At 38.0% G+C, this 72089-nt stretch overlaps 3 protein-coding genes, 1 non-coding gene and 1 pseudogene across 4 annotated transcripts; 3 read left to right on the forward strand and 2 right to left on the reverse strand.

The window, feature by feature from the left end:
- Positions 1-15972: 15972 nt before the first annotated feature.
- LOC145590963 (pentatricopeptide repeat-containing protein At1g20300, mitochondrial-like) lies at positions 15973-18268 on the forward strand. The gene has a single exon (XM_081647343.1). It carries the CDS (start codon positions 16097-16099, stop codon positions 17702-17704), a length of 1608 nt encoding a protein of 535 aa, XP_081503469.1. The 5' UTR covers positions 15973-16096; the 3' UTR covers positions 17705-18268.
- Positions 18269-19623: 1355 nt separating this feature from the next.
- On the reverse strand, positions 19624-24877 carry LOC145592244 (endoribonuclease Dicer homolog 3 pseudogene; annotated as a pseudogene).
- Positions 24878-35540: 10663 nt separating this feature from the next.
- On the forward strand, positions 35541-51322 carry LOC145592245 (subtilisin-like protease SBT5.4). Its single transcript, XM_081648697.1, has 12 exons — positions 35541-35609; positions 35732-35841; positions 35945-36042; positions 36219-36377; positions 36733-36847; positions 36963-37173; positions 49213-49533; positions 49652-49746; positions 49830-50075; positions 50172-50286; positions 50391-50604; positions 50775-51322. The coding sequence occupies exons 1-12, from the start codon at positions 35541-35543 to the stop codon at positions 51320-51322; spliced, it is 2301 nt and encodes a 766-aa protein (XP_081504823.1).
- A 200-nt stretch (positions 51323-51522) lies between these two features.
- TRNAL-UAG (transfer RNA leucine (anticodon UAG)) lies at positions 51523-51602 on the reverse strand. Its single transcript has one exon. It is a non-coding gene; the product is annotated as a tRNA-Leu (tRNA).
- Positions 51603-54781: 3179 nt separating this feature from the next.
- On the forward strand, positions 54782-56093 carry LOC145590964 (uncharacterized protein At1g76070-like). The gene has a single exon (XM_081647344.1). It carries the CDS (start codon positions 54948-54950, stop codon positions 55815-55817), a length of 870 nt encoding a protein of 289 aa, XP_081503470.1. The 5' UTR covers positions 54782-54947; the 3' UTR covers positions 55818-56093.
- The last annotated feature ends 15996 nt before the right edge of the window (positions 56094-72089 follow it).

Genomic DNA, 72089 nt, shown 5'->3' on the forward strand with positions numbered 1-72089 from the left:
AATCATGGTATACCTTGTGCTTAATTCGGCCTTGATTTTTTTTTTTTTATCTTCTTTAAATTTCTTTTTTTTTTTTTTTTTTTTTTTTTTTTGAATAATGCAATGCAATGATCATATGCAAGAAATTAAGATGCTCATTTTATTAAAGGGGAACAAAATAAAAAACCTATATAATAAATCTAAGATAGACAAAGGGTGCCTATGCTAGACTTATGGGGGAAAGGTTTGAAAAAAAGAAGAAAGCATGAAATCTTGGTGAGAAGCTTGCCTTGTATTTTGTCTCATCATTACTTTTTCCTTGTCAAATATATGACTCAAACTCGATTCAACATGCATAGATGGGAAGAGATCATGAAAGGATGAAGGGTATGATATGTGTGGAGAAAGCATGTGGAGTGTAGGAAGAAGATGTAGATGAAGAAATATGGAAGAAAGTATGTGGAGAGTGGGAAGATGATGTAGATGGAGAGATATTGAAGAAATAGGAATAGAATGGACCCCCAACTCAAATGACGGAAAAAACGACTCATGCATGAACCTAAGACATAGTCATGGTGACATGTACAAAGTGTGTGCTAAGACTAATGAGTGTAGGTGACATGTTAAGACTTGTGTCATGACCATGTAGCTAGACTATGTGACTAGACTCAAGCAAGGACTAAGTCAAGACTTCACGTATGTGCATTAAACTGGACAGGCTGTGGTATTTTAGTCATAACTTTTAATCTGTGACTCTTATTGGGACGAAACCAACGCCAAATTAAAGATAAAACTCGGGGTTACAGATCCATAGGTTGTACGACTCGTGGTTCTTCCTAAAACTCCGGCTATGACCAAAACAAGTTGATGCATGTGCAGTATACGGGAATAAAAATCCGGGTTGACTTAAAGGAACTATGACTCGACTTTAGGCTTATTCATTAGTTCAAATTAATTAATTAATTAATTAAACAAAGTCCTTTAGTCATTGGTTAGTTTATTTAGTCTTAACCACAAGTCAAACAAACGGTTAACACAGATATAGTATGCACAAACAAGGATGCACAAGTAGTTCACATAGTCAAAATATGATGCAATGAGTTTGCAACCTAACCATGGCTCTAGTTCTCTAAAGTTCAAGGATATGGGTTAAGTCAAAAAGGTCCATGGTTATGAATCCGTATGCATTGCACACAAGCCTACCGTGAGGGTTGGAGCGAATGGACAGGATCCCGCGAGTCCGCGATGAAATCGAACTCGACTCCATGGTTTGGTGGGTTCACAAACTTCGCACGTACCCAAATTTGAACTTTGCACATGATAGTGGATTATTCCATTGGGCAGGTGAAGCAGGAACCCCCAGAGGGTTATATCCATATGTAGAACACATATGGGTTCAGAAAAGTGAAAAAAGGACTCAACCAATAAGTAAAATCAAGCCAACAATGCTAGAAATGGTCAAAGCAAGAAGGCAAACCCCTGGCTCGGTATTGGAAGAACTTGGCGCCAGACCACAAGAACTGTCGCCGCAAAAAAGCCTCTGTCGCCAAGCGACAGAAACTTTTTACGGGCGACAAGCCCTGTTTTCTAGACGCTAGTTCCTACATGCCTTGGCAAGTTTCTGTGTTCTTAGAATTTTCCAGATTTCGTATCATCTTTTCGATTCTAGTCATGAAAGATATTTCTCAAATTTCCTACATGTAAAATTCCTAGGTATTGACTCATGGGGCTCTCCCATGAGAACCTTTTAATGCATATGACAATAATGTTAATCAAATCACGCACATGAAATACTTAGAATTTTTCGAGTCTCATCCGCTCATTCTAAATAATTGCCAAAATAAATTTCAGGAATATAAATAGAAATCCTCCCCAGTGGAGTCGCCAAAAACTGTAGGGAATATTTCAAGCATTATGATAACCCCAAACTTGAACCCCACTGTGATCATACACTAAAGTATGGTGCCGTTCCAAAGGGAAGGAAAAGAGAGCAAAAGAGTCGCCAACAAGTTTTAGGAACTTGTAAACCCAAAAGATAATCCAAAAGGACCATCAACTACTCCATAAGGTCTTGAACCAAATAGGGTCCGGGGATGAGGGTACGAATCCAATCTACAAAAGAAGGGACCCGCCCTATAAAATAGGCCTCTACTTTGTTCTGCTCGTATTCATGTGCGCTTTTCGAATAACATACAAACATTATATTGAACCTAACCTGTTTATCTATGTTGGTTGAACATTAATGCACAAATAAGACTATTATTGGCGATCACTTAAGTTAAAATCACATTAGCCTAAACAAGATTATTAATTATCTTATTAAGCGTGATTTCAAGTACAAATTCCCTTTAACCATCATAAAAGGTGTGATCAAGCAACAACAATAAAATATATCAAGCAACAATAATAACAAACAAAATTAAATAATAACGATGATAATAGCATGATAAGGCATAATAAAGCTTAATAATAATAGCAAGATCCTAGGCATGATACTAACAAGATTAATAACAACTCCTAGCATGTCACTAAGCAATAAAGATCAAAGCTTTAAACCTAACATGGTACTAACATGATAACATGACATTAGAAATAAGTAAAGGCACCCTAAACATGATTCTAGAAAGCATTAAATAACATCCTAACATGATACTAGGAATTATAAAACAATAATAAGCATGCAATCTACATTGTTAATAAAATAGGGAGTAAGCTAATCTACTTACTTTGAAGCCTCGTACCTCTTTCTAATAACAAAATACACAAGTTAGTAAACTTCAATGAAAATCAATAAAGAATAATTAAAGAATTAAATTGAAATCAAACTAAATAAAGTTTTGACTAGTTTTGGACCAAACCCTCAGAAATTATCAACCTTTCACGTCTAGGGCAAAGGCAACTTCGAACTTGGCTAGGTGTTTCAAGATCTTGTGAATGCGGAATATTGTTTATAAATAGGTTGGTTTAGAAATAGAGAGAAAGAATAAGCTATATTGCCTAGAGAGAGCATAGAGAGAATTAATGATGAGAGTTGATGATAGTTGATGATCTGAAAACAGAAGTTCGGGACCCTATTTATAATGAAAATAGTCCGGAAAAATACAGAATTTGATAAGGAATAAAACTACACGCTGTCGCCAGGAATCGACTCTGTCGCGAGGCGACAGGGTTTGTCGCAGCGCGTTTTCTTCACGCGGAATCCGATCTTTAATCAACTTGATCTACGAAATCCGTACAGAAGATAAAATACGTATTTTTAAGATAATAAAATAATGTTTTACTCCAAATAAAAGTCTATTTAAAAATAAATAATTATTAAATCTAATAATATTAGAACTAAAAAGAACTTTCTAGAAACTTCCAGAAAATTATAATTAATCATAATGATTTTAGGAATAATAATTAACATTGGGCCCTCCTCTAGATCATTGCGCCGTATGTAAATAATTATCCGGGCCCAGTTTAGTATTTTGGCCATAACTTCCTCAATATTCATCGGAATTGGGCTTATAATATATCGTTGGAAAGGTATTTTCAAGCCCCATCCAACTACACTATTATTGGACCTTAATCATGTACCAAACTAAACTGGTTTGGCTATTTTCAAACAAATAGAGTTATTTTCAAAAACAGAGAGAAGAGAATTTTAATAAAACTAAACCGCAACACTTGACTTTCAACCACTTTTGCCTCATTCGATTATGGTTCGACGTGAAAGGCATTCATCACTGGGTTTGGTTTTGGGGAGACACAAATGGGTGTCTACGGGGAAGGAAATTGAATTTGATGTTGTGTATTTGGCTGAGTTGTTTGATTTGCCGAGTGCTGGGTATGATTTGTATTTTAAAACCAATGTCATTAGAAATCTCCTTCTTGAAGCTAACATTGATGAAATTGTTGAGCATTTAGGAGGTGACCCTGAGGAACCCTACATAAACCATAATGACCTAACCCCTCTTGACAAAATTCTGCTAAAATTTGTGTTCAATGACATAATCCCTCGCTCTCAAAAGAGAGACAGTGCCAACAAGCTTGACTCTGTCCTAATCTACTGCCTAGCCCGAAAAATACCTATCAATTTTCCCTCAATCATGATCCAACACCTTACCCACTGTGTTCCAAAGGGATGGAAGGTTGGATATGGAAACTTACTCACCTTTGTCTTCGAAAGCTTTGGCATTTCCTTTACCAAGAAAGAGCCCCTACCTCTCAAAAACATCGAATTCATACAGCCCATATTTCTCGAAAACCATAAACTGAAAATTGTGAATGGATGTTTTGAAGTAGTGCTAGAAGAAAAAGATAAGAGGCCAAAGGAAGTGAGTGATGTAGCTGAGGAGGAAGAAAAGAAAGCAATAGGGGTCATTGAGAAGGTTGTTGAAGATATTCAGAATGAGGGAGAATAAGAGGAAGAGGAAAAAGAAATTGTAGGGAAGATGGTGGAGACAGGGGGAAGGAAAAAGAGAAAAAGTTTGAGGTTGTTGAAAAAGAAGGGGAATCTATCTCCAGTGTGCATTGATCTTTCTGGTGCCCAGGAGGAATTGCAGAAGCTCCCTAGTACTCCTACTTCTATTAGGCATGCATCTGCAGGTTTTGCAGCTGAAGAGAGCTTTAAAGAGGTGAAGGAACTGCTCCAGAAAATGCTCAAGGAACAGGAGAAGTTCCAAGCAGAGATAAAGGATTTGAAGAAAAGTGTGATCACTCTTAATGCTGATGTGAAGAAGCTGGTCACAAGCACTGATAAAGGGAGACAGTCCATTATCAAGGACATTGTGTCTCAAATTAGCAAGAAGCTGAAGGATCTTGCTGTTGATGATGACCAGAGTGCTGCATCTTACCTTACCTTGCAGCCTTTTTATGTTGATGAAACTCTTATTTTATTTGCTTTTAGGAACAATTTTATTTTGGTCTGTAATATTTTGGGCACTTTTAATTTTCTTTTGGTGAACTTGCAAATTTGGTACATTTGGCCGATGTTTTAAATTGGTTTTGGATGATTAATACCTATGTTTATTCTGCCTATATTCTTTGTGAATGTTTTCTCTTTATGCATGCTTCTTGTCTTAACACCAAACCACTTAGATGGTGCTGTGTTATGGTATACTATTGCTTGTGTGTTGGTTTTTGATAATGCCAAAAGGGGGAAGAGATGCAAACTATTAAGGAAACTTAATCATTCTATGGTCTCTGTTCGAAATCTTCACAAGCTGCCTACTCTCTAAACAGGTATAATGTATATACAAGTTTTTTCCTTAGTTTTTCATTTCAGCATTGCTTAGTATTAGTTCCCTTTCTGCATTGTACTTTGTTTTAAAATAGGTTGGATTATTTTTGTTTCCTTGTAAGTAAGTTTGGTTTGATTGTCATCATCAAAAAGGGGGAATATTGTTGGACTTAATGATTTTGATGATGACACAACCTCACTTACTTACAGACTAATAAGAGCTTGATTGTTTAAGTTTGTGATCAGATACAATGACTAGGAGAATTAAGTGTCGTGCAAAGATTCCATGAGAAACAAGAAGGCCAGAAGCAAAGCTATCCAAAAAGAAGAGTTCCTTTGCAGGAACTGGTGCTTCAGAAATGAAGACCCCCTCAAGGAACAGAAGCTTCACCAGAGAAGAGAAGTTCCCCTTGAGGAACAGAAGCCTCGGAGTAGAAGCTTCATCAGAGGACATGAAGAATAAATATATTTTTATATTTTAGGATTTATGTAAGTATAAGAAATAAGTTATACTCGAAAAAACTGTGTGGAATTTGTCTAAGTTGATAAAATTGTGCATGCTAGTTTTTAGGAAAATTGTTATTTTCTAACGTTTATCTTTTTCTTAACTAAAAAGATTTTATTTATTCTGATTTTCGAAAATATCTTTTGGAAATAAAATCTTCCACGTTTTCTAAAAACTTGAGGCCTACTCCTCCATGATCTTCTTCGGGTCATGGTCTTGCACATTGAGGAGTTCATGTTTCCTCAATTTTAGGAACATGATCTTCTTAGTGGGTTAGAGTAGTGGCGTAATGGATTTGCTGCACAAAGGAGTTTTTCCTAAAAAAATTTAATCTATAAATAGTCTTTGAAATCAGTTGGAAAAACTCACCTTTACTCACATAAGTTTTCAAGCTTTAATTCGAGTTAAGTGTCAATTCCACATAAGTGATATAGAGTGTTCTTATGTTCTTATACTAGTTATTTATTTTTCGAGTTGTAATTTGGGGAATGGGGAAGTTTGAGTGAATTTCTGTATGTGAGAAAGAGAAGTGAGAAAGAGAAGAGAAAGAGTAACAAGTTGGGTGACTTGTTCCTCGGGGTTTCAAGTTCGTTGAGGAACTTGAAGTTTGAGTCTTTAATTTGTAATAGGACCATTTGCCCTATTCTAGTAAAGATTCTTTTCCCAAAATCCCAAGTGGTCGTGGTTTTTCTCCTTGTTAGGGCCAAGGAGTTTTCCACGTAAAAATCTCTCTTGCATCTTTTAGTTCCTTCAATTTATCTTTCTGTTCCTTTAGCTTACTTAGTTTTAATTCCGCAAAAAGTTTGGCTAAACTCTCATACTACAATTCAACCCCCCCTTTCTTGTAGTATTCATTGAAACAACAATTCCTAGCATCTTTGACCAAGTTTGAACGATTTTCTGCAGCTTTTGGACAGTTATTTTCTCACTGGAGATACGCGGAAAATTCTAACTGATATTTAAGTGGTACCTAAATTACCATTTTGCCCTTAACAAGTATAAAAATCACATTCTCGATATTTTAAGCACCTAATATGGTCAGATAGTTGACTTGAAGGTGTATATCATCCACAGCCCACGTTTGGGGACAAACGAACCAACTACGGCCCACGTTCGGGGACAATTGAACCACCATCATTTCACAGCGCAAGGTTCTCTATACACAGAGACTTGTAATCTCATTATTAGACAAGTTTTTCCTCTAGCATGGAAAATTGTCGGTCGTCGCCACCTCTCAAGGCGGAGAAGTCAACGATTATATCATCTATCGACTTTCCTCAAGCATGGAAAGTATCTCAATCGGTGGATTTCTTCAAGCATAGAAAAACGCCCAAATCATCTATCGACTTTCCTCAAGCATAGAAATTATTTTCCGGTGGATTTCTTCAAGCATAGAAAACCGCCAAATTCAAATGTCGACTTTCCTCAAGCATGAAAAGTATCATCCGGTAGATTGCTTCAAGCATAGAAAGCTACCAAACTCATTAGTCGACTTTCCTCAGGCATGGAAAGTATCTCAAACGAAACGTCATTCGGTGGATTCCTTCAAACATAGGAAGCTACCAAACTCATTTATCACCGATACACTGGTGTCAGATACGCATTCTATCCCTTTACTCTTTTATCTGTGGAAGTAACATTTTTCTGCAGGTATCGGCGTATACAGAGTGATTTAGGATCGCAGAACGTCTTAAATCATTCTCCATCCTTATCGACTACATTAACTATCGTTTTTGAAATTGACGTTTCTACATACTCAGTCAAAGTGGGGGCTTTTGTAGACACCTAAAAATGTCTCCCCGAAACCAAACCTGATGATGAACAACTTTTCACCGCCATTATTGGTCGGGTTGAGTGTTTAATCGGGAGTGCTTAAAATTCATATTCAATCAAACTCAGTTCATAAAATCAGTCCTAATGTTAGTCAAAGCACAGTCCAATTTTTATTTTGGCCCAAACTCTTTTTATTCATTTCATATTATTTATTATTTTAGCCCAATTAATAAATAATAAACCTAAATAGCCCGAAATTATGAAACGGCACTTAAAAATGTTGAGTGTAATTAGGGTTAAAATGTATCTGGACGTAAAAATGGAAGTAGGATTCGCCGCGTCATGGCAAACTGTGCCGCGTCACGAGAAATGTTGCCATGCCACGGCATATTTTCCAGTGCCACGGTGCATATACCATGACACGGGATTGTTCCGTGTTTTCTCCGCGTAATCCCTAAACGCGTTTTATCTTCTGTAGTCTGTTTTCTATCCCGCGTCACACCAAATTATCCTACGTCACACTATTTTCCCCCGTGTCACGGGATTCTACATCATGTCGCGGGTAAAGCTGACGTGTCACGGCATTGTTTTTTAGGGTTTTTATCTTTTAGGGTTCCGTGTGTTCCCTCTGCTCATTTTCCCTATAAATACCCCCTCATTTCTGTTGTTCGGGGCATCAATTAACATTCTCTTCTCTCTTCTATGCACTAGCCTAAACACTAGCCTGCCCTGTTCTTCCAAAATACATTCCTTAAGCACTCCAAGGAGTCCGTACTTTACCAGAGGTTCTGTCCTTAAATAAAGGCGTGAAAGGTAGAACTGTTTGAGGGTTTGGCCCCAAATCAATTCTATTTAATTTAATTTTAATTATTTTTTTATTTATTTCCTTGAAGTTACTAACTCGTTTATTGTTTTATAGTTGCAAGCAAGCAAAATCAAAGTAAGGAATCATGTTCCTTTTATTTCCATTATTTTTCTAACGGTTTTATATTGTTGGATTATTGTTAAATTGCTTCCAATATTAATGTTGATTTTATTATATTTTATGATCACCATATTGTATGTTTAAAGGGAATATGTAATTGAAAATCTCATGGATTATGAATGGGGTGTAACCTTCACGGGTCAATCATTGTTGCCTATCGTTGTCCCTTTATCGTGGTTGCCTTATAATGAATGATCCGTGAACGGTTTACAAGTTCCTTAAAAACTTGTTGGCGATTCCCTACTTTCCTTGTCCCTAATCGTATATGTCAATTTCCACTTCCTAAGAGTGCCAAGCATATTCACAACATGCTTAACATAGGCGCACTTCGAACGACGCCTACAAATTATCTTGCCAAATCTTTGGCACTTGTCACATTTTCTGACCATCTCCATGGCGTCTGCCTCAAGAGTGGGCCAAAAGTAACCCGCCTTGAAGAGCTCTCCGTCTTTCATCTCGAAGTTTGCAGCATGCTTCTTTAATACGGCCGCCTCTTGAGGTGAATCAGGAAGTGTACCGTTTGTCCAATATGCCCGGATGCCATCCATCCAGGTAAAGCTTCGGTCAAGCACTCCAATGGGCTCTTCGTCAGATATACTCCGTTTTTCCATAACTTCCTTGAAAACTGACCGAGGCGTATCATAGGAGACGGAGGATGCCAATTTTGATTGAGCATCCGCCTGGTTGTTTTCAGACCTGGGCACTTGATTTAGATGAAATTCTTCAAGTGTCCCAGCCTCAGCTTTGACCGCCTGTAAGTATTTGATCATTGCTGGATGGGTGGCTTCATAATCACCATGGTATTGGCTAACAACCAGCTGAGAATCTGATTAGGCGTCTATTTTTGTTGCCCCTGCCGCCTTGCACATGCCGATACTGGCTAGCAGGGCTTCATATTCCGCCTCATTATTTGAGGCCTGGAACTTAAACCGTAGTGCATATTCATATTTATCTCCTTCCGGAGACTGACAGCTTATACCTGCACCACAGCCGTTCATGGTAGAGCTCCCATCCACATATACTTTCCAATTCTGATCAAGGTTGTCCGGAGAAACCGGCCTTGTCATTTAGACAATGAAGTCGGCAAACGCCTGACCCTTCACTGCCTTTCTTGGTTCGTAGGTGATTTCAAGACTTTGCATTTCAATAGCCCATTTGAGCATTCTGCCGGATGAGTCTAAGGTTGTCATTGGCCGTTTGAGGGGTTGATCTGTGTAGATCACCACCTGATATGCCAAGAAGTAAGGCTTCAACTTCTTAACAGCCACGTAGAGAGCAAGGCCAAATTTTTCAACCATAGGGTACCGGAGTTCAGCAATTCTGAGAACATGGCTAATGAAATAGACCGGGAGCTGAATGTCGTCTCTCTCAGCAAGGAGAACGGCACTGAGGGTATGATCTGAGACGGCTAGGTACATGTAAAGCGTCTCCTTAGGCAGAGGGCTAACAAGCCTTGGCAAGGAGTGTAAATGTTCTTTCAATTTTTGAAAGGCCGTCTCAGCATCTTCCCCCTATTCGAATCTAGTCTTCTTCCTGATTGCTTGGAAGAAGTAAAGGCATTTGTCACCTGACTGGCTGAGGAATCTCCCAAGCGCATCCAAACAACCGGTAAGCCTCTGAGCTTCCTTAACAATGCGAGGTGACTTCATGTCAATCACCGCCTGTATCTTCTCGGGGTTAGCCTCTATCCTCCTTTGATCAATCAGGAATCCGAGAAACTTCTCAGACTCAACACCAAAAACACACTTTTTGGGATTTAACATGACCTTATGCCGCTTGAGTGTGGTGAAGGTTTCTCGGAGATCAACAAGGTGATCCGTCTATAGCTTGGAGGTGACTATCATGTCATCAGTGTACGCCTCTATATTCCTTCCAATCTGATTAATGAAGACTGTATTAATCATCCGTTAGAAAGTAGCCGGTGCATTCTTCAAGCCAAACGGCATAACAGTATAACAGAATAACCCCTAATCAGTGACGAAAGTTGTCTTCTCTTGATCTTTTTTCCACAGGGGTATCTGATGGAAGCCGGAGTAAGCATCCATGAAGCACATCAAGGCATGCCCGGCTGTAGAGTCGACCAGGCTGTCGATCTTTGGAAGCGGGTAACTATCCTTTGGACATGCCTTGTTCAAGTCAGTGTAATCTACACACATGCGCCAAGTACCATTCGGCTTCTTTATAAGCACCACGTTCGCAACCCAATCAGGGAAGTTACATGGCCGAACGAACCAGGCATCTAACAGCTTTTTGACCTCGGCAGCTGCCGCCTGACTTCTCTTCTCGCCGTGATTTCTTTTCTTTTTCCGGATGGCTTCTTTTTAGGGTTCACGGCGAGTTTGTGGACAGCAATATCCGGGCTGATGCCTGACATCTCTTCCACTTCAAAGGCAAAAATGTCTTTGAATTCTTTCAGTAGGAGGTGCAAGTCTGCACCCAACCTTTCAAAAGCAGTCGTCCCACCTTAACAATTTGCTCTAGGCGGTTGTCGTCTAGAGAAATATCAATGTGATCACCAGCTGGTTAGGGACGGAGCTCATCTGACTGTTCCCGGTCAGTGATTTCTATTTCTTCTCCTTCTTCACCTCCACCAGCTGGTCAGTTTTTCTTTTCTTCCCGGCTGCTAGTGGGGGTGAATCAGGGTCCTTGACATCGTCAAGGTCTATTGGCTCCTTCGGCTGATCGGTTGCAGCAGCCGTTGGTTTGACATTTGTGAGGTAACACTTCCTTGACGTCTTCTGATCCTCGTTGAGGGAGCTAACAGAGCCATCATCCTTTTCATACTTGAGCAGCATGAAAGCTGGGATGATGACGGCCTTGCACTCGTTCAGAGTGGGTCGGCCAAGAATGATGTTATAGGCGGTCAGCTCTTTAACCAACAAAAACCATACGATCATATACCGCCCTTTTCCCTTCTGCCCCAGCCGGATGGGTAGGTCAATATTGTCCGACTGGGTGCACGACCCTCCCCCAAAGCTAAATAGTGGATGGGAGACGTTGCGCAGGTTGTCCAGCTTATAGCTTAGTTTGGACAGACACTTGTAGTTGATGAGGTCAGAGGAGCTACCGGTGTCAATAAGGATCCGACCAACCAGCTGGTTGGCGACCTTACATTCAATATGACCGGGTCGCCATGCGGTCGGCACACTTTGCCCCAATCCTTCTCAGTGATGAGGACGTCTGGGAATGTTCCACTGGTGGACGCTTGTCCATTATCAACTGAGTGGATCATCTTCTTCGGGGATGATCCTTGGTGCCCCGAATGGTCAGGCCACAACATGCGAATCCGCCTGCTATAGTGTAGACCAGATCCTTATCGGTGTCCGAGCTACTAGTAGGCTAGACAATCTTAGAAGACTATCCCGGATTCGTCTAAGCAGTCGCTTTGGACTTTAAGACATAGGATTTCAGCAAGCCCTTATCAGCCAGACGGTCCAACGTCTGCTTGAGACTGTAGGAGTCATTGGTGTCATGGTCGACTTCCTCATAGAAGTGACAGTATTTATTCTTGTTCCGCGACTGGACGGAACTCTTCATCGGATTCGGCTTCTCAATGGTCAGCCGGTTCTTTATCTCCATGAAGATGGAGTGGCAGTCTTTATTGAATTCGTACCAAGAGACGTATGGCTTGAATTCTTTCTTTTTCTTTTTGGACAACTGATCAGGCTCATCAACCGCCCAAACTTCTTTTCTCTTTTTTCTCTCTTCAACTTTCTGAGCCGGCTAAGCAGACCGACTCTCCTTTTGCTTGTCAGACTTCTTGGAGTCCGACTGATGGCTGGACGAGCAGAGGTCGATAGCTTGAATAAAGCTCTCCGCCTCTATCAGCGCCTCTTGAAGGGTGAAAACCCTCTTTCGGACAAGGTAGAACTTAAAGGTCGACCCATCCTTCAGACCCTTGAAGAAGTCTGTATAGGCTACCTCGTTAGACAGCCCCTGAATTTGGATTCTCACCAGATTGAACCGTTTGACATAGGAGAGAAGACCTTTTCTCTCTCCCTGTCGTATGGTGCTCAAGTCAATATTTGTTTTCTTGGCAGGGATGTTCATTGAGAAGTTGGAGGCAAACAGGAAGGAAAGCTTCCTGAAGCTTCAATGCACCCGGCTGGCAGGTTGCCGAACCATTGTTGGGCTATGCCCTTCAAGGTAGCCAGGAAACAACGACACCACATAGCATCCTCCAATCCCTGCATGTGCATAAGGTTGAAGTAGGCCATGAGGTGGTCCTCCGGGTTAGAGGTACTGTCATAGGCACCCACAACACATTCTTAACCTTGGCCGGCTATGCCGCCTCGGTTATCTCCTTGGTGAACGCAGAAGTTTGTTCACCAAGTTTGAGCAGACGGAGCTGCCAATCCAAAGGTTGGACGTTATATGCCGCCTAGCCTCCAAAGAGGGCCGGCTGCATGAAGTGAGGGGTGTATGGCCCGTATGCCATTTGAGGCACATACGGGGCATTCCCAATCATCTAAGGGCCAGAATGGATGGACTTGCTGCCTGTATGGCTCTCGTGCAATGACTGAGTATTCCTTGCAGATGTATTCTTGAAGCTGTCTGGACAGCTGCTGATTCCGATTCTGCTCGATGATATGCCGAGCATCGGTGAAGGTCTTCTTGCTGCCATCCGGCTGAACTGCACGGATGACCTTCCTTGCGCCCGTCTAGGGCAGAAGGATTTTAGTCCAGTCAAGGGCAGGCATAGTCTTCTCCTTGGGATGTGGAGTAGGCTACCTGTCTCTGACTGACTTCTTCCTCGCAGCCCGAGGAGATTTTTTGGCCGACTGACTCTTGCTTGAGCCAGCCGTCTTCTTTTTTATTAGGTCCTTGATCTCACCCTTGAAACTTGTCATGAATTTCATGAGCTCGTCTCGGGTTACTGGGGCCTGACCTCTTGCCGCCTGAGTATTACCAGGCGTTCGTCCAGTAGGCTTGTTGGTACCAGCTTCATTGTTTACTCGCTCCAGCTTATCCCTGGAACGAATGTGTTTAGTAATGAGCGACCCATCAGAGGCCACATATGTTTTGACGTCCACATCGTGGTGTCTTCATGGTCTGTAAAGACCTCCCTATCAACCGTAGGACGGCTGGGGTCTGGCGGTGGTACAGACTCTTGAACCATCCTTAAGGTACTCTCCCCACAGACGGCGCTAAATGTTTGGGTGTTTTTGTCCCTCGGGAGAGTTACAGCTCGAGGACTGGTCTGGTGACGCCTGTACCTGCAAAATAACGGAGACTCCAAGTGGTTGGAGCTCTGCCTCCGACGATCAAGTTAGAACGTGATGGAGAATACAAAAAGGTGCGGAAAAGTAGAGTGAGATCTTCTCGGATTTCGAGATCAGGTGCTTTCTCTGATGTAAGAGAATGTAGGGTTGTAAAAAATGATTGAATGTGTCCCAAAAAAGGGGGAGATCTCCCTATTTATAAGGTCATTGGAAAATATGCCCCCTCTTAGGTCACTATGACCTAGATTTGGTGGGCTGCGACGTTTTGCAGCTTTCTCGGAAATTGGGCCTTGAAGGCTGCAATTCCAGCTGATATATGAGGCTGACACGTGTCAGCTGGAAAGTGGCCCATGTGGGCCTGTCAAGGCTTGACATGTGTCCCTCTCTGATTTGACCACATGTCTAGGGTATTTTTACCCTAAACACTTAAGATTAATGTCATTCCAACTATTGATGTACCTCAACATTCTAGTCTTTTATCGTTGTGTAGTTATGTTCTTCTACCACCTCTTTTGAGCATTTGAGGTTTTTGTTACCATTTTTTTTCCTTCTATAGAATAGGAATGTATGGATTTCGGGGAGAAACAGTTAATGAGTGGGTGAGCATGTAACTTAGGGAGGGGAACAATCAGTGGCGGTGTCAGGATTTCTAATCCAGGAGGAAAAATTTTGAAGGTTTAATGTTTTGACAAAAATCTCAAGAAAAATAGCTGATCACATAAATGTAGGATTCAAACCACTGGGAACAATGCATTTTTTGTGCAGCTAGTCACATAGTGTGGCTATTTATAAAACAACGGAGCAACCCCTATTTTATTAACAAAGTACTCCCTCCGTTCTTTATCTACGTGCTTACTTTCCTTTTTAGGGGTTTCAAAACTACATGCCTATTTCTATTTAAAAAATTTACCTTTTAACAATATTCCCTCTTTTTAATGAGTTGTCATCAATTTTCTTTTAGTATTTTTTTTTGTACTTTTGACATCATTTTCCAACACTTTCTCTCTCTATCTCTTCAATAATTACCAACTATCTTTTCTTTCTCTCTATCTCTCTCTAAGCCCAGGTGCACATTTATACCTCCCAATCATGGGTTTTAAGCAATTTTTAAGTTCCTTGATTCCCGTAAAAAATGGAAAATAAGCATGTAGATAAGGGACTGAGAGAGTATTTCATAATACCTATTTAGTAATCCTTAAATAGCACAACAACACTGATACAATAGCCTTTATATACAATGACATCTATATTACTAAGTAGCTCTTATAATAGTAATCGATTAACCAATGTTGGCTGGTCACACACATATAAAAGTTAGTGATTATATGCACCTTCCATCCCTTAAAGTTCGACTTACTTTGTATTTGTGTGGTTTTTAATGAACATCTTTTTAGTGTATACTCGTAATTTATTAAATATAGCCACATTTATCTTATTTTGACTAGTAGAACTTTTAAAAATGTAGGTAGTATATAAAGTTCCTAAAAAGAAATTAGGTCCCGTTTGGTAATTAGTTGTTATCTGTTTATTGGTTTGATTTAGCTAGTTGTATTAACTGGTCTGACTAGCTGGTTATAAGAGCTGATTTGAGTAGCAGGTTGTAAATAACTTATTGTGTAAAAGTGTTTGATAAGTAGTTGTTTATTTTTAGCTATTTTAGCGTATTCCATATGTATTTAATACCCAAAAATCTAAGTGTTCAATAAGCTAATTTCAAAAAGCTGGTTATAATAGCTGATTTGACTAGCGAGTTGTAAAAAACTTATGTGTAAAAGTGTTTGATAATTAGTTGTTTATTTTTAGCTATGTTAGTGTATTCAGTATGTATTTAATACCCAAAAAGCTAAGTGTTGAATAAGCAATTTCAAAAAGCTCTTACATTGAGGGGGTTTTTTTTTCGGAGCCCAAAAAGCTATTTTAGTACGGACTACGGAGTAACCAAACAACCAAATAAGCTTTTTATTATGGTCAACCTCTAATAGTGCTCACGCTTATTCTGATTTATTATAAACAATTGAACTGAATTAAATTGAACTGAATTGAATTGAATTGAATTGAACTGAACTAATAGAGTTGAAATGAATTGTTTATGAGAGAAGAAAATTGAAAATTGAATTAAACTAAAATTAAGCTGAACAGAACAGCCCTAAAAGCTTTCAAAATAAATCTTTACCAAGCAAGCCTTAATTTTAGTATCTAAAGCGACGTCGTTTACATTGTCCTCTGACCTCTTTAGTCTGTACTGTGTACTCTGCTAAAGGGTTTAAGGCATAAACCTCAACTTCCTCCGTTGTTGAAAGGTCGCTTGATTTCTTCCCATTTCCCATTTCCCATTTCCCATTTCCCATTTCAAACAACCATAAACAAAAACTAAAGCTTTCTTCAACGAATTCATTCATTTGTTTCAAATGGCTTTAATTAGAACAAGATTATCATTTTCTCTCTCCAAAACTTCCCTTAAACCCTTCTCCACATCCGCCATTGAAACTCTCCAACCCCAGAAATCTGACAATGAAGATGATATTGAAGCTCCAGAACAACCCAGAAAACCTTCCAATCTCTCTCCTCAAGAAACCCAAATCGCGGAAAATTTCCATTCTTTAATCAAAGACCATTTCCGCAAAAACCCTAATTTTGAAGAAAACCCTAATTTTCTAAACCCTAATTTCACCATCCCATCTCTTTCTCTCTCCTTCTCGAAGCTTTCCACCGTCGATTCTCTCTCCCCTGAAATCGTAACCTCTGTTATCGAACGGTGTCGTATTGTCCGCCATGGAGTTCCCTTTCTTCAAGCTCTCGCTTTCTTCAATTGGGTGGTTGGCCAGCATAACAATGGCGTTGTTGTATTGACGGATGAGGCTATTGCGGAAATGATCGATTTAGCTGGGAAGGTAAGGCAGTTTGATTTAGCATGGAGTTTGATTGATTTGATGAAAACTAGTAATTTACCAATTGCTGTAGATGTTTTTAATTCCTTAGTTAGGAGGTATGTTAGGGCAGGGATGGTAGCCGAGGCCATACACGCATTTAATCGAATGGAGGATTACGGTTGCCATCCTGATAAGGCGGCATTCACGGCTATCATTAGCATTCTTAGTAAGAAAAAGAAGGCGGCCGATGCTCAATCGTTGTTTGATAGTGTAAAAGATAAATTTGAACTTGATGTTGTGCTTTATACTAGTTTGGTGAATGGGTGGTGTAAGGTGGGGAATATTCCGGAGGCTGAGAGGGTTTTTGGTGAGATGAAGAAGGCGGGCATTGAGCCTAATGTGTATACTTATACGATTGTTATCGATGCTTTGTGCAGGCACGGGCAAATTACTCGTGCCCATGATGTTTTTTCGGAGATGATTGACAAGGGTTGTCAGCCAAATGTTGTGACCTTCAATAATTTGATGAGGGTGCATGCTAAGGTGGGTAAGACTGAGAAGGTCTTGCAGGCTTTTAATCAGATGAAAAGGCTTGGGTGTGACCCTGATGTGATCACCTATAACTTTCTGATTGACTCCCATTGTAGGAATGGCAATCGGGATGAGGCTACTAAGTTGATTCGCCAAATGGCGATCAAGGGATGTGTTCCTAATGCGCATAGTTTTAACCCAATATTCATCTGTATAGCTAAGGCTAAGGATGTGAATTCTGCCCATCGTTTGTTTGCAAAGATGAAAGAATTGAAGTGTCAGCTTAATACAGTGACATACAATGTGCTGATGAAGATGTTTGTGGAATCCAAGTCGACTGATATGGTTCTAAAGCTGAAGGAGGAGATGGATGAGAATGGTGTAGAGCCTAATGTGAATACTTATAAGACATTGATCTCTATGTTTTGTGCAATGGGGCACTGGTCCAAAGCTTACAAGTATTTTAGAGAGATGATTGAAGTGAAGAGTTTGGTGCCAAGCTTGCATCTATACAACATGGTTTTGAATCTGTTGAGAAAAGCGGAGCAGCTTCAGTTGCATGAAGAATTGGTGGAAAAGATGGTTGACAGGGGATATGCTACTCGGCCTATTTGAAGACACAGTATGCGAGTGCTACCAGTTTGAGCTGGATTTGCTGTGCTGCACATTAATTGACCTTGGTTTTCAAACTTAATAGGCAGGGAAGAAGAAAATTTTGCGGAAATATATTGCAAGATTTGTCCCTTGACTCAGTGATATACAGTGCACTCTTCTATTCCCGTATTTTGATGCTAATGATGGGCAAGGCCCTTACAAATTAGTTTACAATAAAACACGGCAAAGCAACTCCTTTAATGCTTTTGTTGAACTTCTTGTCAAGCTCATGAGGCAGAGCCTGGACGACTATTATTGTGTTGGCGTGTTCAATCTCACTTATTGCCATTCTCTTGAGGCAGAGCCTGGACAGTTTTTGTGTTGGCTTGTTCAATTTCTCTGTTTGCAACCCAATCTAGTGTACATAATTACTGTTTTCTATTCTCATAATATACACATTGCTGTTTTTGGTAAGTCATGCAATTGGAGTACGGATACTGATTAACTTTCCTGCAATCCCAATGGCATGAAGTTTCACATCTTTTCCAAGTCACTTTATATGCTTTACAGTAGCATAAAAGCACTTGTTTTTCTGACCGCAACTCTTTATAAGAATTACGTAGTTCCTTGCAATAATCTGGATTTTCCTTTTCAAATGTATACTCTGTATTTGGAAATTGGAATCATGTTAGTAACATATTATCTTCTTTTTTACTTTATTGTCCAATAAGGTTAGGGTTAAAATATTTTAAAATAAGGGCTAATAAATTTGAATAAACAAGTTTAAGACTAATAAGACAAGTGAAATACAAGTGAATGCTTAGGGTATTAGATTTGCCTTCTTAAACAATGTTTAGTTGGATTAGTCTGCTGCTGTCCAATGGGTACACGAAAGTGACGAAATTGCTTAGACTCTTTTATTTATTCATAAAACACCTGCCTTTAAAAATTAAATTGAAAACCAAAGTGCAGGACTTAGAACTCATAAGATCTCAAGACTGGCAGCATAATGTTACAAAAAAAATCCTCGCAACGTATTCCACATACATATCCTCATTTAGAAAAAGATTACAACAGTCAACAGATGATGATCATGGCTGAACCACCACAGCGAGTACATTAGGTCGCCAGCAAGCCAACGAGCTTTGTAACAGAACATTTCCCCCAAAGCAATGAATGGTCAGCATTCTCAGCAACCTTGCATATCGAGCATCTCATCTAAGCGTTTCACTCTCTCCTTCCCTTCACTTAGCAGGAAACGAATCTTCTGCTTGTCCTGGAAATCCCGGTTCTTCTCTATCTCTTGCCTTATTGTTTGCTGCAGTTCAGCTGCAATTGCAAGGACAACCATAATCTCCTTCAGAACTTTCACCAGAAATGGCACAAGATTACTTGGTAAGTGGCATGATCCACTGAAGATCATAGAAAAAATGTACATTACGAATCCATAACACACAAAGATGCAAATGTATTACTACCACTATCATGACAGCGATTAATAATGGAAAGATTGGAAAATTGACAAGGTTAGGGTGATGAGCCAAAGTGGAACAATAAATTAATTCTCAGGTACCCAAAGTAAAATTACCCAAAGATGATGACCATGAAGTACCCAGAATGGATTATTTTGCCTGCTTTAGGCAACCAAGGTGAAATATAACAAGCAACTGCAATAACTAATACAGGAATTTGCAATAGCTCTCGCGACTGATAAAACAATAGCAGCAGAAATATGAACATATATGTGAGAGAGAGAGAGAGAGAGAGGGGGGGGGGGGGGGGGGGGGGGACCTCTGGATTGACATGGGGCTCGCCTAGCCGTTCTCAGTGCTTCTCTATACAGCTTCAGTACTCGAGCACGAAGAATAAAAGCCTGTAAATCAAGAGTGACACCCATGACGACCTGCTGCAATCATATTCTTCAATGTTAAAAGGGAGATTAGAGAGGTTAATAAAGGGAAGATACACTGGAAGAATAAAGGTTACATCTACAGACAAGATGTTTATTAAATGTCCTAATGACGATGATCAAGCAGCAGGCAAGACAGAACAATAAGTGTTCGCAGTTACAGTAATGTTACACCATTATGTACAAGGGCCATAATCTTAAATTCAAATTCGTTAAGACTAAATAACAGGGTAATCTATCCTTCTTAGTTATTCAGGACTCCATTACATAGCTTGTCCTACACCATCTAAGCCAAAAGGAAGAAGGAATCAAGAGTTTGAATCCTAATCACTAGCATCCATCAAAGCTTGCCATTTCAGTTCATTAAGTCTACCCTAATGTTCCACCTACTTATTAGCAATTGATAACTAGTTTTCCCTGCGGTTCCAACTCATAAAGCAAGTGCAGTGCTGCCGAATCTTGAGAACTTTTCTTATCAGCTCTTTGCTCCCCCATGGCCTCCATGACACCGTAGTCAGGTATGAGCAAAGAGATTTTCGATGTAAAACCATTGAAGCCTGTCCGTTTATCTGAGCCTTCACCGAATTCAATAGGTGATCTTGACTTTTCTTCAGTAGTTTCAAAGCTAGGCATAGGCCACTGCAATCTTTTACACAGTTCATACAATGAGTTTCTTGGCCCCCCTTTATCTGTTTTAACAGCTGCAATAACTGGAATAGCAGCATCTGGAGCTTCATTATCTCCACAAGGCAGCTGAGAGACCTTTTGCTTCTTCTGAGATGTATGTTTGCTTTTCATGACACTGAATTTCATATTGATCAGGCCTGAACTGACATCATTCAATTCCTGTTTTTTCCTCTTCAAAACACATTTATCATATGACATTCCTTTGTTATCCAGTCCTTTCAACAAATAAAGAGCAGCTTGTCCCTTGGCAGCTTTTTTAGTTTTACCAATTCCTTCTCCTATCAATAAAATGTCTTCCAGTTGTAGTCTCAATTCTGCAAGCACCACATCTTTGTCATTGATACAATGTTCTTTGAAAAAGTATCCAAGGCGATCACACAATTCATTCAATTCACGGAAGGGAGGTAACTCAAGATTATCAGGTGCTACAATAGGAGACAATATCAATCAATCAATCAATCAATCAAAGCCTTAATCCCAAAAGTGGGGTCGGCTAACATGAACCAAATTTGATTATTCCGTGTAGTCATCAACATAAATCTTTCTCCTCCATCCCTTACGATCCAAAACTTCATCCTCACGTAAATCCATGCACTTCATATCCTTCCTCACTCCTTCCAACCAAGTCATCTTTGGTCTCCCTCTTCCTCGTTTAATCCCTCCATGGTCCCACTCTTCCACTCTTCGCACCGGTGCACCCTCGGGTCTCCGTCTTACATGTCCAAACCAACGCAGACGATTTTCCCTTAATTTATCTACAATGCCCGCCACACCTACTTTCTTGCGAATAACCTCATTTCTGATTCTATCTCTTAAAGTGTTTCCACACATCCACCTTAACATGCGCATTTCCGTAACCTCCATCTTTTTAATATGCTCTTTCTTAGAAGCCCAACATTCTGTACCATAGAGCAACACTGGTCTTATGGCAGTCCTGTAGAATTTTCCCTTCAACTTTAAGGGAATGCTGCGGTCGCATAGCACTCCCGTGGCCGCTCTCCATTTAAGCCACCCTGACTTAATCCTGTGGGTCACGTCTTGATCAATGTCACCATTCTTCTGGATGATCATCGACCCTAGGTACTTAAAACATTCACTCATGGTCAAATCCTTTCCATCCAAACTCACCACTTCATTGCTTGTCCCCCTCTGAGTGCCAAAACGACATACCAAATATTCAGTCTTACTCCGACTTAGCTTAAACCCTCTAGATTCCAACCTTTGCCTCCATTGCTCCAACTTGACATTAACCCCATCCTTAGTCTCATCCACCAAAACGATATCATCTGCGAACAGCATACACCATGGAACCTCATCTTGAATTGGTCTAGTTAATTCGTCTAGAACCGTTGCAAAAAGAAAAGGGCTTAATGCAGACCCTTGATGCAATCCGATTGTAATAGGGAAATCTTTTGTCAACCCTCCGCATGTCCTCACATTTGTTGACACATCCCGATACATATCCTTAACTAGGTCTACATACCTTCGTGGGATACCTTTCTTCAACATTGCCCACCAAAGTATCTCTCTTGGCACCTTGTCATATGCCTTCTCTAAATCAATAAAGACCATATGAAGATCTTTCTTCTTTACCCTATAAAACTCCATCATTTGTCTTATCAAATGGATTGCCTCCATAGTAGATCTCCCAGGCATAAAACCAAATTGGTTATCTGAAATGCTTGTGCATGCCCTCAACCTTTGTTCAATCACCCTTTCCCACAACTTCATAGTATGGCTCATAAGCTTAATTCCTCGATAGTTAGAACAATCTTGAGCGTCTCCTTTGTTTTTATAAACCGGGACCAAGGTGCTCTTCCTCCAATCTTGTGGGATCCTTGTAGCCGTCCATATCTTGTTGAAAAGGTTTGTTAACCAATCAATACCAATCTTACCCAAACACCTCCACACCTCTATCGGTACCCCATCAGGGCCAACCGCCTTCTTAGGTTTCATCTTCCTCAGGGCAATCTCCACCTCTACTCTCCTAATCCTTCGCACATACTCCATGTTGATTTCTTCATCACTCATAGAGGTATCTCCTATCACAACTCCATTACTTCCATTAAATAATTCATCGAAGTACCCCTTCCACCTGTCCTTGATGCCCTCCTCTTGCACTAGGACCATTTGGTTCTTATCTTTGACACACTTCACCATGCCAATATCCTTCCTTGCCTCTTGTCTTCTCTTTGCCATCTTATAAATGATCCTTTCTCCCTCCTTGGAATCAAGCTTTTCATAAACCTCCTGATATGCCTTTTCTTTTGCTTGGCGAACAGCTGCCTTTGCCTTACTCTTAGCCTCCTTACAATAGGAGACAATAAAGGGAAAAATATTCTCCACACTTCTTCGACATTAAGCTTGGTATCAATTAGTATTGCCCCGGCAATACTCTCCAAAAGGTCACCAAGAACCTTGGGGCATTGCCTTCCTTGCAGCGACTTAGAATCTTCTGCATCCATAACCAGTGTAACGTACTCTGTTATCTGTTTTGAGATTGACTCGGAAGAAAGCTGAAGATGCTGATACAGGTTTCGCCTGACAGAGACTTGGGCAAAATTTTCGTTGTTCACAGAAGCTGAACGTAGGTCAGTTAACTCTCCTGGATCAATATCCGTGTGGTTCTGATAAAGATGCCATGTTATCAGCACATCCAGCACAGCGTCCCCCAGAAACTCCAGCCTCTCATAACAGTAGCCCACCCCAGATTCTTGCTCTGTTAAATGAGTAATAGCTTCAAGTAGCAGTCCTTTGGTAGAAAAGTCGTACCCGAGTTTGGATTCCAAGGCTGTAATCTGATCAACTTTTTGGATGCAAGATCGATCAGATGCCAGATTAATAGCTTTGTCAACATAACCAGGCCCCAGTTCAGCTTCAATTCCAAGCCATTTCATCATATGGAGAGCAGCAATTAATCCACCACCAACATAGTATGCTCCAATAACTGCCTCAACACAATCAGCTATGCTTTTGGAAACCAACCACCGATGTCCCTTGTCACAGCTCTTTCCAAGTACGGTATTTTCATCAATAGTATGAAACCTGTTATCTAAAGGCACTTCAGATGTGTCAACACCATGTGAACAAGGAACCGGATGGACTGAAAGCTGCCCAGGAGCAACCCATCGACGAGGCTCAAATGCACTATCACGAATGTATTCGTGCAGCTTACGCTTAGTTCCCAATTTATGTAAGTTAGAATTGCAAATAGTACTTTGGCGCTGGCCAGATAACTTTCCTTCATGTTCATGGGGACTTTTAAGAAAAACATGGCAGCTCACAACGTACTTTAGCACTGAATCACCAAGCAACTCTAAACGCTCTGAAGAAAAATCTTCACAGCATCTGAGAGTTGTAAATGCTTCCAAAATCAGTGAGCTTGGCATATGAAAGTTATAGGCAATCTCTTTCCTTAGCTGACAGGCTAACATCAGAGACTCCAGCCTGTGAATCAAAGAAGGTATTAAATACAACGCCCTTAGAGTTGATAGTTGGATATCAATACAGACTAAAAGCTCAGGTGGCATGTGAACATGATTCTGTCGCTTTGAGTCAACCAGATCACCACTTGACAGCAACTTTCGACGCAACGCACTAGCCTCACTATCTGAGAGAAGATTAAATGGATTATGAGTCTGCTTCAACACTAACAATGGCTGTCCAGGATAGAACAGCACAATTCCGTACTTCTTGTTGAAGTAATCAGCAAAACTAGTATACTTTGATGGTGCCCCATCAACATTAGAATCAAAAGGGCTCTCAGCAGAGGTATTGACCAAGACTTCTCGAACATAGTATATCCTTCCAGTGTGGATGGACATAACGACAGTTTCTTCCAATTTCTCTATAGACAATGAACGGTTAGCCAAATGTATAGTATTCTCACCAGCGTTACCTGCTGAAGAGGGGTCACCAATCGAGCTCCTATATTGGGCCCCAGATTGCTCAGCACTCAACCAAGCAGAATTCCTCATAAATTCTACCACAGAGACACAGGAATCAATGCCCTTCCAGTCAATTCTCCATGAATCATGATCTACATTGTCTAAAGACTCAATTGGTAAGATCAAATAAATGTATGAAGTACTCCACAGAAGACCAGTGTCTCTCTGAAGAAGAAACTCTCTATTGACCCCACTTGCTTTTGATCCTAGAAACAATTTTCCATATAACCCATTAAAGAGAAGTTCATGAAAGTGCATTGCTCGCCTTATTTGGTCTGACCCCAAATGCACTTCACCACATGGCATAACCGATGATTTGACCATCTTGTCAAGTAGATACAAGTCAACTTTAGTATTAGCTACATCCTCATCTAGCTTCAACTCCGTCAAGAGTACAAAACCAGGGTACAATTCACAATCACAAGAGAAATCAATCTTGTAAGCATGGAATACAGCTCCATGAGGGTTATCTCTCCAAGTACCAGATAAGGCATTAACATGAACTGTCCTGTGCAACTCCTTTCTTTTTGTGGTTCCAGCACCAGCAGACTCATTGCATTTCACTTTTGTATCACTTTCATCAAGTCCTATATGATGATCGTCTAGGATATCCATCAGATGCAATGCCTTACAATATTACAGAAATTGCACAATGACTTTGGAGATGATGCAACCCCTACACAAAAATTATTGAAACACCCATAAGTACTCAGAAAAACACCAGTACAAGTAAAAACACTTTGATTTGTGTGACGAGTGCACATGTTCTCCTGCCAGCAATGGCATATGGACTTGTTACAGAGAGAGAAAGAGACAGAGCCAGAGACAGATAGGTAGGCAGATTGAATCACAGCCCATGGCATCTGGACATCATTATATTTGACACTCATTTTCTCATCTGTATCCATGTCGAACATAAATGCAAACACTTGAAATGGACATGGGCAATTGAACATCATCCTTCAAAATACAAAACCTTGCAAATTCTAATGCATCAACTCCGACGTTTTTAAATAATTGACAAGTTTGATAACTGTCAATAGCTAAGACTTAACATTGTGGATGGGTATCAAAACAGAAACATTTCATGCCGATTGCCAACGCAAATGCTAGATGCTGTGATAATCTCATTCCACAACACAGGCAACAAAATCTTCAAAATACCATAATCTTGGCAAGGAGATCAATTCTACTTACACCAATGAATTGATCTCCTTACAACAAACAGAGAAGAACTGTCTATGAACTCGCTCACATTAATTCAGAGTATAAGTACGAACCGCTTTTGACTCATCAAAACCAATTACCTAAAACATTTCAGCAAATGCAAGACTTCCTCCATTACATAACTCCTGACAGGCCCGTCCCTGAGCCATGGCAAGAGGGGATAAAAGGTCCATTTTCATAGCTCCCTCCTAACATTAAAGGCTTATACAATGTAAACAAAAGCATGCATTACATAATAATCACAACCAAATTTGACTCAATTATCAAATTAGGCTCCAAAAATCACATGAAATTCTTCTTGATAAAGAAAATCAACAAATCTTTTCATTGTAATAAATTCAATAATTATAACAAACAATTTAAAAATCCAACAAAGAACAACCCTAAATTGAATATACTGACAATAAAATTAATGATTTACACTAAAGTGTGACATTTATATTCGATGATTGAAAAAAAAAGAAAAGAAGAAAACTAAAACATTTTACCTCAGAAGCTGCTTCAATGGAGGAGAGAAAGCTCAGATGCTGTTTCAATGGGAATTTCAGAGTATGCAGTATCAATGGAGTGTGGAGATTCTGGAGAGAGAGAGAGGGGGGGTTAAACGTTAAAAACCTCCAAAGGATCAAAAGAAAGAAAAGGTAAATAAGAAGAAGGCATATTGTAAATAATAAGAAAGAAAAGAAAGAGAGATTCTGCAATTTTTTTTTTTTTTTTAAATGCTCTTCTCATAAAGGAGTGTGCAAAAATCAATTAAATGTGTACCAAAATCACTTTTTGGGTTTAAGGCATAAGTCAATTAATTTTGTCCAAAGGTGGTTAAAGAGAATGGAGAAAACATGATTTTTTTTTTTTTATTCGCGGCTTTTAAATAGATCAGTCGATCAGGGGACAATTTGTAAATAAATCAACTATTTTTCATTAAATGTGGCAAGTTGTACATATAATTGTTATTTTAATTTTAACAACGTTGTGTGATTGGGATTTTTTTTATTGCTTTATTTACAAAATAGTCAATTGATAAACGTTTCTTGTTTAACAATTACATAAACGAAAATTTGTCAAGAATAAGCTAACCTTTAGCTGATTTTCTCAAAATAAGTCAAATTTTCGATTAACCCAAAATAAGTCGACTTTTGTAGGATATCTAATCGAAGTGAGTCAAAACCTGTTGGAGTGGAAGATGACCAGTTGTCTAGGTAAATTATGCCACATTTCATAATGTAGTTGGTCTATGTTAATTAATTATAAAAAAAAATAGTATTTGTTCACTTAATTTAACCAAAAAAAAAATGAAGGATCTTTTCCCTACCTTATAAAAGTTCAAAAGAACACTTATGAATAGTGTGATGACTTTTTTACCCCTAAAAAAGTTTATTTACCCATATACCCATTTATGTCGTATTAACTCTTATGCTTCCCGTATTTATTTCTCTTAGCTTCTTTAGTCTTCCTTCCCTTCCAACTTCCATCGCCCAAAGTTATTTTTCTTCTAATGTTAGAAAGCAAAACTATTTAACCTGATAATAGTCCTCTTCAAGGGTGGGAGAATAGGTTGGATATAATCCACTTTGTTACAATTTTCATAAAAAAAATAAATAAAAAAAAACTCACACACTGACACAAATCCACCGAATCCAATTAAATCATCACCTAATTAGACATTTTTCTTTTGAAACTTTCTCCGTTAACTTTTAGTTGCAACATTTTAACTTTCATGCTTGTCAATACATAATTTCAATCACTTGTATCTCACATAATTTCATTCACTTGCATCTCACATTATACACATGTAAAAAATCTAAATATTAAATATTTAAAACATATATATAAATCGAGATGAATCTAATAAGATCCCACATGATTCTTTTGCCCAACAAAAAAGTCAATAAAAATAAAGATTAATTATAAAAAAATGAAATATATATATATATATATATTCAAGTGTTGCAACTAAAAGTGACGGATTGTGTATATTATAATTCACAATAAAAGCCATATTGCACCATTAAAAGCTTACAACTAAAAAGTAAATAGCGTATATATATTTTCAAGTGTTACATTTCCGTATCTACGCAAGGATATAATTGTTAACAATTTATTTCTTATTATATGCATTTAAAAGCCTAACCACTAAGTTTTGAGTTTCATGACAAACTATTACAACTCGACCATAAACATAGAATATGTCGCGTAGGCTCCCTAGTTTTATAAAAAAACAAAATACCCTTTCTCTCTCCTCCTCCTTCCGCTGCCGCTGCACCCTTCCACCTCTACCTATCGGCCACCAGCGGCCCTAAATCCCCGCTTCCGTTGCCTGCTAACCTCCCCTACCCCCACCCTCGAAACTACCATTTCCTCCCTCTCCCACCACCAAAATCACCATCTGAAACAATCGCCGAGTCGAGTTTGGCCGAGTCGATTCGGGGCTGTGAAACTGGTGTCAATGAAATTGAAATAGATGATTTGATTATCTGGGTTAAACTTGGTTTGAAGGACTTATTTTTTCAATAGTCATGATTTTGGCAAAATTCTTTAATATATATTGCTGATAAAGATAGTGATTTACTTATTTGGAGGAGAGAGGAATTGAATGATTAAAGGAAGATTAGTGGGGATTATGATTAAATATATGATTTTTATGGGATTAAAGGGAGATTAATTAATGTATTATGGGGTGTAGTGTTAAATGTTAATTATCTGGTTTATTTTCATGGTGGAATGGAAAGATTGGTTTTTGAAGTCTTGTTGGTTGAAATAAGAGAAAATTTTCACGGTGGAATGGAAAGATTGGTTCATTTTTTTTTTGGACTCAGTTAGTTGTAAGCCGGCCAAAATCAATTTGGGTGATTTTTGAGATTCAGAGGATATGTGGTGGATGGCTGAAGGACGATGGGGGTCAGGTGGTGGCTGGGCGACGGTGATGGAGGTAGCTTAGGTGTTTTGCCTGCCATGGTGATGGAGGTGGTTGTATTTTGTTTTTTAATTTTTTAAAAAAGGTGGAAGGTAATTAAAAAGGAAAATAAAAAAAATTTACCTTATGATAATTTTATAGCAGGTCACAGGTAAAATAACTCATCTAAAGTTAAGGGGTACTTAGACTATCTCCAATGATAAGACTTGAGTGAGTTCTTTTAGGAGAGAGTATTTTTTACAAAGAATACCAATAAGTTGGTTCTAAACTTAACAAGTTCAAAAAAAAGTTGTTAAGTTTAGATACTTAACTTTAAGTCTCATTTGACAAAAAGTGTGGGCTCAAATCAATATTATAATATATTTTGTAATTTATTTAAGTTTTATTTTTATTTTTTATTTTTGAAAAATTTACAATATGGATTTTGTGGGGCATAAATTGAAAGTCACGTTAGTATAGTTTAGAGAGTCTCACCATTGGAAAATTAGACTTCACATGAGTTGCTAAATTGAGAAGTGGGTTGGGTATCACCATTGGAAGTAAAAAAAAAAACTCATTTTGTATTTCAATAATCAAAGTTGAGTCGCACTATTAGAGATGGTTTAAGGTTAACTTATTTTGAGTTAATCGAAAGTTTAACTTATTTTGAGAATATCGGTTAAAGGTTGACTTATTTTTGATAAATTTTCCTTACATAAATTGAGGTTTGCTCTTTTTACAATACTATCACAAACTTGATGTAACACTATTCATATGCTTCCTTCGTTTTTTTTAAATCTGACCCCTTTTCATGTTTTCCAATGCACAAGTACAATGATTAATAATTTAATATCACTAATTATTAATAAGGATCTTGCTAAAGAATGCCCCTGGGGCGTTGGGTAAGCATTTAAAATATTATCTAAAATAGTATTAATTTGGGAAAGCATGACAAAGTCACGCGTCGATCGGTGTAATTAATGTTAATTTTTAATTTAATCTTTCTACTTTTAGTTAGCTTATCTAATGCCTCGGAGGCGTTCGTTAGCTTTTGCCTATTAATAATTAAATTCTTATAAAAAGTTAATTACTAATAAGTGAATGATTATAAAAAGTTAAAATATATTATTAAAACAAGTATAACAAGATCACACGTGATAATGTTTTATACTTTCCCCGTTTCTTTTTACTTGCAACACACCTTTTAGGCAGGGCTGTTCACATTAGGTTAACCGTACAGTTAGCCGTTAGAGTGGTTACTTAAAAACACGAACCGTTAAGGAACGGTTAACCGCAACAGTTAACCATTTCTTTACGGTATGGTTACCGATTAACCACTAATCAACAAATAAATTATAAATCAATATATACTTTTTGCCCTTCCAAGAGTTTCAACTCTAATACAAATTTGGATATAAACAAGAACAAACTCCAATTAGTTGATTACAAATCAATAAAGATTATTTTAGAGTTAACTTAATTAATTATACTTCTCTTTTCCCCAAAAAAAATATATAAAAAAGTATACTTTTATTTTAACGGTTAACCGTTTACTCAAAAGTGTAACCGTAACCGTAACCTTTAACCGCTATATTTAACGGTTTGGTTAACCTAACAGTTTAATTTTAACGGTACGGTTAATTAACCTATAAAATGATTCGGTTATACCGGTTGACGATTACGATTTTTTTTGCACACCCTACTTTTAGATACGCAGTTTTAGGAGATGATTACTTAAGGTAAACGAGTGATTTTATCAAAATAAATTTAACACGAGGATTAGAGTATGGTTAGGTATCATGTGTAAAAATAAATTATTTTGAATAATTTATCCGGTTACATTATATAATCTCGACCTCAAAGCGTGTGCCACAAGACTGTGTTGCAAGTAAATAGAAACGGAGGAAGTAATATTTATAGTCCTTGTAGAACACAATATTTAGTCAAAAATAAAGTCAATGAATAGTATCAAAAGGCAAAGGCCTCAGCTCATGAATAGTAGGTGAGTCGAACTTTAAAAAACGGAGGTAGTATTAGACTTAATTTGATTACTCATTTCTTAATAGATTAGTCTACACTAGATTAGGATTGATTTCTAGGGTTAAATTCCTACCTTATAAATAGTGCATGGACATTTATTTTCCTAAAAATATTCTTTTACATATTTGCCTCCATTTGATGTCAAAAGCCTTAAAATCTGTACTCCCTCCATTTTTATCCTATTTGGAATTGATCATTATTAATACAAAGTATAAAAGAGACTCTAAATTAATTTTGATATATATATATATATATATATATATATATATATATATATATATATATATATAAAGTAGGCATTTTCGAGAGCATTCAGTGCGCTACATAAGCAAAGGTCTTATTTCGACCAATTGAAAATTACATTTCTATTTTATTTTAGAATTAAAAAATTCACTTGCCACCTAATTAAAACTGACGAATGAGATTTAAAAATTTTGTCACATTGGAAAAAAAACGAATAGAGTGATTTATTAGATTGAAATTATTTTTAAAAACTAAAATTATCTTTTAAAACAAAAAATTAAAATCATCTTTTAGAAAAACCAAAAATCAATTTTAGATATTAGGATTTAAATAATTTTAAAAAACTAATGAATAAATTATACTAGATGAAGCCCATGCGATGCACGATTTGTTTAAATTTTTTTAAAATAATTTTTTTTATATATATATTTATGTGCTACAATTTATTATATATTTAGATAAAATGCCTGATATCAAAAGATAATATTTTATATTTAATTAATTTAAACTGAAAAATCTCATTCGCCAATTTTGTTTACGTGTTATTTAAATTATTTAATTCTAAAAGAAATTAATAGTTTCGTATTTTAATTGGCTATCACTAAAATTTACCATCCTACGTGGCACGCTAAAAAAAATTAAATCCTACGTGGCTCCCTAAAAACTGGGGAAAAAACTCCTCTTTATATATATATATATATACTAGGTGTGAAGCCCGTGCGTTGCACGGCTTTATTTTTAATATTATTTTAGATTTGTTTTGACATTTATTATTATTATTATTATTATTATTATTATATTAACAAAAAAAAAAAAAAACTACCAATGTGTGCTTCAAATAGAATTCTCTCTTCTACACATCTATGGAGAGTACTCTATTCTTTTTTTGTATTTTGATTTATGTATCTTGTGTCTCCTGTGAATGATGTTGACAGGATTATCCTATTCCCTTTTTCAGCCCCAAATATGTAGTGTGTAGAGTATATCGTTTCTTTGTAATTCTGGTACATATTTCTTGTGCCTCCGATCAATGACGGTGACAAGATTAATTTTTTTCCATCTCCAACCTTAGTTGTATCTTTGTTTACCATTGCATCCTCGAAGGTATTATAAATATTGCATCCTCGAAGGTATTATAAATTTCACTTTGTGTAGCCATGAATCTTGGGATCTCCGACTATGAAAAGAAACAATTAATATTTTTCTATGTATTATGAATTAAACTAAGGCCTATTTATAAGGAAATACAATACATCATATCTTCTCTACATAAATCTTATCATTCATTATAAAATCCTTTTTAATTGTTATCCATATCAATGTTGTTTTTATTAACAACACCAATCACATGAATATGCCATGGTAATTTATCATGTTAATTTAAAATTTTATCATTTTTTTTAGTTATTATCTATATGAATAATTTTTTTTATTTATTTTTTGTTTTTATACATATTACATTTTTTACGTATTTTGGATATTTGGGATAACAATAATCATATATTATGATTTTTTGTAATTATGTTTTTTTTTTAATATCACTTTTTTGAAAGTACGTGAAACTTGTTAAAAGGATTAAAATATTTTATTTGAAATAATTAGATAAATCATTAGGTTAGTATGATAATTTTAATTTTTCATTTTTTTTGTATAGTTCTTTGAACCGTAGAAAGATAATGGTAGGATAGAATTAATAAATTTTTAAAGGATTAACATATTTTATTTGAAATACTTAGATAAATCATTAGATTAGTATGATAATTTTAATTTTTCATTTTATTGTTTTTATTTCATCCTACGTGGCACATCCTACGTGGCACACATAAATATGTGGCGCTCTATTTTTTTTTAAATAACAAAATCCTATGTGGCTCTCTAAAATTTCTGGGAAAAACTCCCCTTTATATATATATATATATATATTAGATTTTGATATTATAATTTAAATTATTAATTAAAAAAATACTAAAAAAATAAAATCATCTTCTAAAAAAAATAAAAATCAAATTTAAGATATTAGGATTTAAATAATTTTAAAATATTAATGAATAAATTATATTGTGATATTACAATTTACATTATTAATTAAAAAAAATATTAATAACAAAAAATTTAAGAAAGATTAAATAAAAATAAGGGAAATTCTCAATGGTAGCCATATACTTTTGCCCATTCTCAATGGTAACAAAATATTTGACAAATTCTCTCAAATAGCATTATTTTTTAAAAGTTTCTCAAGCATAACAATATTTTTACAATTATCAACTAATTAACTTAATTAAACCAGAATTAAACTAATAAATAACAAAAAAAAATGCTTAATTAAAAAAAAAAAATATGCCTTCCCCTTCCCTTTCCTTTCCATTTCCACCCCTCAAAACAATGAAAATCAGGGTTTTAAGCTGAACCATGTAATTTCGGGAATCGGAGTGGGTTTCGAGATGGACTTTGAGAGGGTTTCGGGGAGATGAAGAGGTTATGGATGTGTTTCAGAGAGAATGGTGAGGTGGCTATGGGTGGGTTTTGAAGAGAACGAAGTTGTTTCGGGTGGGTTTTTGAGAGAACAAGGTGTTTTCGGGATAGCTATGCGGGGTATTTAGGTTTTCGGCGGTGGGCTAGCCACGCCGTGGAGGTGGCTACTTGGCAGAGGGTTTTAGTCCCATTTTTTTAAAATATCTTTTTTTTCTTTTAATTATTAGGCTAATTCTTGTTTTTTTAAAGCTAATTACTTGCAAATTATACAACTATTGTCATGTTAGAGAAACTTATAAAAAGTAATGCTATTTGGGAGAATTTGCAAAATATTGTGTTACCATTGAGAATGAGCAAAAGTATATAGCTACCATTGAGAATTTCCCTAAAAATAAACATAAACTACATTCAAGTTAAAAATTGTGAAAAAAAAACGTTCAATAAATATATTTGAAAAGTGATAAAAATACAGTTTATGATTGTAATAAAATTAAATTTATAAAAGAAAGATAATTTCAACTTAAAAAGGTAAAATTGAAATAAAAATCATGTTCAATTAATATAAAAAATATTTAATTTTGGATTACATAAAATAATAATGTAATACTAATAAAAAATATACATTAAAAACAAACTAATAAAAAAAATACAAACTACATTCAATTAAAAAAAAATTCAATTTTGGATTAGATAAAAAAAATCATAAATCATTCAAATAAAAAAATCCTTTATTTTAATCTTGCAAATAAAAAATTATCTGCTAATCATTTATTCTATTAAAAAAAAATCAAATACTATATTAACAAAATTTATCATATTCAATAATAACAATTTATCACCAATTTAAATTTACCAATCTATTGTTAATTTCATAGACCCACAAAAATAAACATACAATTTTATGAGAATCCTAAGTGCCTACAATATTTACAGGCAAAGAAGCGTATTTCAGGTTGAACATCAGTGATTCATTATAATTTAAGGTCACATTATAAATTACTTTCATTAAAATATTATATGGTTTAAGTAAGAAAATTATCTTTTTTTTTTTAGATAACATGCATCAACCAATAAAGCCATATTTTTACATAAAAATTATCTTTTTTGATAGACAATAGTAATTTGATTAAATTATTATATGGTTTAATTAAGAAAGATAACTTTCTTGAGATTTAAGTATGAAAAAACCACCTGTAAAAAAAATGTATGAAAAAACCGTGCATCGCACGACTTTCATGTAGTTTTGATATATATGGAGTACAAGAATTATATATTTGTGATGTCTTGTTTCATTTAATTTATTCAATTCATCGTAATATTTGTTAGATATTTATATTTCTAGAACTCAATATTTTTTACCGTTTCCTTACTTGATCAAAGTAGCTCTACTAAAGTTTTGGACATTGTACAATTACATAGCATGTAACACATTTATTGCTTATATGTTATATTATATTATATATGCAAATAGTTTTAATAATAAAATATCATGCAAGCAGTGTTATAAAGCATAAAGACTACCGATAATAGTTCTTCTCAATGGGTTTAATCATCCCGTATGTGATTGGATTCCCATAACTTTAAAATAGGGGTGTCGCATAAGCAGCTACAAAAGGGGAAAAAAATAAACAAAATAAAAATAGCAAATTAGATGATAGAATTAAAGTTAATAAATAAATAATTTTAAAAAAATTTGTATCATTTCCTCAAAAAAAAAAAAAAAAAAAAAAAAAAAAAAAAATTGTATCATCACCGTTTATAATTATCTTTTGCTTTTAGATAAATTTTTTTGAGGAAGCCCCAGTTTCTCACCGTGAGAAACAAATTCGTTTCTCATGGGGGCATTTTTGTGAATAAATCAACAACTTTTTCAACTTTATTCAACTGTGGAGCCCACAACATTGAAAAAGTTGTTGATTTATTCACAAAAATGCACCCATGAGAAACAAATTTCGTTTCTCACCGTGAGAAACAGGGAATTTCCCAATTTTTTTAACACAAACATAGCATTGGCCATTGGGTACACAATAATACGATAAATTATAAATTTTTTTTAATACAATTATTAGATTAACTTGTGTTTAGCTCCTATGTAGGGATAGGTTGTTTTAAAAAAAAATGTAGGGATAGGTTAACATCCTTCAAAAAAAAAAAAAAAATAAAAGGTTAACATGATAACATTGATAGAAATTGACAAGATAAAAACGTATTTTAGATAAGATTAGAAAAACATTTTGTACATATTTTGGTTAAAAAAAAAAAAAAAATCGATCTATTGTTGAGCTATATAAACGTAAAATAAATTGATTGGGATATAAAAGTTTTGTGGAAGAAAATTTATCACATCTTAGTTAGAACACTTCACTGAAAATTTTCTATATAATAAGCTCATTGTTATGCATTTTACTATTTTCTTTGGCTATTGATATGAACATAAAGATGAAGATGATCTTGGTTTTTCTTGTGCTTTCAGCCCTCCATGTTTCCTCATCACTAGCAGTAAAACAGGTTATCTTAACGACACGATTTTAATTAATTTGTAACTATAATGATTGCGAACTTAATAATTACTTTGTATTTGTTATTAATTTGCATTGCTAATTTGATATATTATAATGTCACTTTTATAGTCGTACGTAGTTTATATGGGAGCACACTCCCATGGTCCAGAAGCTACTATCGAGGATTTTAATCGAGTGACGGATTATCATCATAGTTTCCTTGCAAATTTTCTAGGAAGGTATTCATAATCAAATTGTTAATGACTCGTTTTTTTTCGATGTTTCTGATTCATCGAGTTTAAACATTACTACGTACAATTTGTGGTTTTGTTGTGTATGTAGTCATAAAAAGGCACGGGATGCAATATTTGACTCGTATACGAGAGTTATCAATGGTTTTGCTGCCAACCTTGACGAGCATCAAGCAAAGGAAATAGCAAGTTAGTCCACAATGATTTTTTTAACGTGAATTTTTGTGTTTATTGTAGATTACTTGAAGTTATAAGTATTTACTAAAATGTACTAGGACGTGATTATCATTGCTATAGCTATATCAAGTTTATTGATCGCGTTAAATACTGGCTGCCCATATAATTGTTTGTATTATGTGATATAGAACATCCGAACGTGGTATCTGTGTTTCTAAACAAAGGGAAGAAAAAACACACGACACACTCTTGGGATTTCTTGTTGCTCGAAAACAATGGCATTCCAAGTGAAGAATGGGCCACAGCCAGATTCGGAGAAGATACCATCATTGGCAACCTTGATACTGGTATTCTCTTGATCTACTGCCTATAATAATTGATAATGTTACAGAATTTGATATTTTGATTTATACAACTATAAAAATCTAACACGATCTTATATGACTACATAATTTCTTAACAACAGTTATAATATAATTCTTGTGTACAACAATTGTATGGTAAAAGAAAAGTTACTTTTCGATGATGAAGTAGATAAGATTTGTTCAAAGTCACTTAGAAGACTTTAACCAACTAGTCTACACTAATTAACAAGTACATCATTATTGAGAGGTGAATTTGTTGAGAAATTAAGTTACATTATTATATGATTCATCTTCTAAAATGGTATTCTAATCTATGCTTGATATAAACTGTGATTAGGTGTATGGCCTGAATCCGAGAGCTTTAACGACATAGGGTATGGACCTGTTCCATCGCGATGGAAAGGTTCTTGCGAGCAATACTCCAACGAAACTAATGGAGTTCATTGCAACAGGTTTAATCATCCACTTCTAAAAAAAAAAAAAAAAAAAAAAAAAAATCATGAAATTTGACTTTGAATTTTTTATATACTTCACATTTATTTACACAATTGAAATAAAATCTTGTAGGAAGTTGATTGGAGCAAGGCACTTCAACAAAGGATACAAATCCTATGGTGGAAATGTGCCAATATCTATGGAATCTGCACGAGATTTCGATGGCCATGGATCGCATACCCTCTCAACAGCAGGAGGAAACTTTGTACCAGCAAGCATAAATGGCAATTTCCTAGGGACTGCAAAAGGCGGTTCACCAAGAGCACGAGTTGCTTCATACAAGGTGTTTCGGGTAAAAACAATGGGACCTTGCCGAAGGTCCTATGAAATGGTGAAGACTGGGCTCGGTCCAAGTGATGCTGGGCCGAGGGTTTCCTGCACAGCAAACACACGTAAACTAGCCTCGGGGGTGTTGCCGAGGAAGGCCCCTCCGATGCTAAAGTTAGTACAATGTGTAGAGAAAGAAAGCTATGCAAGAGAATTAATTGCTTGAGGCTTTGTGTGTATGTATGTGAATGTAATATTGATGGCTTTTATACCTGGGCACATATGGGAGAAATGGGCTTGGGCCCAATTGACTTGCCTTGTAAACTGATATTGACTTTAGCATCGTTTGGAGAGTTGAACCTTGACCTTGGGCTTTTAATTGGATCATTTAATGACTAGGCCCAATTGGACTAAATTGGACCCAAACAACTTGCCCCCCAAACCCGATTTGGAAGAATGTCGGATCGGGTTTAATTAATCAGAAAAAGGAGGGAAGTAAATGATTTAATTAATCCAAAAGATTTAAATTTAAACCGCCATTAATGAGATAACGGCTGATGGATGGATAATTTGTGGAAGTTGGACGGATAATGGGTAGTTAATAATTGGGACGTGTGTTTAACGGTTACTTAGTGAGGTATTCAAATTCCATTTCTGGAGATAAAACTAAAGAGGCGCACTATCTCTCCTCACTTCTTCACAAACACGAACCCAAAATTCTCGAGAGAACTCAAGAATCCGCATCAAAACTTCGCCAATTCCCCGAGCATTAAGCTTAGAAACTGAAATTCGTCATTCTGAACTCATAGATCGGCAAATTCCGCTTCAAAACAAGGTAATTTCCTTTGCTTTTTGTTTAATTTTCTTCGAATTCGAACTCTTTCCCCCTCTTTTTCGACTTTTTTCTTTAAAAAATCAACAATGGTGAGAGGAGTTAGAGGCAGAGCCCGTGCTCCAAGAAGGGCAAGGCAGCTTCCCGACCTTAGGAACGGGACGGGAACATGGAATGGAGAGAGAATGGGACCTGACCCTGCGGAGGGGATTAGGGCGGTCCCAATATCATCGGCACCTCCCGAAGGATCGGAGGGGCCCAGCGTTTCTGGTCGGGACGAAGGAGTTCCCGCCAGTCTTTGGCCTGTTCTCCCTGGGTATCAGGAGTGGGAGGACCCCGAGGTTGCCTCGGCCATGATAAAGAATACCCCTTACTCTTGGTGGGTAAAGCGCGCCGAAACGTGTCGGTTCGCTGAGCAAATTGAGTTGCACTACGGCATTATGGAAGCTGATGGGTATTGGTGCCGAATGCCTGTCGCATCGGACAGGATTCATCGCCCACCCCCGGGGTATGTGGGGGTGTACACTAGACAACTTCAGTACGGGCTGAGGTTCCCATTGGACTTATTCGTCCGAGACTTGCTGATACATTACAAGGTCTCCTTGTGTCAGCTAACTCCTGTCAGCATCCGAAGGGTGATGACATACCTCTGGGTCTGCAAGTTCATGAGATATAACCCCAACTTGCACTGTTTTAAGAAGATCCACAAGCTGGTGCCGAACATCCAGAGTGGACATGGGGACCACGGCCTTGGGTGGTTTAGGATCGAGTCTCGGTCAGGACATCTGACAATGTGGCCGAATGACTCTTCGGACAAAGAGTGGAGAGGCCAATGGATTTGGGTTAGGGCACCCACAGATCCCGACCATCCTCATGTCTTCAGCGCGCCGAGATACCTCTCCAACCCTGACCCAGAAATGCTCAGCCTGGGTCCCTTAGAGAACGATGGCCGAGGTGACTGTAACCTTGAGCAGGCCAACATTTTTGGGAAGGCTGAGAACCCAACTGGGAGAGGTCGTCTGAAGACCATTCCAGCAACTTGGCTCCCTGATAACCACTACATCTTTCAGGAGCACATGCTTGCTGCTGTCGGCCTTAGCCGAAAGTTCAGAGATGGTAAGCTATTTCGGCTGAGGCTGAAGCCCTTTATTTTTATTTTTCACTTTCGCACTTAGACTTTATTCGCCACTTTGATGTTGCTGAACTAACTCGTGTTCATTTTCTTTGTTCAGTGCTGAACGAGTTCACTGGCAAGGTTGACTACAATCGCCTCGGCGTTGACCAAGCAAGGACCATCTTGGACCAAGCCCCTTCTATTACTCCGTCCAAAGATCGCCCTGTCCATCTGAGCTATACCCACTCCCAAATTGAGTCTTCAGACCACTATCTGCGGCAGAAGCCTTGGTGGAAGAAGAGAGATCCTTGGGGTCAGCTCTTGGACGAAGAACTTGAAGCTGCTCGTACTGCCGAAGAGGTTGCACGAGCTGCTGAAGGTTTGGAAGGAGGAGAAGGGTCCTCCAAAGCTGCTGAAGAAGAAGACGAGGCTTTGCTGGAGACCTCGGTGAGTTACACTTAACTTTTTAGCTTTGAAATTTCTTTTCTTTTTTTTTTACTCACACTCTTCTTGCCCCCCCTGTTTTTTGCAGTCTGAAGGGAGCAAAAAACAGAGAGAAGGAAAATCTCCTGTTCGTCCCGAAGATCAAATCTGGGAAGACTCCGAAGAGTCGGATATGGACGAACAGCCCCTTCGGAAAAGGAGGAGACGGATGGCCATCATCGGCCCTCACGACTTCCAAACGGGGCCGAGGTCAGTCGGCATCAGCATCAGGGAGCCCGAGGAAGGCGGCGAATTGCCGAGGGTTCCCCCACCACCACCACAATCTCCGCCGAAGACCCCTTCCCCACCTCCTGAGATGGAGGTGGACCAAAAGACTCCCGATCCCAAGGGAGGGGTCCCAGCCGAGGGGGTTGTAGATAGTGCCGAAGGGCACAATGCTGAAAGTGCTGAGAAGCCCGCTGCTGAGGGTTTCTCGGCTGATATTGCTAGGGAGGTTGAGGCTTTCGTCCTCAACCCCGAAGAGGAAGCAGAGGTCATCATCATCGACTCTGCTGAGAAGGAAGAGAAGACTGCTGAAGAAGAAGAAGCTGAACCTCAAAGGGTTCAGGAAGTTCCTGAGTCTTCCTTCCCCTCATTCCAGACACTGCACTCTGGAGAGATGAGGTTCTCGGCCTCCCGAATTCCAATTCCAGATCATATCTGGGACATCATATGGGGCCAGAACCGAGAAGGTGCAGAGGCCTACTTCGGCAATTTTGCTGGAATGTCCGAAGTAGACAGGGCAAGGGTCTGGTCGCTGAAGGCCACTGCTGGGATGGGTGAATCCAGCAAATCTGTCCCAGACCCTGTAAGGATAAATCAACTGCTGATGATGCAGGTAAATCCTTACACTTGCTTCTATTTTTCTATTCAGCTCTTCAGCTCGAAGTTATTGTGTTTGTTTTTTTTTTTTTTTTTTTTTGAGAGTTGTGCCTCTACTTTCAGTTTGTGCACAATCAGACTCTCACTGTAGAGCTGATAGACACCCTACAAGATAGGGTGGACGATGCTGAGCACGCCAAGAAGGTGGCTCTTGAAGAGCTGAAGCTTGCTCAGATGAAGCAGGCAGCAGCTGAAGAAAAGCAGAAGGAAGGGGAGTAATACGAAAGAAAGCTGCTGAAGCCCTCCAAACCTTCTGCACTGCTATGGAGAAGGAGGTTTTCCCCCCGCTAATAGAAGGGGAGAACTTTCTCCGAGACCACATGGGAGTGGACGTTACCAAATTCAAGGCTGTCATTGAAAGCCGAATCAAGGATGGAGCTACTGCACAGGCTGAGGTGCAACAGAAATTGGAAGCTTCAGAAGCCAGTAGGATGGCTGCTGAAGAACAGCTCCAAGCCCAAAACGTCCAACTCTCAGAGGCTGTTGCTACTGCCGAAGCTGAGAGAGCGAAGCTGAGAGAGGCTGAGGATCAGCTAAGGGTCAAAAATGACGAGCTGACTCAACTGAAGGCTGAAGCTTCAGAGGTTCAGCAAGAGCTGAACAAGCAGAAGGGTGCCTCTTCCAAGCTCACTGAAGAGCTAAATCAATCCAAGAAAAGCTTGGAGGAGGTACAGAAGAAGCTAGCAGATGCTGAAGCCCTGCTTAAGACCCACATTTATACTCAAGAAGAGTATGAGATGGGATTCAAGAACGGGTTCAGAGTATGCCGAAGACTTTGCCTCCATGCTGAGCCGAATCTGGACTGGTCCCAATGTGCTGAGTGGGTCCAGGATCCAGAAGATCCCCATATGAAGTTCCCTACTCAAGCCGAAGCTAAGATTCTTGCAGCTGAAGAAGCTGAGGAAGAAGAAGAGAGGAGGGAACTCGAAGCTGAACAGCTAGAGAGGGAAGCTCAGCAGGGTGCACAGCCTGCTTCATCTGCTGCTGGAGCTGAAGCCAGCATTGCTGATCAGTCTGATCCTCGGGCTGAAGCATAGGAACTCGGGCAGTCGTCTTCAGAATCTTGCGGTTCATCATGCGCTTAACTTTAGACTTGCCGCTTCTGAAATTTTTTGCCTTGTTTTTTGCTTCAGCTTGCCTTGATGTACAAACTGCTTTATTTGTCTTTGTATTGTACTTCGGCAGCTGTATTTTTCCGCTTGTGGGCGGCTGCCGATATTTCATTATGTCCTTCACAATTCTGAATTCTGTAGCTCATTTTCTGAGCCTTTGAGCTTTATCTGATGCATTTCTCTTCAATTACTTTGCCTTATTTTGAATGCTTTACTTTTTCTTCAAAAACTTGCCAAGTACAAAGCTTTCAGCTCGAAGAATCCTGCTGAAGATAAACTTGCACTGATAGTGCTTCTTGCCCCCCTTAGTAATCTGAAGACTCGGGTCTTTGGATTACTAAATCGGGTTTCTGACCATCTTTAAAAATGGATATCTGAAACACAAGGCCAACTGAAGGCAATGTTTCAGATCGTGGCTTTCTGGGATACAAGGCTCAGTTAAGGCAATATCCCAAACTTGTCCACAGATTCATGCCTTTGGAGAACAAGTCTCACTGAAGTTTAACTTCAGCTGAAAGACCAAAGTTCTTTTTTTTAAAAAGACAAGTTTGTCAGCAATCTGAAACCCAGTTACCCGAAGGCGAAGGTTTCAGACGAGGCTGAATAAAAATTTTCTAATTGTTGTCGTTATCCTTGGTTTTCTTTCTATCTTTAAAAATGGATATCTGAAACACAAGGCCAACTGAAGGCAATGTTTCAGATCGTGGCTTTCTGGGATACAAGGCTCAGTTAAGGCAATATCCTAGACTTGTCCACAGATTCATGCCTTTGGAGAACAAGTCTCACTGAAGTTTAACTTCAGCTGAAAGACCAAAGTTCTTTTTTTTTTTAAAAAAGAAAAGTTTGTCAGCAATCTGAAACCCAGTTACCCGAAGGCGAAGGTTTCAGCCGAGGCTGAATAAAAATTTTCTAATTGTTGCTGTTATCCTTAGTTTTCTTTCTATTTTTAAAAATGGATATCTGAAACACAAGGCCAACTGAAGGCAATGTTTCAGATAATGGCTCTCTGGGATACGAGGCTCAGCTAAGGCAATATCCCAGACTTGTCCATGGACTCATGTCTTTGGAGAACAAGTCTTGCTGAAGTTTAACTTCAGCTGAAAGACCAGAGTTCTTTAAAAAGACGAGTTTGTCAGCAATCTGAAATCCAGTTATCCGAAGGCGAAGGTTTCAGACGAGGCTGAATGAAAACCCTTAAAGAGTAGATAGAATGAAGAAAACTTGAAAGAATAAAAAGTTGCAAAATTTATAGAAATGGTGGCTCTAAGGCCTTTCATTAATAATTCAAAATGTACTTACAAAGATTGTTCTGCCCCGAAGGGTTTACACATGGTATTTCTTAAGTACATCAGCGTTCAGTTCCATCTAACTGATGAAGTCTGTATGTCCCTGGCTGAAGCTCATCATAAATTTCATAAGGTCCCTCCCATGCAGCTGAGAGTTTCCCATGGATTCGGCCTTTCTGAACTGCAGCAACATTCCGAAGGACAAGGTCTCCAATTTTGAGAGGCCTTGCATGGACCCTTCGGTTGTAAAACTTGCTGATTCTCTGCTTGTAGGCAGCCATTCTATCTCGGGCTGAGTCTCTTACTTCATCAAGGAAATCGAGGGATTCCTTCATAAGTTGCTCGTTCTCAGCCGAGAAGTGGTGCACTCTTAAACTTTCAGAACCGATTTCCACTGGAAGAACGGCTTCGACACCATACACCAGCTCAAAAGGTGAATAGCCCGTTGCCTCTTTTTCAGTTGTCCGAAGTGACCAGAGGGTTCCTGGAAGCTCCTCTATCCACTTAGACTTTTGATCTTCAACCCTTTTCTTCAAAGCATTGAGGATCTGTTTATTTGCAGCTTCGGCTTGACCATTACTTTGTGGATGACACACTGCTAAATATGCCAGTTTGATGCCGAATTGATCTGTGTACCGCCTCAGCGGTAGATTATCAAATTGCCTTCCATGATCAAAGACAAAAACCCTCGGAATACCAAAGCGAGTAATAATATTCTGCCAGATAAATTTCCTGCCAGTTTGCTCTGTGATATTCGAGGCTGCTTCAGCCTCAATCCATTTGCTGAAATAGTCGATGCCGACTATTAACCATCTTTTTTGGTAAGGTGCATCCGGGAAGGGTCCCAAAATATCCAGCCCCCACTGGGCAAATGGAAGCGGATTAAGGATCGGCTGAAGGTCTCTAGCTGGCTGATGGATGACTGGTGCGAATTTTTGACATTTCTCGCACTTTCTGACCAGCTCCTTAGCGTCTGAGATCATGGTGGGCTAGTAATATCCGGCCCTCAATGCCTTGTGGGCTAGGGTCCTTCCCCCAATGTGGTTTCCACAGATGCCGAGGTGAATTTCCCGAAGGATGTAATCTGCATCTGTTGGTCCCACGCATTTCAGCAATGGGGCTGAGAAGGAATTTTTCAGAAGCTCTCCTCTGAAGACGATGAACCTTGAGCTAGTTCTCTTCAGCTTTGAAGCCAGAATTTTGTCTTCGGGAATTTCTCCCCGAAGCTTGAAAGCTAGGATGGGGTCCATCGAGCTGGGCTCTGGGTCGGCGCAGCACACTTCGGGTGCTTCGTCGACACTTCTTTCTCGGCGCACCTCCACATATACAGATCTGTTCAGCTCGGTGAGAGTTGAACTGGCAAGTTTGGAGAGTGCATCGGCTTGAGCATTCTGACCCCTTGGGATCAGCTGTACTTCAAAGGTTCTCAGCTTTGCAATAAATGATTTGATCTTGGCAAGATAATTTATCATGGAGGGCTCTTTGGCCTCATAGCTGCCACCGATCTGATATGCAACTAGCTGAGAGTCTGTTTTCAGACAAACATGCTCGGCTTACAGGGAGATGCACAATTCTAGGCCTGCAATTGCTGCCTCGTACTCAGCTTCGTTATTCGAAGCCTTGAAAGAAAATTTTAGTGCATACTCAAAGGATTTGCCTTCGGGAGAGGTTATCACTACCCCTGCCCTCGAACCATTTATGGTGGAGGATCCATCCGTAAATACGGTCCAGATTTTCTTTTTATCATCTAACGTCTCTTGATACGAGCATTCGGCCAAGAAGTATGCTAGAGCTTGAGCCTTGATGGCTGTTCTCGGCTGGTAGCTGATGCTAAATTCAGTGAGCTCGAAAGCCCACTTGGCCAGCCTACCAGATTTTTCAACTTTGCCGAGAACTTTTTCCAGCGGCTGATCAGTTAAGACCACTATCTGATGGCAATCAAATTAGGGCCTCAACTTCCGAGCAGCTACCAATACTGCAAAGGAAACTTTTTCGAGTAGAGGGTAACGAGTCTCGGCATCCGTCAGAGTGTGACTGACGAAATAGATCGGTTGCTGAATTTTATTTTCTTCCCTCAGCAGCACTGCACTGATGGTAGCCGGGCTAATAGCCACGTACAGATGCAAAGTTTCTCCCTCCACTGGACTAGCCAGAGTTGGGAGCTGAGCTAGATGCTCCTGAAGCTGCTTGAAGGCCTCTTTTTGCTCTTCTTCCCAAACGAGCTCTTTTGTTTTTGGAAGTTTCAGGGCTTTGAAGAAGGGTAACCCCTTGTCCGAAGCTCTTGAAATGAACCTCGAGAGGGCTGCCATTCTTCCGGTGAGCCGCTGAACGTCCCTTTTTGTTTTCGACTCAGGAAGATCTAGAGCTGCTTTGACTTTGGAGGGATTGGCATCAATCCCCCTCTTGCTGACCATGAATCCAAGGAATTTCCCTGACTTCACCCCGAAGACACACTTCTTCGGATTCAGCTTCATTTGATGTTTTCTTAAGGTGGCGAAGGTTTCAGCCAGGTCCTTAACATGGTCTTCAGATTTCTTGCTTTTGACGATTGAATCGTCAACATAGACTTCCATGTTTCGGCCTTTTTGATCGGCAAAAACCTGATCCACCAGCCTTTGATATGTTGCCCCCGCATTTTTCAATCCGAAGGGCATCATTTTGTAATTGTACACCCCGGCGTTCGTGACGAATGCCGTCTTTGCTCGGTCGTCGGGGTGCATGAAGATCTGATGATACCCCGAGAATGCGTCCATGAAACTAAGCAAGGCGTGACCGCTCGTCGAGTCGACTAGCTGATCGATTCTCGGCAAGGGATAGAAATCCTTCGGACAAGCCTTATTTAGGTCCGTGAAGTCAACGCACATTCTCCAGGTACCATTGGCCTTCTGAACCATCACCACATTGGCCTGCCATTCTGGATATTGACAAGGCTCGATGAAACCTGCGTCCAGCAATTTTTTGACCTTGGCTGCGATGTCTCGGTTCTTATTTGCGAAGTAATTCCGCTTCTTTTGCTTAACCGGCCGACACGTTGGGTCGACGTTAAGCCTATGGGAGATGAGGTCTGGACTTATCCCAGGCATATCAGCTGCCGAGAAAGCAAACACATCTCTGTTGTCCCGAAGGAGTTGGACAAGTTCGCAACGGGTGTTCGGATCAAGGTCCATCCCGATTGTTACACATTTCTCAGCATCTCCTTCGGTCAACTCGACCGTTTCAGTCTGCTGGTCCATGTCTATTGCTGATGGGCTGGACTCTTCACAATCTGGCCTGCTGTCTATATCAGCAGGCGTTCCAGACTTCTTTTTCTTCGGCTAGCTCTCTGAGTTTTTTGGCTTAGATGAAGAGCTTGCCTTCACTTTTTCTAACCCTTTTTCTTTGGGTACAGAACCTTGCGCCGAAGCACTTAGACCTTTTGGCTTCTTCGTGCTCGGCTCTTTTTCTTTCTCCTCCTCATCCTCATCATCGTCCTCTGGGCGACTAGTGGATGGCTTGAGGTAGTTGCACCTTCGGGCTTCCTTTTGGCTGCCCTGAATCCTTTCGGGGAAGCCGGCGTCTGAAACGTATATCATCAGCTGATGGTAAGTTGAGACAACCCCTTGGATCTCGTGAATTATGGGTCTCCCCAAAATCACGTTGTACACTGAAGGAGCATCGATGACCAAGAATTCGGTCATGACATTCCTAGCTGCTTCGTCGCAGCCGATGGTCACAGGAAGTAGAACCTTCCCATCAGGATAAGTTGAAGCCCCATTGAATCCGGATATTGGGTAGGATACCGGTGTGAGGTGCTTGGGCTTCAGCTTGATTTGATTGTAGGCCTTTCGGAACAAAATATTTGCCCCGCTACCACCGTCAATTAAGACTTTGCTGACGTCGTGGTTGGCCACCGTGGCGATGATCACCAACGGGTCCTCGTGAGGGTACGTTACCCCCCGGCAGTCAGCGGCTGTGAACGTCATGTTCGGCACCGGTGACTGGGGTGGCTGTATATCGGCATGATTCACCTGATGGGTCAGAGCCCTGAGGTGACGTTTGTGCTCCCTCCGAGAGCATGCTCCTCCCGATATAACGTGGATTGGAGGGAATTTTCCTTCCGCAGTTTTGCTGTTATTTCGGGGGAAGTCAATTTCTTGCCGAGAGTCTTTCTCAAGCTTCTCGGCTTCTTTTTTCTCGCGGTGATCCGCGATATATTTTTTCAAGTACCCTTTCCGGACCATATCCTCGATTTGGTCCTTCAGCTGGATACATTCTTCAGTGTTGTGTCCCGGTGATTCATGGAACTCACACCACTGATTTTTATTCTTGCGCTGATACCACTCTGGGAGCGGTCTCGGCTTTCTGTAACTCGGCTCCTCCTTCGTCACACTGTAGATCTTAGCGCGCGGAAGAGAGAGCGGAGTGTAAGATTCGTATCTGCCCGCGAAAGGAGCAGATTTTTCCTTCTTCGACTCGTTGGCCGAAGATTGTTCCGAGGCTTTCGCCTTTCCCTTTGCCTTCTGGCCTTGGCCTTCAGACGAGGGTGCTTGTTTTTGTTTTCCTCCCCCAGATTGGGGTTGGGTTTTTGCTTTGTTCCACTCCTCAGCTCGGATGAACTTATCCGAGGCATTCAATGCCTCCTCCAAGGTCTGAGGTGAATTCATGACCATGAAGTCGGAGAACGGCCCAGTTTTGAGACCGTGCTGAATGGTGAAAACTGCCAGCCCTTGGTCCAGCTGAGAAATGTTGGACGACTCGTTGCTGAAGCGAGTCAGATAATCTCGGAGGCTCTCGGCCTCACCTTGCTGCAGGCCCATGAGCTCTGCGGTAGTCTTCTCTCGGCGATTTGCCGTGGAAAACTTGCTCTTGAACTTGGAGGACAGGTCGTCCCACCCAGTAATTGAGCCTTCTTTAACTCCCTTGGAGATCCACGCTTGCGCGACCCCCTTGAGAGTGGTTGGAAAATATTTGCACCAAGTTGCTTCGGACCTGGGGCAGAGATGCATATGAGCCTCGTACGAGGCAATATGGTCCTTCGGATCCGAAGTTCCATCATAAGTAATGTGCGACGGGATTTTGACCGTCGTCACATGGGACTCCAATATCCATTGCTCGAATGGAGAACTGGAGGGCAGCATCACGGCTTTGCCCTTATTCCCAGCCGAAGGGACCGCGCTCCGCCCTCTCAGAGAGGTAGAAGTGGTTTTCGTCCCGGGCTGGGAGGTCTGGGCCTCGGCTACAGGGTAGGAGAGGCGACTGTGCACGCTCCGTTCCCTATCGCCGAGCCGGTCGTGAACGCTTCGGCGAGCAGTTTCTGGCCGAGAGGCAGAACTGCTGCTCTTATGGGTTCGGCTCGTGGTGAGCTGAGTGGAGGAATCCCTGAAGAAGTGAGAGTTCCTGTTTCTCTCCCTCTCGGTTCTCCAAGTATCCTCTTCCCATTCGCCAAGCTCCTTGAAGGAGGAGAGTTTCCCCCCCTCCTGGCCGATGTTCCTCCGCTGATTTCTGGTTTGCGGAGGGGTTCGGTCGCGTGGAGGTGGCATGTTTTGGGCCTTCATGGCTTCCATGAGGACCGCTAGGGCTCTCACTACCTCCTTCGAGTTGGGTCCCGTCAAGGGTGTCCTCGGCTGAGAGCGAGAGTTGGTGCGAATGCTCCGGGATTGGCTCCGGGCATGAGATTGAGTCCTTTGACTGGATGATAGGAGATTCGGATCTCTCCCTAGGCTCCTCATGAGAGTCGGGTCCCGCGGAGGGGCTTCTATCCCGAGGAGGAGATAGGCTAGAAGTGGGGCGTTCCGAGGGACCCCCTCCTAGTGACTTTCGGCGCTTTCTCAGAGGAGAAGCACCGTCGTTTTTGTTCTTGCGATTCTTAGCCATTGGAACTAAGATTGAGGTAGAACGATTGAAATTGGTTTAAAGATTTTTTGAAAGTCTTCCCCACAGACGGCGCCAAATTGTTTCGGGTAAAAACAATGGGACCTTGTCGAAGGTCCTATGAAATGGTGAAGACTGGGCTCGGTCCAAGTGATGCTGGGCCGAGGGTTTCCTGCACAGCAAACACACGTAAACTAGCCTCGAGGGTGTTGCCGAGGAAGGCCCCTCCGATGCTAAAGTTAGTACAATGTGTAGAGAAAGAAAGCTATGCAAGAGAATTAATTGCTTGAGGCTTTGTGTGTATGTATGTGAATGTAATATTGATGGCTTTTATACCTTGGCACATATGGGAGAAATGGACTTGGGCCCAATTGACTTGCCTTGTAGACTGATATTGACTTTAGCATTGTTTGGAGAGTTGAACCTTGACCTTGGACTTTTAATTGGATCATTTAATGACTAGGCCCAATTGGACTAAATTGGACCCAAACACAAGGTTTGCTGGGAGCCTATTGAGGGAAATGAATGCTTTGATTCTGATATCATAGCAGCTTTCGATAGGGCCATTCATGACGGCGTTGATGTGCTATCTTTATCTCTTGGAGGTGATCCTGTTGACTACTTCGCAGATGGAAATGCCATTGGAGCCTTTCATGCTATTCAAAATGGTGTTGTTGTGGTGTGTTCTGCTGGTAATTCTGGGAATACTCCTGGTACTGTCACCAATGTTGCTCCTTGGATTTTTACCGTTGCTGCGAGTACTATGGATTGTGAGTTTGACTCCTTTGTTAAACTTGGCAACGGACATCATTTTAAGGTATGAATTTATCAACAACACTATTATTACTAAAGGACCAACTCAATCAAAAGCTTTATTTTTAATTTTATTATTATAATTTCGGCCTCATCTATAATTTTTCATTCGGCCATGGTAGGGTGCAAGTCTATCACAAGCATTGCCGAAAGTTGGACCATATCCACTCATCTCTGCTGCTGATGCAAAAGCTGCTAATGCATCTGCTCATGACGCGTAAGGACAACTCCCTTTTTATTCCAATTTGAACAATACATTTTGCTAATTGTTAGTGACTGATATGTATGTTGCGCCTGTAGTCTCCTTTGCCAGCCAGGCACATTAGATGAGAAAAAGGCGAAAGGAAAGATCGTGGCTTGCCTTAGGGGAGTCACCGCTAGATTGGACAAGGGCAATGTAGCAAAACTTGCTGGCGCTGCTGGCATGATTCTTTGCAATGACAAAGAAGATGGAAATGAAACCATTGCGGATCTTCACGTACTTCCTGCAGTACATGTAAACTACAAGGATGGATCAGCTATATTCAACTATATTAATTCCACAAAGTATTCACATCTTTTCTACACCAATTGTACATAATTTCTCTGTTTCTTGCTTTTTTGGTGTTGAATTTAGACTTTGATCAAAAATCTTTTTCACAGTAATCCCGTGGGTTATTTTACTGCCTTTAAAGCAAGTTTCGATGTCAAACCTGCTCCTTACATGGCTCCCTTCTCCTCCGTCGGTCCAAATACAGTTACACCACAGATTTTGAAGGTTTGTACTAACAACTTTTAGTCTGCTTTAGTTACATTATTCTTCATCCTTTTCTTTATTGGCTAATTCGAAAAATATGTGTAATTTTTCTGTGCTCTAAACAGCCTGACATCACAGCACCAGGTGTGAGTGTTGTGGCTGCATACAGTCAAGGGGTGAGTCCAACAGCAGAACCTTATGATCACCGCAAACTTTCTTTCGCAGTCGAATCTGGTACATCTATGTCTTGTCCCCATATATCTGGTATCGTCGGCCTTCTGAAGACACTTAACCCTACATGGAGTCCTGCTGCTATCAGATCTGCTATAATGACTACAGGTAATCCTGTCTGTCTTTGTGACATTTTTAGTATTTAATGGTACATTTATATTCTGCTATAGTGTGTAACGTGATAGACTATATAAATTGATCATGGGCTTCAACAATCAGCTTAAGTTTCTAGTTGAGATGGTCATCTATTAACATAATGGTCTGTCATTGATTTACAGCTAAAACTCGGGACAACACGATTAACCCAATGGAAGATGGGGACTTTGCTAAGGCCACTCCATTTGCTTATGGAGCAGGACATGTCAGACCAAATCGTGCAATGGATCCTGGGTTGGTCTATGACTTAACCAAAACTGATTACGTGCACTTCTTATGTGCCATAGGCTACAACAACACTATAATCAAAACCTTATACAATGGTTCCGTCGAATGTTCAAAATCAAGTTCTAACACAGCTACCCTTTTGAACTTTAACTACCCTTCGATTACAGTCCCTGAACTTTCTGGCTCCGTCACCGTTACTAGGACTTTAAAGAACGTTGGATCTCCAGGAGAATATATAGCAAGTGTTCGCCATCCATCAGGAGTAGCTGTTACTGTGAATCCGAGGGTATTAAAGTTTGACAGAGTTGGAGAAGAGAAGAAGTTTACAGTGACTTTAACTTCTGAAATTAATAATAGTGGAGATTACAAGTTTGGAGAGTTGTTGTGGTCAGATGACGTGCACAATGTTAGGAGTCCTATAGCAGTTGCTTCTTCTCAGTGATTAGCGAATAGATTAGAAATTCGTTACGATGTTTTTTCTTAATTAGATTATGATTAGGGAATAAAACAGTAGCATAAACATCATTAGTTTGATGATAATTAGTTATGTACTTGTACAGATTTGGAATAGTTATTTAAGACAGTTGATGACTTATAAGTCAGCTAGACAGTTGATGATTTAATTTTTTTTTATAAAAAATTTGACAGCTGTGGGATTTGAACCCACGCCCTTTCGGACCAGAGCCTAAATCTGGCGCCTTAGACCACTCGGCCAAACTGTCAGATGTGAAATTTAATTAATATTATAAGACAAACCTTATGCCAATCTTCCATTTAATTATTTGACCCATACCAAAAAGTCATGCAATAAGGCTTTGAACTAGGGATGTTAACAGCTCAAACGATTTCATAGAATTTTACAGAATGGGTTCACTCTAGTAAAAATAATTAAAATGATCCTCATTATTAACAAAAAAAACCACTTGGTCTATATCATTCAACCGAGGCTCCCTCACATCAAATTGATGCTACTCCCTCCGTATTTTATTACTTCTCTATGTATGGAGTTTTAAGAAGAATGGTAGAAAATAATAAAAATATGATAGATGTGGGTTGGTTGAAGATTAAAGAACTCCAAAAAAGGAAAAAAAAAGTGAGTATTAGTAGGGAAGAGGGAGAATATGAAAGGAAAAAAAAAAAAGTGAGTGAGAGGAGGGAGAATATGAAAAATATTAAAATCCTTTTGTTATTCTACTTAACACCACAAATTTTTATACGTGGCTAGCCATATGGTGTGGCCACTTCATATATAAGGCGATTAAATAAGTAATAGGGGTTACGTACGGTGATGAGCAAATAGGATTACCTTGACGTATGAGGGTTACTTAACTGAAAAAAAGGTTACTCTGTTTCCTAAGTGAAATCATTTTAATTGATAAGTATATTCCAATTGGATCAAAAACTGATTTTTTTTATAGAATATGATAAATACTAGATATCATTCTGTATAGAAGGATATAGTACAGTTTGTGAATATTCTGTAATTATCTTGTGAGATTTCCTAACGTGTTTAGGATTCAAATTTGTAACCATATATATATTTGATCAATAGAAGACACTCCAATATGAGGAGTTTCACATTATCTAACATGGTATGACTGCACAGGTTTTGATCCAACCTCGTTTCTGCAATATTTTTTAATTTTTTTTCTATGCCCTATCCCTAGCCGTTCACTCCCTCCACCATTGCGAATATTTATCATATTCTATCATTTTTAAATATCTTGATTCGAAGACAAGACTAATTTTTTCAACCCGGTTCTATCTGGAAATAGGTCAGCCTGATCCATAATACCGATTTTTGAACACCCCCACTTAGGCCCCGTTCATTTAACCTTATTTTTGCTGAACTGAAATTATCTTTATTGAACTGAAATTAATTTTACTGAATGAAATTTTTTTTGGTGAACTGAAATTATTTTTATAGATTTTCTATTATATTTCTTCTTTAGCTTTACTGATTTTTACTGAACTGAAACTACTTTTAATGAATTGAAATTATTTTAATAAACTGAACTTATTTTTACTAAACTTAAATTAATTTTATTAAATTACAATTATTTTTATTAAATATTACTTTTTTTTTTAATGTAAAGCGAACGGGTTCTTAGTTATGACATGTTGAAACCATTAGGATGCCACGAACACTTGATCTCATCAATCAAGAAACAGAAGCTTTTGGCATTATTGGCAATGGATATGCTTCAAAATTTCTTTTTCAGCAAAGAGCAATCTCCTCAAATCTCTTTCACACATCACATGTGGGGCTGAATGTTAGGGCTTGGCCCAATGGAAGGTGAAATGACAAGAAAAAAAAACATTTTAATGTATCAAACTTATAAGCTCATTGCTCCTAAATCATATCGTAATATCAGTATATATTACTCCCTCCATTTTTAAATACTTGTTTTATTTCTCCTGACACGTTTATAGATGCTAATTTTTTATCAATAATATCTTTGCTTATTAATATGTATAAATTCTAATAATTAATAATTAATAATCTAATTATTAAGATGATTCTAACAAGTACTCACAAGGCTATATTGATGACCGCGTGTTCAATTTCCCACAAAAACAATTGAAAGGAGACTGAAACCTAACCAACCAGAACTGATCCTCTAAACCGGATTAACCTAAAAGGTGAACTAAAAAAAAAAAAACTATATATTATGTTATGGAATTAATCCTTGTCAATTTTAAGATATACAAAGTACACATTAGTGCTATAACTATCGAACCTATAATAAAGGTATATAAGTGTATAACGTAACTTTTTATGAATCTTTGGACCCCCTTTCTCTATTTTAAGTTTATCTCTCAAGCATGGGTCAAAAAAAGTTTATCTCTCAAGCAATAACTATTCAGACTTGCCGGTCGATTGGGCATTCTAATGGTCACTCCTCCTGGTGCAACTTGCTCTCTCACCTCTTATATGGTCTTGGACTTAATTGAAATGACAACTTTCAACTGCTTTAATTAGGCTACCTTGCTAAGATAAACCTCTAAAATGCTACGTATTTATACTAGTCATGATTTTCAATATGAAAAAAGTCTAATTTTAACACTTTTTAACGTAGTAACGCTAGAAAGAAATTATTCTAGGTGTTTGAATTTGTTCTCTCTTCAAACATAAGTACGAGCGGAAATAATAATTGCAAGTACGATCTTATATATCTAAATATATTAATGTCAATACATTAATATGTGTAAATAAAAGCTTTGAAAATCAGCTTTGTTTTAACTTTTTTTTTTCATACATAGTCATTAACTAATTAATATTCAAATAGCTTTCATAACTTACACACCTCTACTTAAGAAAGCTTTAATAAAAAATTAAATTTTTTTTTTAGTGTTTAAAGGGCCACAATGACGATAACCACTTAAAATATCCCCGCTTCGCTCTCACCAAGTCACCAGTATAGCAAAATTTGACCAACTTATGTAATCCTTTACAAACATGTTTTGGTCAAGATTTTCAATTCGTTTAATAATTAAGTTGGTTTAATTCCGACCTAAAATTAAACGGGTTTGATTAAAGTTTGAAAAACAAACCCATATAACTGATATAAGTATATAACCGCCTAAATTGTTACCATGGTAACCGAGACCACCTCATAGAAGCGTTAGCTCCAAACTTGTAAGTTGTACTCCAAGTATTAAATGTCATCTTCCAAATCTTGTACAAACATTTAAAGAATGCGTCCCCAATGTAATGGTTGAGTCAGATTGATTTAGCTTCGTTACAAGTAAACAAATATAAATTAAATGTTGGTATCATCAATGTTAGGAACAGATTTTTGTAACCGAGTCATAAAACTCAACCCTCTTCTTTGACTATTCCTAACATGAAAAGGTCAATTCCCCCCAGATCTCCCCCCCGCCCCCCCAATTTCATTTTTCCACCTACTCTCCCCATTCCTTCAACTATACTTTTTCAACCCTTTCATTTTATATCTATATTTTACTTTCCCTCATATAATTAATCATATAGTATATATACTATACATGCATGTTTGTTTATATACTATGCATGGATTAGAAGGTAATTAACCAAAGTAATTAGCATGGAAAACTCAAACAAATCCAAGAGTTTGTTTCTTAAGTTCTTACCAAAAGCAGCTTCAGCAGTAAGCTTTCAAAACCCTCATTTTAGTCCTGGAAGAGATCACCATCACCACCACAACCACCACTCGTCCAAGGCTAAAGCCCATGCACATAAAGGCTTCTCCGGGCCAATCAACTACTCGGTGTTACCGGACGAGGCCCGAGAAAAGCCCAAAAAATATGGATCAACCTATGAAGCCCATGAGCCCACCTCACCAAAGGTATCTTGCATGGGGCAAATCAAGTACAAGCACAAGAAAAAGAAGCTAAGAAAAATATCTTCCAAAAATAAAACAAATAATGTCTTTTTAGAAGTTGATCATCAAAAAAAGCCAAGTACAAAATCATCGCCTTTTAGTAAGTTTTTCAACAAATCATTGAAGAAATCAAAGGGTAGTCATCAAAGTGAAGAACATGGTAAGGAAGGTAGAAGAGCTACACTAGATAATAATAATAACCTAAAGAAGAAGAATAATGTGCCTTCTTTAGGTATGATGAACAAGTTTGCTAGTGGAAGGGAAACCCTAGCTAACTATGATTGGACGGCTCAGATCGCTCCGTTAGATCATGATCGAGATTATTATTCTGATGATGAGGAGATCAGGAGAGGTGATAGCGACGACGATGATGAAGATGATGATAGGGAGGTAATAATTCCATACTCCGCGCCTATGTTAATAGGTGGAAAATCAAGGGATAATGGTACCAATGATGTGGTTGGAGGAAGAAGGTTATCTTTAGAACCAAGGAAAGAAGTTAATCTTTGGAAGAGAAGAACTATGGCTCCACCTCCTCCTCTTGCTTTGAATTCCAACAAGGTTAGATCATGAGATTATATTATAATTAGTTAATTATATATTATAAAATTATAAGTAATCAATTTATCATACAAAATACTAGTAATTTTTTTTTTTTTTAAAGTTAAATTTTCACTTTGCCTTGTATTTGATTTTCATCTTTATTTTTTTTGTCTCTTGTAAGTTGTAATTAATTAGATTGTTATGTGTTAATTACAAATGTATGTTTCCACATGGACATAAATATATGGTGGATTTTTGCAATTTAATGTCTTCATTTATTTTTCACGTTACAGAAATAATGAGCAAGAATTCAATGTATGGCATTGTTGTTGATAAGTTTATTATGTAATCATTTTGCAAAGAAATGGAAGTTTTGGTTGGTTAAATGTACCATGTTAAGAGTGATAATAAAACCATTATGTACTACTCCTACACATTTTACAATATTTTTTGGGATTGCACTAGAATCATCTTTACCATTCTCGAAATTTTATGCCTGTTTTTTTACATGAGAAACTTTTAATTTATCCTCAGAGCTAAGAATTTTACTATAAGTACTCTGTACTTCATATAACCGAATAATAAGATTGTTAAAATCATCAATATGTTGATACGTGGTTTGCATATAAACAAAAGATATTCCTAGGGACCTGATAATTCCTTGGTCTTATTTCTTTTTTATGAAAAAGAGACATTGCATCTAGATTTTTTTTCTCAAATGAAAATGCATAGATAGATGAGAAATTGAGACTTTGATTTGAATAATGGTTGCGGAGTGCCTGATCTGGCAAGCAACGTTACAAGAAAGGGACCATATAGTATAAGATATACAAGTATTAATGAAAATCCCAACTGTCTTTTCTTGTTCGTAAGTCTTTCATTTTAGAGTATTTAATAATTAATCACATATTGTTTCATCCACTTTCTTTTACCTTTGATTCAAATACAAATTTGATGTCACTTTCAATAAATAACTAATTAATGTGAGTAGTTTTCAATTCATACGACTTTAATTTCTTCTTATTTATTCAACAAATTGCTTGATTAAAATTGTCAAAAGGATGAGTGAAAGTTTTTCAACATAATCCGCCGAAGGCCTATAGCCCTAAAGTCGTTTTATATCAATACATTTCACCAAGCAAAAGAAACATTATTTTAATAAGGGTCGTCTATACTATTATAAACAATAAAACTGTGAAGTACTCCGTGTATAAATGGAAATAATTATATTATATTAACCAAAAGTGCTTAACTTGTGGTAGCTGGTATGAGTTCCACGATTACATGAGTAATCTTAAATTGAGAGTTAGGGATAATATAGGTGGTTAGATTCCCTTATCCGATTTTAGGTGATCCTAGATCGATTCTCATCATTCGTGCTTGTGGCTCTCTAAATTATAAAAAAAAAAAAAAGCAATCTTAATTTAATTCACCCCGCAAAGGAGGTAAGGAGCTCCCACCATCGGTGCTTCTACTACGAAGGCTACTTCACCTTCATCTACCTCGTCACATCACATGCATTGATGCATGCATTTATTTCTCAATAGGATATTTTATACCAAGTATTTACTTCAAATTGGAGGTGTAGTCGTGTAGACCCAACAATACCTGGCCTTATAAAATATCTATAAATGTGGAGTTAAGCAAACATGTTGTGTCGTGTGTCATACTCGTGTTCGTGTTCGAAATTAAACAGGTTGAGGAGGCTTAACACTAACCCGACTGTCAAACTTTAGAGAATGAATTTTCTGTGTGTTTGTATTAGCTTATGCACAAAGTATATATACACCCTAAGATAAGAGATTAGGCCTTATAAATCGACCCATTAACTAAATACAATACTAAGTACAATATTAGGGCTTAACACCCCCCTCAAGTTGGAGCATGTAAGTCACAAATGCCAACTTGCCAAGAAGATATAAGAATTGTTGCTTGCCAAGAGCCTTAGTAAAAATATCTGCTAGTTGTTCCGATGTCCACACATGAGAAATACTAATAGTGTCGTCCCGAATAGCATCCCGAACATAGTGACAATCAACCTCAATATGCTTAGTACGATCATGGAAAACTAGATTTTGGGCAATATTTAATGTTGATTGACTGTCACAAAATAGACTCATCGCACTTGGATGCGAACACTACTAGAAAATAGGCGATTTTCGACGGAAAAATTCCAAATATTTGGTAGGAAAAACGACTTTTTCTGACGAAATTCGGTCCTCGGAAGATATTTTCCGGTACTGGAAAAGTTCGTCGTAAATTTTCGACGGATTGTTAATCTGTCAAAAATTTACGACGGAAATTCCGTCGGAAAATTTTTCAATCAAATTAAAAAGAAACACGCCGCACCACCACCGGCAAGGTGTGTCACCACTACCAGTCCCAAATAAACCCTAACCTAAGCTCACGCCACTCCCCCCAAACTAACACAAAGCCCAGATCTAAACCATCCCCACCATTCTCCCCACCCTAACCCTAAACCCGCATAAGCCCACAGGCCACCACAAACCCAGATCTAAACCATCCCCACCACTCTTCCCACCCTAACCCTAAACCCCCCTAAGCCCACAACCCCTAACTAACCCAACCCTAAGCCCACACGCACCACCAACCCCTAACACAAAGCCCACAACCCCTAACTAACCCAAACCTAAGCCCACACGCACCACCAGCACCACTACCCCCACATCAGACCACCACTACCTAATTTATTTATTTATTTTTTAAATACAATAAATTAAAAGAAAAGGGTAAACATAACTTTTGAAATCTTCAACTTTTGGTTTATATTCGACCATAAAAACCCCAGATCTGGAGTTTTCATGGTCAAATTCGACCTAAAAACCCATTAATTTGTTGTGTCGTGTCGAATCAGATTTGTGTGGTCATGGTCAGGGTTTCCATGGGCGGTTGAAATTGGTGATTTTTGACGGAGAGATAGAGGAGGTCGGAGAGAGAGGGAAAAGGAATTGAAGAAAATAAGAGAAAGAGGAGGGAGAAGGAGACCGAGAAAGAAAGAGGAGGGAGGTGGAAGGCGGATATGAGAGAGAAAGAGAAGATTCAAAAGAAGAGAGGAGAGAGAAGGGGAGGATCGAGAAGACTGAAGAAGATAAGAGGAGAGAAAATGAAAAGGGGAAGGAGTTGCGGCTTTATTTTTTATTAGGGTTTCGGTGTCTTTATTTTTTTTTCCGACGGATTTATGTGTCCGTCGGAAATAGGCCTATTTCTATTAATGGAAACTCCCAAACTTTTTCAGTAGCGCCTTCAACCATTTTAACTCATCAATGACATGAGACATCGAACGATACTCTGCCTCTGAAGAAGACTTAGAAATAGTATGTTGCTTCTTAGTCTTCCATGAAATAGGGGAACTACTAAGAAACACCAACCAACCAGAAATAGATCGTCTCGTCATAGGACAACTAGCCCAATCCGAGTCACACCAACCTGTCAAATGCAAATCACAATCCGAACTCAATAGTATTCCCTATCCTATACAACCCTTCAAGTAGCGAACTGTACGAAGGGCCGCCTCCCAATGATCCTGACGAGGTTGTTGCATCAACTGTGACAAAATATGAACAGTATAGGCCAAATCCGGCCGAGTGAAAGATAAATATATGAGACGACCCACAAGCCGCCTATATACCTCAGGTTCATCAATAAGAGCACAGTCCGATTTGGCTAAAGTGTGGTTCTCTCTATCGGAATAGTAGCCGGCCGAGCACCCAGAAGACCTGTTTCGGCAATGATATCAAGAGTATATTTTCTCTGACAGAGGAATAAACCTTCCGGACTTCTAGCAACCTCAATTCCCAAAAAATATTTCAAAACACCCAGGCCTTTCATATGAAAACATGTTCTCAAGTAGGACTTATTAAATTCAGAAATAGCAGAAGAAGTATTCCCAGATATTATCAAGTCATCAACATAGACAAGAACACTAAGATGGAAAATCCTCCGATTTAGAGTGAAAAGGGAATAATCAGAGTACGATTGAGAAAAACTGTACCTTTTAAGAGAACCAGCTAACTTTGCAAACCAACAACGAGGTGCTTGGCAAAGTCCATATAGTGACTTCCGGAGACGACAAACTAAATCGGCTTTCGAGCCATGGAACCCGGGAGGAGGCTTCATATAAACTTCCTCATCAAGATCACCGTGAAGAAAGGCATTATGGACATCCATATGATGTAATTCCTAATTCTTCGCCGTCGCAACAGCTAAGAAAGCGTGAACAGTGATCATTTTAGCAACGGGCGCAAATGTTTCATTATAGTCATTGCCCTCAACCTGATGATTGCCAAAAATAACAAGACAGGCCTTCAACCGTTCTACGTACTGTGCCATCTAAATTATGTTTCACTTTGTAAACCCATCTGCACCCGAGAGCCTTCTTACTCGGAGGTAATTCTTCCATGACCTAGGTTTCATATTCTTCCAATGTAGATATTTCTTTTTGCATTGCCTCTTTCCAACCTTCATGTTGCATAACCTCTTCAAAATTACGAGGCTGAACCGCCGAGTCTACAGCTGCAATAAATACACGGTGTCGCATAAAAAATTTATCATAATTCACAAAGTGTGCTAAGGGGTAAGGAGTACCTGAGGAGCTCGGATGGGAGGTGAACTTGGAGTAATAGATGGACTCGGAAGAGATATAGTATGTGCAACATAGTCACGATGCAAACCGGAGGATGCCGATCATGTTGACCACGACCCAAGTCAATTAAGAAGAAGAAGAAGAGAGGCTTGGACCAGCCTCGGGGCTGCTGTCCGAGGCAACACCAGCAGCAGCAGTACTGGCAAAACCAGCAGCAACTGCTATGTTGGCAAAAGCACCAGCTGTGCTGGCAGGGCTGGCAGATGCAAGGAAGGTGCAGGCAATAGCAGGGGAGGTGCAGGCAGCAGCTGAAGCAATGGCAGCCGCAACTTGGCTGCGGTCAGTGGCAGATGCCGCAGGCGGGCTGCGGTCCAGCCTGCTAGAGGCAGCAACAACAGCGTTTAATTGAGCATCAGGGGTGGGATGTTCTACTTGAGGAATATCGGGGTCAAGGGAGGTCTCACCCACCTCTAATACATGCTCCAAGTCATCCAAGAAATCCGAATCAATCTCCACATTATTATGTTCTATATTTTTGGACTGCTTTTATGTATTAAATGGAAATTCTGTCTCATGAAATTACACATCACGCGACATAAAAATATCACCCGTCTCAAGATCATATAATTTCCACCCCCTTTCCCTATGTGGATAGCCAAGAAAAACACACTTTCGACTCCTAGGAGCAAAGTTGTCACCCTTTGCTTTTTGGTTATGAGCAAAACAAAGTCACCCAAAGACACGTAATTCATCATAATGAGGTTCTTTGCCAAAGAGAATTTCAAATGGAGTTTGATTGACAAGTAGATGAGAGGGAGTGCGATTAATTAAATACACCGCTCCAAGAACACATTCACCCCAAAAATCAATCGGTAAATTTCCTTGACACATCAATGCTCTACTTGACCATTTTGTTGAGGTGTGCTATAATGCCATTCTCATTAAAATACGATGGCATGGGTTTGAACTCCGTACCATTATCACTCCGTACACATTTCACAGTAACATCAAATTGAGTTTTAATCATCGCAAAGAAGGAACAAAAGGAAGAATTTACTTTGGTTTAATCATTCAATAAATACACCCAAACACCCTGTGAAAAATCATCAACAATAGTCAGAAAATAATGAGCACCACAGGTAGAAGGAGTTTTATACGACCCCCAAAATCACAATGTATTATTTCAAAAATACGACTAGCACGACTATCATTACCAGGAAAATTATCCTGGCTTTGTTTAGATAGAGGACAAATTTCACATGCTTTATGTAAAAACTTAGTACAAGTACTACCTCGAATAGCAGGAAGCAATTTGACAATTCGCTCAGACGGAGGGCCCCAAACGACGATGCCATAACTCAAATGTAGATATCTCTGGACCCGTGATTGCACATACTTTTGGGATGCGCCGAAAATAATATAGTCCATCTATTCGTTCACCGCCTCCAATCAAGTTCCCCGAGAGTTGATTCTGTATAGCACAAAGAGAATTAGTGAATCGGACAAAACAATTAGAACCATCAATCAACTTAGACATTGATATCAAATTGCAATTCAATTGCGGAACAAATAGAACACGTTCAAGAATAATGCTATCCGCCAAGACAACACAGCCCTCCTATTTTAGGAACATCAAACACCCCACCTAAAATAGGAGTAGCGGCGTAAATTGATTAGTAGAAGTATAAGTAGTAGAAGCAGCAACCAGAGAAGAAAAATGACCATATTTGTTAAGCCACCATTCGGGTAGCCCATGGACAAGAAAGCAGGTTTCATAATCGTGACCCTTACGATTACAATGAGAACAATATAGCGTCGACTTATGACAATGCTTAGACAGAAAATTACCAGTGGTCATACTACCATGGTGATTGAATACAATAGAGGAAGAGACAATGGAGTCGTTCTCCATTGTGAATCAAGCAGCAAGAGTAGTAGAAAGGTAGAAAGAATGCACGCACCAACCAAAGAACTCGCAACACACCAAATTGAAATAAAAACATGCAGCAGTAGACTAAGAACCACACAACACCCAACCAAGGCAGTAGCACAAACGAACTGCACACACTACACTCCTAGGCCACCGCACACACGCACAACAACCTCACGCAACACTGATCAACTAAACCATATTTTAGGGATTAAACCCTAAATTCGAAAAACAAGAAAGCAATTTTCTATGGGAAAGAAAATCAACAAGAAAAAAAAACGAGATGAACAAACCAAGATCCAAAAATTCGCTAGAAATTAGAATTTTAGGGTTTAGAATGATAGAAAAAAAATAGAGTTTTAGGGATTAGAGTGTTATTGGCTCCGATACCATGTCAAACTTTAGAGAATGAATTTTCTGTGTGTTTGTATTAGCTTATACACAAAGTATATATACACCCTAAGATAAGAGATTAGGCCTTATAAATTGATCCATTAACTAAATGCAATACTAAGTACAATATTAGGGCTTAACACCGATCCATTTAATAAATGTGTCATGTCGTGTTGACCCTTTTAATTAAACTTATCTTAAACCATTAACACTAACCCGTTTTTTTGTCCAGAACTTAAAAAAATGTTAACCTCATATATAAAAAGTATATATTATATTTCCATAAATTATTGAGATTTTTTTTTCTTACACAGATTAAGCTATGTTAATTTCGTGTTGAGAATCTCGACAATAATCCGACCTATTTAATTAAACGCGTCGTTTCATGCCGACTCATTTAATTAAACGCATCACAACCCTTGACACTAACTCGGCATTTTCATGTCCGGTTCATGTCTTGTTGTTGTATCATATCAGCTTTAGCTTTTGCTTTTGCTTTTGCTAGCTCTATATAAATGTAACAATTAAATTTAAAACGTAAAAAAAATAAGAAAATTAATGTTAAGGTGTCATTAAACCTATGAGTAGATCTAATCCCATTTGATTGTTTTTTTCCTCGTTCTATTTTTTGCTTCTTCAATAAAATGCCTTGCCTTTTTATCTAAATGGCCTGGTAAAACAAACCCTATGCTAATGAGAGTAATGACCCAAAGTAGGAAACTATTAGCAATGCTTTTCACTTCATTACTTCAATCATAGACCAGCTAGTTATTTACCGTGCTCTTTTATCGATATAAATTTCACATTATTATATGTAAATTATTCAAAATGATAATTCAAACTGCCCCCTTTACTTTTCTTTTCTTATTGCAAATCAAATAAGTACAAATTTGTGCTTTTGAAAAGAAAAAAAAAGTAATAATTTTGGATCAGTATGGAGCAATACATGCAAGTAAAAGGCCGTTAGATGTGTTTAGTTTGTCAAGTTTCTCTCAATTTAGTTAGGTGTTAGGTCATCAATAAATCTAGTCTAAGAGATGTAATAGTCTTATCTATTAGTGGAAAACACGTACGATTATGCCTAGGATTGTTGTCGTGAACTCTATTTTTTAGTAACTATTACGCTTTGATAGCATATCAAGAGATTTTGGATCTAATTTCATTCCTTTCTAGTTTCCTGATTTAATTAAAAGAGACTTGTCAATGATCATGACATGCTTGCTCCATTTTTTCATGCTAGTTACTACGGCGTATATAAAACATATTTCCTTTGATTTATTTTATTTCATGCGTTTTTCTATGTATGCTTGCTTATACAAAATTATAAGAATCACTTAATCAATATCTTCACTTATCAAAATTTGATTTTCAAAATTATAAATTGCGTGTGCAACGAAACTATAAGACTCTACAACACCTTGTCAATTAATATATATTTGTTTGATTTAAATCTCTTTGTATATGCGTATGATTTTTGATGAATTAGAGAATAACTATATTTTCAAAAAGTCAAATAAAATAGTTTTTCAAGACATACATCAAGATTGTAGGCTTTGTGGGTCAATACTATGCCAATTGTTTTTTTTTTTTTTTAAATTTATTTTTTTGTTAAATAAAAGCTAATTGGAACTTCTCATTTGTATGTTATCACAATATTTTTGATAACTAGTCGTTGGAGCACGCGCGTTGCGCTTGCCCCCCCCCCCCACGGCTAGATAAGCAAATTTCGTGAAATTGTTTAGTTTTAGTTATACTCGCATTTATGTTTAGGCTGCGTAACAATAATGGTTCTTTATAATTTACAAGTTTGAATACGGTTTATGGATAAAGTTTGCATTGGAAAAAAATGTGTCCTTATTTCGACAATATGTGTGCGATAACCCAATAAACATGGATTGATTGTGGTTAATTGCAAAGTGTCACAAATTTGTGACGTATGGTCTAATCTTGATTAAATATTAATCTTAATAATCTATTTTTATTGCTTTTACAAAATGTTCCGTTGCATGACAAATCGTTGGTAAAAAATACAAAATACGGGCGACACACATGTGTATAGATATTGTCCATATAAGGAAATTTACGAAAAGCTACTTTCTGTTTTTGGATTCTTTTAATGTACGTAGAGTGCTAGAATATGTAAAGTTGTTAAATGGTTGTACTTGGAACATCATTGGGTTTTTATTTTTCCAAGATTTTGTCATAATTGTTTTACTTGCTTTTGAGTGGTCAATTTTAATCTTGCGTGGTCTACAGTTCTTGTTCCTGTTGCTCTGTTCTGTCTTCTATCTTCCTTTTTTAACTTTCTTTTTTTTAGTTTATTTTTCCTTCTGTTTGAGTTGTAATTTTCTGTCTAAAACAATGGGGAGCACTGATAATACCGCCACTTTTGGAAAAGCATTTACACCACCAATCTGGAGGCCGAATAAATCGAAATCACAAGAAGAAAACGTTGCAAGCTTTCGTTTGTATGTTAAAGATGTGACGCAGCAGATGAATAGTCATTTGGAATTTCTGCAACAAAGAACTTCGAAGGTTGAGAACAAAAAAGAAAAAGGAGAAACAAGTAATAAAAGAAAAAGAGGAGTTGAGAGCAATGGTTGTGGAGAATGGCCAGTTATTATTGTTGAATTAGACAATGATGAAGTCGAAACCGAACCTAAGAAGGGAAGTGGAGCAGAAAAGAAAGGGGAGAAAAGTGAAGAAGAAGATGAGACTGAGGAAGATGAGGAGACAGATGAAGAAATTGAAAATGATGTGAATTCTGATTCAGAAACTAAGACCGAGGAAGAAGCCGTTGTAGAGTAAGATGCGTCATTTGAATTAAGCAGTGAAGACTATGATGATGATGATGATAGTGGTTCGGACTCTGATTTTGGGAATTATCACGAAGCTAATCAAGAAACAAGTGAAAATTCTTCCATGTTTGCTATGAGAATTTCTGATTGAGTGCATCCTCTTTGTCATTGGAGGGGTTTTTTTTGGGTTGAATTGTAGAAGTGCTAGTTTGAATTAAAGGTTTGTTAGGGGTATTTTTAGGTGTTAGTTTATGGTAGCAAGTTATCTAATCATGATGTATCTTGGCTGTACTTAAGAATTTAGTTTTTGTTGATCTTTAGAAGTTTTAATATTAAGCCAAGGTTTGTTGGTCTGTTTTTGGAATATAATGTGTAATTAGTAAAGCAGGCTAGGTTGTAATTACTGTGAAATAAAACTTTATTTTATGAAGAATGGTTGACCTTGATTATATAATTTACAATTTTGTCGTTATGGAATGGGAAATTTTAATCAATATTTGCTAGAAATGGCTTGTGTAGGTTGTTAGTTATCTACTGATGGATTTAGAGAGCAATAATTACATTCCAGCTTGACTATTGTTATAATCTACTTGCTGGTTGTAGCGTGATATAACATTTGCTTTGTTTCTCTTTATTGTATGCCTTATTTTGTTGCTAGATATTGTTACTTGTACCACCATTTTTTACTCTTTTTTTTTGTTATTCCTTTTATGGCCTGTGAAAAATATTGGACTTTTATCTCTAGGTTACTTGATTGATTGTTTTTCTTCATAAGGGTATTTGATTATTTGGTGGGAAGATGAGGAGACTGATATGAAAAGAAAGATTGGAGCTGTAAAGCTGTATTATAGTGTTCTTTATTCTGGTTTACATAGCTTATAAGATGATAAGTCCATATGTATGAACTAATGTATTAATATAATAGCAATGTAGAGGTTGGTTGGTTTCAAAATGTGTATGCAAATGTATTAGAAAGCAATTTAATTGAAAGAAGCATGTTAAGGGACTGAAAATAAAGCAAACATCTTAAGTACTAAACTATAATAATATATATATCACATAAGATTTACATAATAAGCAGATGATTTTCGGTTACAGTAGTATCCACATAGAGCTAAGTCTTTGTGCTATTCTAAATAGATAATCCCTGATCCTGTTACAAAGCAAAGCTAATTAATGAGACAGTAGAAGCTAGGTGCAGTAATTACATTATGTGACATACATGACACATTAAAAGTAATGTTACATAGGAACAACTATTCGTAACAGACCTGTTCGTATATAAAACCACAATGCTTGATTGTTGTTGGAATCATATGCAAGCAATCAGGCAGCATAAAGTAGATAGCTGATCAATTGGTGTTGTTTAGGATCAGCAAAAGGCAAAACTTTGTAGTTAGGTCTATTTTGTATTCGACTAAAGAATCAAACTATTTAGTTAGGAAGATGTAGCACATACAATTATGACGGCAGGACAATAGGTTGTAATTGAATAATGGATGAAGCTATGACATATAAATGATATTTAATTTTGCTTTGAGAGTGTTAGTTTCACGCTGATGTCCATTGTCTGTAAATATAATCTTTTATGCAAAATAACTTATGTAATGGTGAAGGGGGGATAGAGAGAAAGAAAGAGAGAGAGAGAGAGAGAGAGAGAGAGAGAGAGAGAGAGAGGGGTTGTGTATATCTTTTCTAGGAATACTGCGTTAGTATCTCAAACTAATATGTTAGACTTTCATTGTTTGTACAACAACATATTTCCTAACCTAAGTATAGGCAATATTTTTCTATTATAAGTAGGAATTCGTTCAAGTATTTAGAGCATTTTCATAACTTTAAAGGTGTTTTTATTATTGAAAGCCTTAGAAAATTTATTGTTGTTTTCTTTTCACATTTAAAGTATTTAGGAATGTCTAAACTGTATGTGTGCATATTTGTCTTTGCTAAGCTAATGTACCAAGCTGCATATAAATAGAATCTAGAACAGGAAAAGTTATCACGGTGTACTTTTATTATTAAGGCTGGTGTGTCTGCAATGTCGTAGAATCTAAAACTTCGCAGGGGTCTCAGTGTATTTGATGTGTATAGAGACTCATATTGATACAGTTGCTATGGAGCTTGTGGTTATTATTTGTTGTCTTCTGTTGGGGTAATTGTGTATAAAATTGGTTAAGATTTGCTGCAAAGGGTAATCTTGATTATGGTATGCTTACTAAGTCTTAACCAATAGGCAATATTATTCTTATTATGCACTGATGAATTATGGTATGCGTACTAAGTCTAGTAGTTGAAGATATCTTTTCTACTATTTTAATCTAAGAAGTTTTCTTATAACTGTATCTGTTATACTATTTTATCAGGCAACCGATAATGCTATAATGAAATGGGTTCTAAGTATTGATTAAGAACATCAAAAATTAGTAGTATGTGGTCCTGTTTATAGTGTATGCTTTTTAGTCACCTTTGTTTATTGATTGGTAATTGTTTAATTGCCTGTGTATTTGTATTTAGGAAATTCCTGGTCGATTTTATCAAGTTCTAGCAAATCAGTGTGAAGCATTCAAGGTTTATCGTGGTGCAAAAGGCTTCTCATGGACTATCACTATTGAGAAAGCTTTTAATGCCAGTGAAATTAGTCGCATGTGTATGGATGAAGGGTGGGAAAACTTTATTGCAGATAATGATATTGAAGTTGGAGATACGCTAATAATGTATTTCAAAGGTAATAGTGTATTTTATACCAGAATCTTTGCCTCCCATGGTGAAGAAAAGATGCATCCATATGCATCGACAACAAGAACTGCTACAGGTGAAAGGACACTTCCATTAAGCAGTTCAGAGCTTCGAGTTCAATTAAGGTTAATGCAGCAAAGATGCTCTCATCCATCATTTAAGTATACATTCCGTGCACCATATATTAATGAAGGAACTCTTGTATGTGTTACTGTGCATCCAATGTCTTTGTTTGTTCTTGTTTCTTTTCTTTTGGCTTAGATTTATATCAATGGTCTGTGAGGGCTAAATTCCTTTAAATGATAATCTGCACTGATTGTTCCTGCATCGTTTGCAAGCATTCATTTTCAACGGATGCAACCATGTACTGTTGTTCTTATTTGGCACAGACTTAAACAGTGGTGTGCTGAACTGCATATTGCTCGACAAGGGAATGTAATCATTTGTTGCTCGCTGAGAAATGATGTCAACCTATTTTATGAGGATCAGTGTATTATTAGTGGTGTAGGTGCATTAGTAGTTTATCATCGAGGATATCCTCTTCTATTCGAGTTTCTTCTAGCACCACATTAAGAGTGTTAGGTTACTTGGTCACCTTTTTATGTAATACTTTCATGTTTTTATGTTAAGAAGTGCTGTGAGAAGTTTGATGTGTTACTGTAGCTAGTTACAGTTACTTAAGTGATTCTGCTTTGGTCTTAAGATAATGAAGAATCTTGTTAGCCACAATTGTTGTAAAGTAGTTCATTTTAGACAATGCTCTTGATGGTTGTATGTTGTAACTGTAAAATAAGTTATTCTAGATTTAGTTTTATAGTAAGTTTTTAAAATGCCTTACTTTAGCTATGTTTGTATCATAAGGCTAATAAAATTACTGTGTTGTGGGAAGGTATACTTGTTTCAAGATTGGTGTCTATTGCTATTGTATCTTAGGTTCCCTCATAACATATACTCTTCACCTTTTGAAGCGCATAAAGGGTATCTTGATTTTTAGGTTGTAATCTTGCTGGTTTGGTAAGATCCTGATAATAACTGTTTTTGTTATATATTTTAGCTAATCAACTATGAGCTTAAGGTGTTTAGGTTTTTGGTCACTTGCTTTATGTATTCTGAATAAGAATAATATTTAAGTATCTTGTGTCATGTCGTTGTAAAGTCTATTCAATAGACTATACCGTGAGGAAATCTACTCTTGATAAAGCGACAAAAGATGGGATATGGATGAAATGCAGTATTGCAAACCTTTTATATGGTAAGGGTATGAAAGTACAAATAAGTGGTATTAATAATGACTATTTGAAAGTTCTTTGATATCCAATTATTACTATGTTGAACAATGTAAAGGAATACAAGAAGTCTTTAAAAGCATAGAGATATGGAATTTTATATCTCAGCTATTTTGTCAAGGTAAATTATGATAGTAATGACCTTTTATTTTCTCATTAATATATTTAATAGCATAACAGTTTCAAGTTCTTGTTCCTATCTATATATAGGAGCACTTTCTATAAGCTAGTAAGTACATAGGAAATTTATATTTATTTTTTTTTTTTTTTGAGAAGCTAATGTCTAACTGGTGTAAAGAATAGGTGCCTTGAAAGGAATTCAATGGCAGAGTTTCCAGTTGTGTTTACAATTCGATATGAGAATGATAATGATCAGCATGAGAAGCTGGTATGAAAGTATATTGTTAGTGTCTTTGTTGTTGTCGGGTGTGCACCTAAAGTGGAATTTGTTGATCTTTTATGTGTGGCTACATTTTTGTTTTTGCTAAGTTGCTTTTTGTTACATGTACTACTCTGTATTGTGTTTCTAATGTGTGAATGCAACTGTATGTGCAGCGTATCCCTGATGGTTTAAGAGATGTGCTAGAAGATGGCTTTTTAAACATTGAACTATTCGTGTTTGGTGGCAACAAATCTTGGTACGTTACTCTAGTGCATGAAGAATGTGATAGTGATTGGGGAACATATCTTGATGCAGGATGGTCCGATTTTGTTGAAGATAATGGGATAGATGTCGGTGATGTCTTAATTTTTACCTATTTAGGGGATAGTTCATTTACTATCCGAATTCAGACTGCTAGGGAAACAAAGAAGATAGAAAGAAGAAGACATGACAAGAGCTCAAGCAGTTCTCATAAAAAAACGTGGGCGGAGGCCAGCTGTTGAAGGACTTTCAGCTAAAATGATCGAGACCAATGCTTGGCTTACTGAACTTGCGGCTACCTGTCACGAAGATTATTTCTTTTTCATATTTTCAGCTACATATATTCAGCAAGGAGTTATAATATGTTTGTATTTTAGTCTGTTGTACTTTTTAGAATGTGTATTCTTTGTCTTTGTTTGAACAAATATTATTTTGTTTTGGTGTGGTGCTTTTGGCAGAATGTTCCGTTGGATTTTGCCAGACAACATTTTCAAGATTTCCCTGATACTACCAATGTTATTCTTCGGAACTTTGACACACAGTTTACCGCTTAGTTGAAGATTGCAAAGGTTGGCAATATAATTATTCAGTGCTCTATTAAGAATGGTGTAAAGAAATTCACTAATCGTTACAATGTCCAAGTTGATGAAGGCTCGTTGATTAAATTCAGACAAGGAAATCCAATAATCTTTGACGTTGATTTAGTGTTAGTGTAATAGTTTCGACTTACTTGTCTGTTTAGGATTTTATGTCATTAGGATTGTGTGTTTTTTCTTTTCTTGTATTCTGTTCAGAGATTAATAAGATTAGTACTGTACGTAGAAGGTGATTGTGGAGGCAGTAGGTATGTTTCTTGGTGAACTATTTCCGGATCTAATGTAAGATCATTAAATAAAGCATACCTTCTCTTAAAAAAAATACATGTATTGAAAGCACCATAAGTCTATACAACTACTTATAATTATATTTGTGAAAAATTGAAGTGCTTAGGTTTCAGAATTAGGAGCAGTTTAAATTTTTCAAAAGCATGTAAGAACTTTAATGTGAGATAGCTTACTGATTCTTTTCTATACCATTAGCTTCCACACAGCGAGATTGATAAGTAGAATAAAATTGTGTAATCAGAATTCATAAAGTGTTACCAGTCTTCATATCTTATAGAAAAGTATTAGCATGTGTGTTGTTGCAGCTGGTTGATTCTGCCTTTCTGCATCGATTTCTACTGGAAGCTGAGGGTTACTATGCTACAAAAAGGCATCAGGAATTGTATAAGGGAAAGCAACAAAAAAGAGGGCACATTATCTGAAAAGTAGCTAAACTTACATGAAGTAAAAGAATAGTAGTCATAGCTGGAAATCAAATATGGGTCAATAGATGTGAAATGGAGAAAAAAAAACCCAAACAATATAGCTAAGTTAAAAATTACAATGCACATATTAACTTGTAATGTTAAAAGGCTGCAGATGAACTGTAATTTAAAACTTGAGCCCAAGAATTTATAATGATTTAGCTTATATTATAGATAAGTATCCTGATTTAAGGATACAACTGAATACATCATAGTTATCTTGGCATTACTATGTACATAATAGAAGGTTTTAGTCCTACTAAGCTGGGTGTCTAGACACTACTGCGTATTAGTTGCTATTACAAAGTCCTAGTGCTATACACATACTTGATGTTTATAGAGAACACAAGATGTCCAAAATGTTCTTTTTAAACATCCAAAAAGATACCTTAAACTTAGCGAATTACCATACTATAGTAATTGATTAATACCAACATTCAAACAGCAAAAGGAGGTACACACTTATATGTTTGAAACCGGCTTCATACATAAGTTGTTAAGGAGGCTTCAAGGCACTTCTTTGTTGGCCGAACTTTCTTTCTCTAGATTCTCTTTGAAAAGGGTT

This window comes from Chenopodium album, chromosome 18 (assembly GCF_948465745.1).
Source record: "Chenopodium album chromosome 18, dcCheAlbu1.1, whole genome shotgun sequence".
Classification (NCBI taxonomy): domain Eukaryota; kingdom Viridiplantae; phylum Streptophyta; class Magnoliopsida; order Caryophyllales; family Amaranthaceae; genus Chenopodium; species Chenopodium album.

What these genes read in the sequence shown, in the direction of transcription:
- LOC145590963 (XM_081647343.1), top strand. Translation starts at nt 16,097, where the DNA reads ATGGCTTTAATTAGAACAAGATTATCATTTTCTCTCTCCAAAACTTCC.
- LOC145592245 (XM_081648697.1), top strand. Translation starts at nt 35,541, where the DNA reads ATGAAGATGATCTTGGTTTTTCTTGTGCTTTCAGCCCTCCATGTTTCC. An exon ending in CATTGGCAACCTTGATACTG is followed by an intron (nt 36,378 to 36,732) that starts GTATTCTCTTGA and finishes AACTGTGATTAG; the next exon opens with GTGTATGGCCTGAATCCGAG. An exon ending in ATCTGCTATAATGACTACAG is followed by an intron (nt 50,605 to 50,774) that starts GTAATCCTGTCT and finishes ATTGATTTACAG; the next exon opens with CTAAAACTCGGGACAACACG.
- LOC145590964 (XM_081647344.1), top strand. Translation starts at nt 54,948, where the DNA reads ATGGAAAACTCAAACAAATCCAAGAGTTTGTTTCTTAAGTTCTTACCA.